Source organism: Lolium rigidum, chromosome 1 (assembly GCF_022539505.1).
Source record: "Lolium rigidum isolate FL_2022 chromosome 1, APGP_CSIRO_Lrig_0.1, whole genome shotgun sequence".
NCBI lineage: Eukaryota > Viridiplantae > Streptophyta > Magnoliopsida > Poales > Poaceae > Lolium > Lolium rigidum.
This window is the reverse complement of record NC_061508.1, coordinates 272927596-272995387: the sequence shown is the minus strand read 5'-3', so window position 1 is coordinate 272995387 and position 67792 is coordinate 272927596. Positions and strand designations below refer to the sequence as shown.

General features: G+C 45.4%; 4 protein-coding genes and 1 pseudogene across 4 annotated transcripts; 4 read left to right on the top strand and 1 right to left on the bottom strand.

Moving 5' to 3' along the window:
* Positions 1-16631: 16631 nt before the first annotated feature.
* Positions 16632-18030, top strand: LOC124659006. Its single transcript, XM_047196979.1, has 3 exons — positions 16632-16813; positions 16968-17789; positions 17886-18030. Exons 1-3 carry the CDS (start codon positions 16632-16634, stop codon positions 18028-18030), a joined length of 1149 nt encoding a protein of 382 aa, XP_047052935.1.
* Positions 18031-39396: 21366 nt separating this feature from the next.
* LOC124658997 lies at positions 39397-40537 on the top strand (annotated as a pseudogene).
* Positions 40538-54062: 13525 nt separating this feature from the next.
* Positions 54063-57577, top strand: LOC124683723 ((S)-coclaurine N-methyltransferase-like). The gene is made up of 8 exons (XM_047218184.1): positions 54063-54270; positions 54918-55026; positions 55254-55478; positions 55889-55988; positions 56078-56188; positions 56556-56639; positions 56759-56817; positions 57094-57577. Exons 1-8 carry the CDS (start codon positions 54078-54080, stop codon positions 57284-57286), a joined length of 1074 nt encoding a protein of 357 aa, XP_047074140.1. The 5' UTR covers positions 54063-54077; the 3' UTR covers positions 57287-57577.
* A 376-nt stretch (positions 57578-57953) lies between these two features.
* LOC124683722 (U-box domain-containing protein 34-like) lies at positions 57954-62296 on the bottom strand. Its single transcript, XM_047218183.1, has 9 exons — positions 62125-62296; positions 61875-61996; positions 61678-61793; positions 60573-60694; positions 60138-60466; positions 59914-60015; positions 59181-59609; positions 58254-59006; positions 57954-58185 (listed from the first exon to the last, which is right to left on the bottom strand). The coding sequence occupies exons 1-9, from the start codon at positions 62294-62296 to the stop codon at positions 58003-58005; spliced, it is 2328 nt and encodes a 775-aa protein (XP_047074139.1). The 3' UTR covers positions 57954-58002.
* A 3810-nt stretch (positions 62297-66106) lies between these two features.
* LOC124683721 (pavine N-methyltransferase-like) lies at positions 66107-67553 on the top strand. Its single transcript, XM_047218182.1, has 3 exons — positions 66107-66314; positions 66961-67069; positions 67297-67553. Exons 1-3 carry the CDS (start codon positions 66122-66124, stop codon positions 67523-67525), a joined length of 531 nt encoding a protein of 176 aa, XP_047074138.1. The 5' UTR covers positions 66107-66121; the 3' UTR covers positions 67526-67553.
* The last annotated feature ends 239 nt before the right edge of the window (positions 67554-67792 follow it).

The following is a 67792-nucleotide window of genomic DNA, read 5'->3' as shown; positions in this document are numbered from 1 at the left end:
GAAGGGAAGAAAATACCGAATGGATCTGAAATTTTTTTGCAGGTGGTGATGGAGAAGGGGAACGGTGACGAGGCACAGTGCGCAGGCGGGCGCTGGGCCACTGGTTCGGTACATGGGTAGATTTGGGGGAAGAAGATTACCAGAGGTAGGAGACGAAGATGAACAGCCTGGTTTAGGAAAGATAGTAAAACGAGCCTAAGTCACGCCTAAAGCGAGGAAAACCGCTGGACCGGATGGGAAAACCGTCGTAAATCTGGGCGAACCGCTGGACTGGAAATAGAGCCATCTTCCGACGCATTTTCGACCTTTTTTCGCTGTTTTCCGCCTTAATCTGGGCAATTTGTACGCCAAAAGTTTGGCGGCCTGTCGATTCTGGCCAAACTCGTAAGCTATCCATGTGTTCTGCCTAGTTTCCGCCATTGGGCTAGACTAAACTGTTGACTCGGGATGGGCCGTGTTACTTTCCTGGAGTGTTGCCACCTGGGCCTCTTACCAGACTCTTGTTTTTTAAGGGATCTTATTACTAGACTCTTGTTGGTGACGTTTTATAAGATGGCTCAAATAAAGATGGTTGCCACGTAAGAGCTCGATCAGTTCTAATATCTTCAACACGCTTCCGTGATTATTTCCACATCTTTATTTTATAGGTCAACACGATGGTTGTTAAATGTTTTCTTGCCACAGGCCTCGAAATAACATAAAATACTCTCTTCGTTTATAAATTGATGTCTTAAGTTTATTTAAATTTGGATGTATATATACACTAGTCCATGAATAACGTATCTAATTTTGATAAATCCAAGACATCTATTTATGGACGTAAGTACTAGTATATATATCGCATTACTATAGGTCGAATTAAGTCGTGTTTAAAAGCCTTGATTTAAATTAATAAAGTTGTAAGCTTCGTGTCCATTGTCTATCCTTCCAATCCGGCTGAAACTGAAGCGAATCTGGTGAAGAAGAACGCCATTGAGGCATTTGCACCATCGTCAACCTCCGAAGAAAGCTCCCTGCTTTCTCGCCCCGGATCAGGCGCTGGGTATTGGAAGTCTCCTATCAAGGAGAAGGACCCCGAGAACTCTCCTCGCCGCGCCGCCACCCAAAAACATCACCGCCGCCCGCAACCCCAACCACAACACTCCAGACCAAGCTGCCGGGAGCGGGCAAAGGCGATGCCTACCATCCACCGCCAAGCTCATCTGCCAAACCCGCTATCTCAAGGGGACACCTCCAGCGAAGGAACGACGACGGAGCATCACCGCCGCCCAAACCAATGCTTTGGGTTTTCAACAAAGATAGGTAGGTCACGGACGGAGGGGATACAACCTCGATGTTGCCTTAAAAAAAGGAGAAAAACACCGGCATCGTCATCGACATCGTGGCTGCCACCGCTACCGCCGGCCACACCCACCAGCCGCCGTGCAACCTTCTCTAGCTGGTTGCACCCAATATTCAAGTCCTCGCGTTTCACAGTTGGTTGTAGGAAGGACCGCATACGGATCCATTGTGTAGCCATCGGTATTACATGCATAAAAGAAGTTGATTTTGCATTGCTAAAAATATAATCATTCCGAATATTTCACATGACCCATAATAAAGCACAGACACCAACTTTGATGTGCACTTTATCTTTCTTTCGTACACCCACTAACCAATTTCTAAACAAGTTTGTAATATTTGTGGGGGGTAATATTAAAAGTCATAAAGACTACACGCCATACCATTACAACTCCCTTGCCAAATTATCTTTAGTAAGCAAAACAACTATTAAGTACGTACCAATTAACATGTATCCTCACACGCATCGCCACACACTAGATCGTGCATGCCTCCATCGGGAACACCATGTGGCCCTCGCATTGCAACACCATGTGATAATGATAGATTGATCATCAGTCCACTCCATTTCAAGCTTAGAGAGTGACCACAAGGCAGGGGCGGCGCCAGGGGTATTCTCGGGTATGCAGCTGAATACCTAAGATTTTGACAAAACCTTAAAATTTTCTCATAAATCAGTAATTTTTTTAGCAAATACATAAAGATTTTAGCAAAATAAATACCCGGCCCTTCATTTCTAGCGCCGCCACTGCCACAAGGGTGGAAAAGGATCAACACACAAGACCTCAAAGTCGGCATGTACTTTCACAAGCTATTATTTATGTTACGCAATAGTTAAGCTTATTATTTTATGTGCAACTGATATTATCCTGAGTGCCATCATGTTTTTCTTTCATTGTTGTATTTTGTTGAAGTAATTTAACATGGTGACTCCATGGGTGAGCCGGCGAAGACCATATATATACACACATGCGTGCTCTTCAATCACGTATTCATCCCGCACATACATGTGCATGCCCGAAGGTCAACGTGAACACGAGCTGCACATACATCCCGCACACATATGATAATTCATGTGTTATGAAACATTATCGCTTTCAGTGCAATATAAACAAACAAGCATCAGACTTGGGGTCCATAATGGTTATTACATGTTGGTTATTACACTTTTATCCCACACCTGAGCTGCAATCGGTACAACATGTTTACTTTCGTAGTACCAAATTTTCTTTTATAAAACCCAAAGCTTTCGTTATTTCTCACTGTCCCACATGCTAAATGCCCGATTCATGTACAGGAGGCTCCAATGGATACTTCACCGAATACCAACAACATCATTAGCCCGCAAATATTTTGATGGAATATTCACACATCTCATATCAAATGATTTTAACAGCAAAATATATTCTAAACAATATATGAGCGGGTATAAAACAGATTGCCTTAATCATAGATGTCCGTCTTTTTTTTTTTGAACAAAGGAGGACCGAAGGTCCCAGGCTGCTTCATTTATCAGTCGGTGGGTTACAACTTACATCGAGGCCGCTAACAAATTGGGGGATAACAGATAAGGCCACGACTTTTACAGAAAAGACCCTAGGAGTAAAAATGGAAAAGCAATCAAGTCCTTGGTCTTCTCCACCGCTATCAGGAAATCTTGCCGCCCAGGAATCGACGCCACCGCCGGGGAACATGCCACTTGGGGTGGTGTCGACTATGGAGCCCGAGCTGAGATCAGAGAATAACTTCCACAAGAGCGCTGGCACACAGCGGCGCCTTGGCGGAGCGGAAGAAGATGAGCTCATGGTGAGCTCGGCACCAGAGCAGCAGGTGGCACAAGAGGCCACAGATAGCGGCGGCGACAGACGCCGTCGCTTGTGAATCGCAGTTGCAGCAGCCAGACGAGGCCGACGCATCGGTGGAGCATCACCCACCCCTCCTTCTCCATCACCACCAGAGTGACCAGATCGATCAAGAGGGAGAACTCCGACGCGCCATGTACATCACCCACCTGCAAAAAGCCAAGACGAGGGTGTCTCCCTGCTCCGCTCTTCCTCCTCGCCGCCACGGCCGGCCAGGAAAAGCAGAGCATCATGACGCACACCTCCCCATCTCTTCTCTCCCTCGCCACCATGGCCGGCCAAGAGAAGCGACGCGGAAACACGCCCAAACTTCAGAGGAGAGCTCCTAGGGAAGGCCTTATTTTCGGAGACATCGGCTGTGGATCTGCCCGACGCAAGCGGCTCCGCCCACCGGAGCACCACGAGGAGGCAAAAGAGCAGCAGCCTGAGCTGGATCTTGGCCCGAAGATCACGCGCTCTGCTCCAACTACAGGGCAGAAGGCCCAAAACCAGCAAAACGCCGCAAACCCTACGAGAGCTATCTACTCCGGCGCCTTCTCCGACCGGCTATTCCGGCGGACAGGAGGAAGGAGTGGCCCGGTGAGGTGGAAGAGGAGCGAGATGGGGGGGGGGGGGGAATGATTTTGGGACAGTTAATCTTTAGATGTCGGTCTTGGAATAAATGATAGACCAATATCCTCCGGTAAGAAAACCCTCTAGCTATATAAACTGATGGTAAATATTAACTTCGTTCCAAAATGTATGGATTTTAGCATTCTAAGAAGACTTACATTTCGAAAGGAAGGTAGTACTATTCGTCATTCACATATATGAATTGGCTCTCCTATACGATTTATCAGCATCTCTGGCTAATTATTTTCCATAGCATGCACATGAGTATAATCTTCACTAATAAAGTGTGTGGTTCTTTACTCTCTCTAGCTTTCTCACGCTCTCCGATCATTGATCGATGCTGCCGTGAAGTGTAGCAGAGCTCATCTAATTATATATATACCGGTGCACCATGGTGCCCATGCATCATACATAATGACCGTACAATTACATCGTGGGTGCCAGTGCATCATAGGTGTATAAAGGAGAGAAAAACACTTTCCAAATATCAACAGGAGAGAGAGAATGCACTTTCCAATTATCACAAACAGAGACAAATCACTTTCCAGTTTGTTATGCAGGTTTCCTTTTATGATTCATGGTGCCCAGGCACCATGGTGCACCAGTTAGTTTACCTATATATATACGTTGTCTCAAATATCTTGCCGCTTACACAATTCGACAGGAGCGCTGCTATGCGTACGACTAAATTCGTACGATTGTGTTACGACGTCGGGTGCTGGGGACCCACCCGTCAGGAACAAAATTGATTTTATACGATTCTTTCCCTACATCCTGATTCATCTCCAATTTTCTCGTCCTCCTCGGATCACGAATAGCCATGACTAAGGCCAAAGAGCTAGAGCATGGACAAGAAAGAGATCCACTGAGGTAGGAGCAAGGCTGGACGAGGGAAAAGATGGGGTGTCGCGGCGGCGGATGGAGATATTTGTGTGCTGGCTCGACCGTGGCTATAGCAGCAGCTGCTCAGCGAGGAAGACCAACGGTGGCCAGACGGCGAGGGCCGAGGCGTGCCTGCTGCTACGATGTGTGGCATAGCTGCAGCAGCGACGCCCTGAGGCAGCGCCCATGCTCGGGATTCGGGAACGCACTATGCAAGGAATTGTCGTACAGTTATTGGACATAGCATGCCGTCTGTGAAGCAATTTCGATTCGACAGTTGGGTAAATAACTGGTGCTGGCTTCGAGGAGGCGAGAAAGGCTAAGACTGCTCATAGTGGGGGTAACATAGGTGGTAACATCACACATCCCAATGCATTTTGATGACATGGCATACCAATAAATGAAGAAAGAGAATGAGGTGGTAACTAGCTATGTTACCATAACATCACACATCTCAAAGCAATATGAGTCTACAACATAATTAATAACATATTGCATGACACCACAACTAAGTTACTACCCACTATGAAAGTAGTAACTTAAACTAGTAACATGATATATGTTACTAGTCTAAGTTACTCTCCACTATGAGCAGCCTAACTAGGCCATTGACCTGGCTAATATGCAATCATACTAGTGTACTTTGTACGACTGCACTAGTAAACCAATAAAATCTGGGCAGCGCTAGGGATCGGATGCCGATCCCAGCTTCCCGTCGGACTAGTAGCACACCGTACGATTGAGTCATTCTGATCCTTGCTTCGTGCATAGATGAATAGAGTTTCCTACTCATATTATTACAATGCTACTGCTACACCATCCAACTAAGCTAACGCAAGAGCCGGTCAACGTCATCGGTGCTCGCTGTTTGATTTGTTGTAGCACACTTGTCTCTTGATGATGGTCGATTGCTGAAGAATGGACCACATATTTATCTCGTCAGACCACACCAATGTGGTGGCGCTGCAACTTTGTCATGCCCTGGATGGGCATCACAACTGCAGATAGCGCCGCAACCTCCACCATGCCCAAGATCAGCAGCATGATTGTCGATACGCACCTGGCATCATTGAGGGACATAGTCTCTTATGCAATGAAAACAAATATGTGATATACATATATAGGACTAATTAGGAGCATATTAGGCATTGCATGAAGCAAAACCTATGCACAATATATAGCAGAAACATAAGAGAAAGCAATCCGTGTGTACAAGAAAATATCCTACTATATGAAGCACTCTAATGTTACCGTGTGGGAAGCAAATATGTACATGATAGGAAACATGCAATCTGTTATGATGAAATATGTTTCACACTGTCCTTCCATGTAACAAAGCTTTATTTGAAATTGTATTGATCTTTGCTTCCACTACAACTTGTTGTATTCCGGGGAGCCACGAGAGCAACACGACAGAGCCGATAGAGGCGAGGACCCACAAGGAGCAAGGCAAGTGGAGCGGGGATGGAAGGCACTACCAAGGAGAAGGCGGATTTGCCTTAGAAGCTCGGTTTGGGTCGCATGATCGAGTCCGCGTCGTCTTGGTGGCCCTGGTTGATGATGTCACATGTGCGTGGTGTGGCCCTGGTCGGTGATGCAAGGCAGGAGAGCAGTGACGCGGGGCGGAGGAGAACACGATGCAACAGCCGACCGGTCAGTTCTGCCCCGTCGACGTCTCCCCGCGATGGACAGTCAGGCCCGCCGGCGCACAAGAAGGCGAGGTGGAGGGCCGGAATCAGTTGCGATGCGAGGCGGGAGGGCAGTATCACGGGGCTTGGGCGGAAGCAGAGCAAGGCTAGGCGACGGAGGGGAGAGGAGCGGTGCGGGGAGGGACGACGGAGGAAGCTACGCGATTGAATGCAGGGAGGAAAGTCGTGCTGCGCTAGAGAAGGAGAAGCGGAATTACTACCGTCCTTGATTATGGGGAGATATGCAAAACGAATCGTTGGATTCTAAATTAGATCGACGGTGTGTGGGGCGTTGGACGATTTGTTTCCTATCGGACCCTGGCAGGCAGTGTTTACCATAAAACCTAAAGCATGCATGCATGCTGAGCTCCAGAACGTTTCTTAACTCTCTTATTTCCTAGTCGATGAACTATCACACTCAAGGAGTAGTTAAATAGTTGATCATTACATTGTGTTATGTTGAAACAGGGTCAGCGGAATAGACTATCTTATTTACTCGTATTTTATCTTTAAAACGATTATGATCTTAATTATACCATATCTATTCATAATTAATAACTCTTCAAATATAGGGTATTACACCCCCACCCCATCTGCCCAATAAAACCCTTTGTACCCGATATTCTCTCGACTACTCCTTCGAAGTCGTGGCCCGTCTTTGACTCGCCAACCCTAAGGAACCACTGCTTCCTTGATAGGATCAAGCAACTGCTTCCTTTGAAGTCAGCGCTTGTCTTAGACTTGCAAACCTTTTGAGAAAAAAAGGCTTGTCTTTGACTCTGCGACCCTAACCGCTTCTCGTTTCGATCTCACAACCGTCTTTGACTCGCCATCCCTAGAAAGGCCACTGGTTCCTTGAGACCAATGGCCCTTATTCGACTCGCCCATCCAAAGAAGCCAATGCATCCTTCAAACGAACGACTCGTCTTCTAATCGCCAAACCTAAGAAGCCATTGCTTCCTTTGAAACCATGGCTCATCCTCGACTCGTCAACCCTAAGAAGCCATTGCTTCCATTGAAGTCACGGCTCGTCTTCAACTCACCCAACCTAACCGCTAATCTTTCAAGATCATAGCCCGTCTTTGACTCACCAACCCTAAGACCAATGGACCTTATTCTACTCGCCCACCCTAAGAAGCCAATGTATCCTTGAAACGAACGGCTCGTCTTCTAATCGCCAACCCTATGAATCCATTGCTTCCTTTGAAGTCATGGCTCATCTTTGACTCGCCAACCCTAAGAAGCCATTGCTTCCTTTGATGTCATGGCTCGTCTTCGACTAGCCAACCCTAAGCACTACTTCCTTCAAGATCACAGCCCTTCTTTGACTCGCCAACCCTAAGAAGGCCACTGGTTCTTTGAGACAAATGGCCCTTATTCGACTTGCCCACCCTAAGAAGCCAATGTATCCATGAAACGAACGGCTCTTCTTCTAATCGCCAACCCTAAGAAGCCATTGCTTCCTTTGAAGTGATGGCTCATCTTCGACTCGCCAACCCTTAGAAGCCATTGCTTCCTTTGAAGTCACGGCTCATCTTCGGCTCGTCCACTTTAAGAAGCCAATTCTTCCTTGAAAAGAACGGCTTGTCTTAGACTCCCTACTCTAAGAAGCGAATGCTTCTTTGAAAAGAATGACTCGTCTTCGACTCACGTTTAGATACAAAAATATGTAAGGGTTCACGTGCTAAGAGGCATAGAAGCCTAGCTACCTTATGCATGCATGTGCCGACCAATCTCATGCACGTAGAGTACATATGGTTGGAGCCTATACGGGGTGGTGGATAAATTTGTCCATGTCTCCGCCATTGTGGTAACGCTCACCTCCAGAGAACAGCAGAAGAAGTCAGAGCACTACCTCACTAGGTTTGGCCAGTTGTCGACCACGACGCATCATTTTCATGGCGGGAAATGACGTCGGCCGCTTTTAGAGATTGTCAGCTAGCTAGCTGTAGCTTGCATGCATATATAGGGTTGTGCATGGATCGCTAGACTAGCTGGTTTGTGGAGATGTCATGCATGTGCATGGCTCGTCCTGGTAGTACTATACCCACATGCATGAACCTGTACTATATCTTATTTCATTAGCCATGTTAGTTTTGCTAGTGCATGCATTGTGCTTGGATGGAGGACGTACACATGCTCAGCATGTCCATTCGCTCCATTCGATGCTACACCAGTTAGTCAAGACTAGTACAATACAAATGGAAAAAAAGAAACGAATATCATGCGATATATAGATTTGGCATCCCCTTCCCCCAAATCACTTTCTATCCTCTAAACCACGCGACTGCAACGACTGGCCATGCATGGCCATTCTGGTCGCTGTCGAGGCGCGTAGGCTTCCTCCATCCTCATCAAACACGCCCACATGGATTTGGCTGGTGCGGCGTCATCAAGCCCGTAGTCGCACCTATTCTCCACCATACCATATCCCATAAAGAAAACCCATGGCCATATATGTTGAACTTACCAAACGCCAGCTTTCTACAACTAGCTCAGCGCCGCAACCATTTGTACTTTTCAGAAATGGCTTCGATTTCTGCCAGCTTAATTATATGCCATCTATATTCTTTGTCTTGATTTGACCTGCGTTGGGCCCCTACCATGACCCCTCTACTTGAGGTACTCTAGCTAGCATGCACCTAACGAGATTTCATTTTGCCTTGTAGAATGATAATGTAGTCTCACCACATGCGATGATTGCGAACTTTGAACCAAGCATATACGAAGACATGATGTACTGATGTAAGTCCATCTTCAACGGCGGCTTGCAAACGGACATATCATGTCTGTCTCGGGTCCACGAGGACCAAAAATGAGGCTCAAAGGTGACCCGCAAATGAACCACACCCCACGTATATATGTTTGTTTTGGAGCAAACCCAACCCAAATTTGGGGCAGGTTTGCGGTGGCGCGGGCACCGCACGAACGGGTCGTGCACCCTTCCATGGCCCGCAAGTCAGTGAACCAATAGCCTTTTCATTAATTTATTAGGAGGTTACATGTTTATGTTACATTAAAAACATAATTAGACTAAACTAAACTATATTGGGCCCTTTGTAGCAGCTCTGTCGCCACCTGCATGACGACGAAGGAGGTCTGCATGCAACCAACCCAGCCGTAGAGCACGCATCCCGCCCTGTACACGAGAATGCATGCATATGTGCCCAACCCTGCAGCCCCACAGCGTGCCCATGACGCAAGTCGCGAGACCCATGGCGACCCCTCTAGCGGATCTCATTGGCGGTGCTCCTCCGCTGCGCCTTGTCTGCCGTCCGCAACCCGGGCGCGCCCGCCAAAGCGCCCACCCTATCCCCGCCCTCCACAACCATCCCTTGGTAACCCATAGCACGTCGTTCCATCCCCTAGCTACGCTCCACAGCGCGAGCACGCTTGGCCGCGACGTATATATCATTTCTATCATTTTGTTGGGAAGCTACATGTTTCTATTACATTCTAAACATGATTAGACTAAACTAAACTACATTGGGCCCTTTTCAGCATCGGTGTAGTTGGCATGGCCCTCGCCACCCGTGGCGCCTTCGGCCTCGCCACCGAAGCTTCCTTGGCCCTCATCGCAACACCTTGATTAACACGGGCAGATGGCTTCGTTGGCCCAACACATCCTCTCGCGGGCGGCAGATGGCTTCGTTGGCCCGACGCATCCTCTCGAGGGCGGCAGATGGCTTCGTTGGCCCGACGCATCCTCTCGCGGGCGGCTTACCTCCGCATGGTGCGTGACAAGCCCATGGACTCCCGCCGCGCCGTCACCAACTGTGCCGCCTCGTGAGCGGCCGTGATCACCGTCGCCTACATTTTGGCGGCCCTAAATGTGTTATGCGCCGCCATTGCCGCCCGATCGTCTCGAAGCAGCTCCGTCGCCACTTGCACGGCGATGAAGGTGGTCTGTCTGCTAGCCGCCTCTTGTGGCTCCAGCGCCGCATGGAAGGAAGCTTTCCACTAGACTGGCACTGGAACATGTCGTTGAACAACTCATGTCGACATGGAACCCGCCGTGCATTCTTGAATTATGGTGAAAATTTTGTGACCAAACTAATTGTCAAAGTTTGTTTAAAACCCCACACGTGCTTGTTACACTGAACTGGAGGGAGAGCATGTATTTTTGGAATGCAAAAGTAGTTTTGGAAATGTCAGTATTAAAATTATATATGTATGTGGGAATCTCTTTTACTGGAAATAGATAAGGAGAGGGGAAACATGGATGAGATTTGGGCCGAATCTAAGATAATTGTGAGAAGCGGCCAGACTGCTCGGGATCTCCGTCACCGGTCCGCTTCCTTCAAGATCTGTAGCTAGAGATGATGATGGATGGAGGCCCGATCGATTCCTCGACTTGCTTCGTTTATCGACAAGCTCGTTCTTGTCTCAGAGTGAAGCAAAGGGTTCTTGTTCTGATTCAGTTTTGTTCTTTTTGATGCACCATAACGCATCCTCGTCGCCCGCTCCTATTTTCACTCCCGTGCGGCAGTGGCAATGCCAGGAGCAGCGGCCTGCGGTCAAGCAGCCCCTTGAGCCTGGACGCAAGTGGAGTTAGTCAGGAGGCGGAGGCGCTAGGAGATGGTCGCAGGAGCCCCCGCCGCTAATGGAGGTTGGCCGCTGGATCCCGACGAGGAGCGCCTCCGTGCCCGCCGTCGCCGTCATGTCCACGACGACCACGACCGCGTTAGCCAGATTCTTTTTAATTACCTCTATTTTGTTGTGTGCCTCCTATTAATTTGTATGATGCTGATAGAGATTCCATTCCGTTTTTTGTTGCATGATTTGGAAGCTAGTTACGATTTCTGCTCCTTCTTTGAGGCAAGAAATTTTCCAGGAAAGCTATATCACTATTTGAACGCTAAAAGTGTTCAATTCCAGATTTGTTTTGTGTGTGCAGAGTAGCCTGAGGGCTATCATTATCTACCTCTATGCACATGTTTTTGAACAATCTGGCATGCTCCTCGTCTGCCAGATTGGCTAATTTTAACAGTTCAATTGTAACTGATGGAGTGGATCAGGTTTTGTATATTTACATTGCAGTACTCTGGGAAGCAATAAAGGACACACATGGGATGAATTTATGTAGCTTAGGTGTCCAGACTGGGATAAACTGCTAGGCACATGTCATATGTGATGCTTTAGACTCTATATCGAACTGTAGGGAAGAATGTGTGAAGTTGTACCTAATTACATATTCCTGTTTTTTTTTTCATTTTTGTTTTGCATCTGAAGTTTCTGGTTCTTAGAGGAAGGATTGTTTATCCTTGTTTTCACATTTCTACTAGTTTATTAGAAAGTGTGCTCTTTTGCAGTATTGCTAGATGGTTAAGGCACCATTACAACTTACAACGATGTCATTTCCCTCTTCATGCAGTATCTGGGAGGCGCAAACCCAGTGGTGAAGAAAGATGCACTGCATCTCAAGGAGGTGAGCGATGGGAGACACTTACCGAGATACTCGAAGGATGTTATTTTGTTTTTTGAAGGCATGTAGCTTGTCCCTAAACCTGTAACAGCAGACGGATTAATCGTTTTGTTTTGTTTGCCTATGCAGTGATTGGTCTAATCCCTATAAATAGAAGGAGAGTTCAAACTGAATTTAGTATCCCTTCCCGTCCAAAGGGGTGGCTAATCTGAACTTCTTGTGCTGTGTATTATGATAAGATCAGTTTGTGAACCCGCGGATAGGGTTGTCTGCATTTATTTGCTTGTTAGTTTCTCATTTTGGTGCAGTTATATTAATCTATGCAGTATTCTAGAGAGAAACACATCTGTTTTTCATAAACGCAGTTTCTCGCATGCTTAAGTGCCGAAACAGTGCTATCCAGTTCATTATTGATGCTGCTCACTTATGTGTTCCTGGTACTGTTGAGGTAGCTCGTGATGTCTCCCAACATGATAATTGGTAGAGCTAATGCGGAACTTTTATATAAAACGACACCATATGGATACATTCATAACTTTTGCACCGCCCTATATGGGCTTCGGTAGTATTAATCGCCGAACAAATCTTCAATACAAACCCCAAATTTTTAGGTGCTAAGAAGTTTAGTTTATTATGGAAAGCGCCGTTGCATTATCTAGTAAGAGTTTTTATGTTTCCAGTTTAAAAATACCCCCCCCCCTAGTTGTGAAGGTACCGTAAAGTCCATCAGTTATTTTCTTTGCAAAGTACGAAAGTGGTGGGGATTGCTCTGAGACACATGCAATATTACCACGTGTTAGTGTCGGTGATTTCTCTAAGACACACACATGGATATCTTCTTACCTCGACGAAGAGCTTTTAAGACACCACCAATGGTTAGCTAGTCTGGGATGGCTATCTTTTCTTTACGACTAAAGCACCTTACATGTCAAGCACCGTAAGAAAGTTAAACCACCTTGCAGGTCAATTATAGGGTGCAAACTCTAGCAAATTACATCATTGAATGGTGATCTATGTGTGAATGATAGTGTCCTCTAGTCTCTCATACTTTGTGTCACACAAGAATGTTGGCAAGTGTTTTTTTTTTTTTTTTTGCTTCCAGTATTCTTGGACACATATATTGCACTCTTGTGTTGGATGAATCGTTTTTGTCTTGTTTGCCTATGCAGTGATTGGTCTAATCCCTCTAAATAGAAGGGGAGTTCAAACTGAATTTGGTATCCCTTCCCGTCCAAAGAGGTGACTAATCTGAATTTCTTGTGTTGTATTATGATAAGATCAGTTTGTGAACCAGCGGCCCGATAGGGTTATCTGCATTTATTTGGTTGTTAGTTTCTCATTCTGGTGCAGTTATAGAAAAATATGCAGTATTCTGAGAGAAACACATCTGATTTTCATAAACGCAGTTTCTCGCATGCTTAAGTGCCGAAATAATGCTATCCAGTTCACTGTTGATGCTGCTCACTTTTTTTTTTGAGGAAGATGCCACGTGCTCATTCATACGAACATAAGAGGTTACAGGTAACACACACGTCGCACCGCGGAGAACACTCGAGAAGAGCCAGCACAACCCGACACTTCACACAGAAGACCCCGGAAAAAAGAAAACTACAAAGACGCCCTTGAGAATATCTGCGTAGAGCACCAGCAGCACGACTTTTGGAGGGACCGCCGCCGCCGAAGACGACGCCGGAGACGAAGACGAGCTTCCACTGCGCCAAGATTCGGAGAAGCTTCCTCGCAGCTAGGCTGCTTTGTGGACCTCTATTGGGACCCGCCGTGAGCGACGAGATCTCTAGCTCTGGGGAACGTCGGTCGGGGAAGACCCCGAGCTTGCCCGGATCGCCGCACCGCCTGGTCCAATCGACGAAGTCGACTGAGGCAGACAGCACCGCCCACCTTCTACCGCCAACCCAGCACCGGATACACCAGCTCCTCGAGTCTGCTGATGGCGACATCAGGAAGGATGCCAACCACCAGCAACGCTCCTGTACACCTCCTCCCAGACTCTGTAGCAGCACGGGAGCGAGCATGGCTACGACGGCAAAGTCGGAGGACAAAATCCGCAACAGACTCGCCGCCGCCGCCACGGCGAGCCCACACGGAAACCTAACCCACATATCAGACCACGAACACAAAGCAGAGCGTCGCGGTTGGGCTGAATCTGGAGGCAATTTATTGAGCACCGTCACTCTCGTCGAGGGACACGAACCGAGAGTTGTGCTAAACCTAGCTACGAAGACTAGCCCTAGTCTACAGCTATACATCTCCGAACTGCGGATCCGGCGACTCTCCACCCGCCCATGAGCACAAGGCCCATGGGAGAGAGAAGGCACTGGAGCCGCCGCCGGAACAAAGGACTCCGCCCGGGTCGCCCTTTTCTGTGGAGAGAAAAGAGAGAGAGGGCCGGGAGGGGAATGAAGGCAAGCCCATAGACTTTGATGCTGCTCACTTATGTGTTCCTGTTGTCGCACTGGTACAGTTGAGTTAGCATGTGATGTCTCCCAACATGATATATAATTGGTAGAGCTAATGCGGAAATTTTATATAAACCAATACTATATGGATACATTCATATATAACTTTTGAACCGCCCTATATGGGCTCCGGTAATATTAACCGCCGAACAAATCTTCAATACAAACCTCAAATTTTAAGGTGCTAAAAAGGTCCTGAGTTTATTATGAAAAGCGCAGTTGCATTATCTATTAAGAGTTTTCATGTTTCCTCCAGTTTAAAAATAACCCCCTCCGTAATTGTGAAGGTCCTATAAAGTCCATCAGTTATTTTCTTTGCTAAGTACGAAAGTAGTGAGGATTGCTCCGAGACACATGCAATATTACCACGTGTTAGTGTCGGTGATTTCTCTAACACATGGATATCTTCTTACCCCGACGAAGAGCTTTTAAGACACGGACCTTTTTGTAGTTTGAATATGCTCTTACTATTGAAATCAAGGTTAGCTCGGCAACGAACCTTTTAGACAATGAACGATTTCCAATTGGACTGCTTTTTGTATGGTTAGCGATACACCACCAATGGTTAGTCAACGACACAATGCCATGGCTATCTTCTTTACGACTAAATCACCTTACATGTGAAGCACCGTAATAAAGTTAAAGCACCTTACAGGTCAATTATAGGGTGCAAACTCTCGCAAATTACATTACTCCCTCGGATTCAAATTAATCGACTCAACTTATCAATATATACGGATGTATCTAGATGTATTTGTTGACTAGATACATCTATATTTAAATAAAGTTGAGTTAATTAATACGAACCGGAGGGAGTATTGAATTTGGAGGCGCGCCGGTAGTAGAATTTGGTTTAATTTATATTTTTTTGGTACCACGTACAATAATTTCTATTAAAAAAATTATCAAGATTTTTTTTTTTTTTTTGCATCGGTCTGCTTGAGCTACCCCGGACGCAGATGAACTGAAAAGGACGCAAATCGTGTCGAAAGTGCGTCGAGCCGGTGGAGATGTCATGTGTATGAATGGATATTTTGTATATGACGTGGCCACAAAAAAAGCAACGACTCGTGCATACGCTGGTACGAGCAGGTACAAGCGTGGGGCTTTAAAGATACAACTTTGGTTCTACTATCAAAGTACGTACTAGGGAGTGTAGCCTCACAAGGGAATCAAGAAGTAGGACACGTACAACTAGTTCTGAACACATACGACTATAGGTGGGGCAGTTGGTCAACAAGATGCTCGAATCTCCTGGATGAGCCGACGGTGCCCGTATGGGCCGGGCGCCATATCGTAACCAGAAAATGCGCGTCGCTGAATCTAGTGTTTTTTCCCTGTGAGAAAATTAGATTCATGCCATTAAAAGATCTAATCTTTATAGAGAACCAACCTGAGATTGGGTGGTTAGGAGGGTGGTTGTACCCCCAGCCCACCAGAGTTCAAACCTCAGGTTTGACATCTGTGTGTCTCATAAAGGCGGAATATTCATTCAGTGGGAGGCGACGTTCCCGTCGACAGCGAGGCGCCTGTGGTGACTTCATCAATTTCAAGATCCAATCCGCTGGCTCAGTCTTCCGGAGGTGCTCATAGGGGTAGGGTGTGCGTGTGTGCGTTCATAGGGGTGAGTGTATGCGCGTGTATGTGAGCGTCTGCGTTTGTACTGTGTTTCTCAAAAAAAAAAAGATCTAATCTTTATAAAAATACCACTGAAAGATTATGGGCTAGAAAATTGCCATCGAAAGCTTGGTCCGTTATTGATTTATGCCACCACCGTGAAATGGACGATAACTAGATGAATCGATCAGACTTGACCCACGCAGCTGAACTGAACAGACCACGCACACACCCCACCCAACCTGCTGAAGGAGACCCGGCGGCGGCAAGTGCTCCTCCATGGTACACTCCCGGTTTACAACCGAGACCCATATTTAGCCCGGCCAGACACATCGATCGAGGCGCGCGCGTGCTCAACGGAAAATGTGAAATTAACTAGAGTAGTAATTGGCGCCCCGATTGCACTATCTTAGCAGCGCACGTTGTTTCAAAACAAACAAACAAAAACCTTAGCAGCGCACGTGTCTGCAATTTGCGGAGCGGAGCGAGGAGTACGTTTTCTTTTTCCGATCGATCGATCGGTTTGATTGGGAGCCACGATCCGAGCGCGCGTCATCAGAATTCAGAATCCACGCATCCAAGTTAATATCCGGCCACTTCCACGCCACGCGCGCACAGGCATGCACGGCAGGTGCTCCGTTTTTTATTTGTTTATTTCCTAAGCACCGCCTCCGCGTATATGCGCCCATATGTACGGCAGGGCATAATTAATTGCATATGTCAGCGAATGGACCGGCCTCCGCGTATATGCGCGCGCGGGCAGGACCGACCGCCCATCTCGGTTGTCGTAGCGCCGGGAGCGGAGCAGATAGCGGCGGCAGTTGTAGTAGCGCGGGCGTACGAGGCAGATTCCATCCTGCACTACGACGAATTCATTGTTTTCCCTTTGCTTTATAAGCCATCCCGCGCGTATGTATTGTAGCATCAGCAGCTCAGTTCGTGCAGCCCATGCACCACCGTAGTGGTTAGGCCATACAGTACGCAGACCACCATGCAGTCCGCCGGCGAGGAAGCGCCATTGCCCGTCTCCGCTCCAGCCGTGAGAACGGCGGTGCCAACGGAGGCACTACGAGAGGCTGCAGGAGAGCCCTGCGTCGCCGTCCATGGACAACGAGCGGCAGATTCCCGTAGACCCCGTCTCGCTGCGGCACCTGGGCATGGTCGCCGACCCGGACTCGCCGCTCTCGGCGCCGTCGGTAATGACGGAGCTGGTGGCGCACCCGTCCCCGCTCCTGCCGCCGCTCCGCCGGCCCACCTTCGTCGGCGCCAGCCTCCCGTGCTCCGCGTCCTCCTCCCCCGTCCACAGCGCCGGTGCGAAGCGGGAAGAGCCCAGCCTCGCCACGGTCATCGCCCTGAGCTCCCTCGCGCGGCAGCACTCCGCCGCGCTCGCCCACTACGTCACCTCGCCGTCCGCGGCGCCCGCCACGCTCTCCAGGAGCGCGTCCCGCGCCGAGGGGAGGACCATGGCGCCGCACGACGACGAGTACCCCCACTTCGAGTTCGAGACCGACGCGGAGGCCCACGGCTTCAAGTGCGGCGTGCTGTGCATGTTCATCCCGGGCTTCAACAAGAAGAAGCGGGGCTCCCCCTCCGCGGCGGCCGTCGTGTCGAGCATACAGAGGCAGCACTCCGGGGCGAGGCGGCGGAGCAGCGTGTCGCGGATGGCGTCCATGGAGAGGTTCGAGTGCGGGTCGTGGAGCCCGCCGCCGCTGCCCACCTCGGCGCCGCACGTCGACACGGACTTCGCGATGGAGGTGGCCAAGATCAGCTGCGCCGACGACACGGACTTGCCGATCAAGATGGCGTTCGTGTTCGATGGCGAGGCGAGGGGGGTCCTGAAGAAGTCGGCGTCGGAGTCTGAGTCGCGGCGGCTGGAGTCGGCGGCGCCCGTCAAGATGGCGTTCGCGCTCGAGGGCGAGCCGAGGGGCATCCTGAAGAAGTCGGCGTCCGCGTCGCAGCGCCAGGAGTCGTCGGCCCCCAGGATGTCGTCGGCGTCGCAGCGGCACGTGAGGTTCTCGACGGCAGCCGCGCCGCCGGCGTCGTGCCCGACCTCGCCGTGCATCACGCCGCGCCTGGCGATGGCCAGGGCGGAGTTCAACGCATTCTTGGAGGCGCAGAGCGCGTAGGTAGTTACGTACGGTGCATGTCTGTTTTTTTCTTGGATTTCTCCGTGCGTGTTCGCGAGTGGCATGCGCTGCCGGTACGGCCGCGCGGTCGCTGGCCGGAACAGGTTTTGTTTTCCCGGCGTGTTCCATTCTTGTTCGGTTGTCCATATTACAGTCGACCAATTCCCGACGGCTTTTTTTTGGGGGACTAGTTAAAATGCCCGTGCGTTGCCACGGGTACTCAAATTTTATTTCCTAATGCACATATATAGTTCATAATAAACTTATGAAAAAATAAATTAAAGGTATCATAAAATATAATTATCAAAGAAACCAATACTACTTATATAAATATCTCTCGTGTTAATTTAAAATCATTGGTTATCACAAGTCATGACACCAACTGAAAAAACATTCATTTATAACAAAATCTCCTTAGGCCGCTGCATGAAACTATCTCTAGATCCTCCAAGAATTTCTTCAATTGCTCAACATCTCCTCTTCACCTTCAATTTCAAAAACACTGTCAAAGAATGTTGTAATTGTGTTGTCCACTTTCCCAATTGATATATGTTGCTGTCCCGGAGCTGATGGACAAGGTCCCTAGTGTACATGTCTATGTACTTGTGTGATGGCCAAAATACCTTTTCACCACAATTCTCTGTCCCTTTGTACATGTCTATGCTTGACTCTGTGCCATCGCAGGGCACTCACACCAACACAATTTAGTATTCTCTCCTGTTGATTTGCCCTTCAGAAAATTAAAAGAGCAACACAACAATTACTTTGTCGGCTTGATGCATAGACCCATCCGAGACGGAACCATATCACAATCAGTTTTTTCGAGAAAACGCAATAGACTATTGCGTTTCATTGCATTGAAAAGGTAGAGTTCAAATATACAAGCCTCCTAGGAGGCCACCACCGAGCCATATCACAATCAGTTTCCGCATGTTATATTGTTCTACACTTACCGAGCATCTGCACATAATTTCTTGCATGTATTTTGTCTTCTCTGCATTTAGACGGCTCTTCCCGTATCTAATTCTGAAACCATGTTCCTCAAAGTACAAGTAGTACAAGTTGTAAGCTTCACCAAGCGAATCGGACGTAGTCCTCAGGCAAGGATCAATGATCTCATCCCCCAGCTTTTCTGCATACCCACGGATTGGTTTCTCAAGGTCACTCGGTTTGGAAGGACACGGTGTACTGTCTGGTGATGCCTGACCCATGCGGACCCTGCACGAGTAAGCAACAAGTCACACAATTAGTTGCTATACTACTATGCAATGTGTGGCCAGAATATTTCAATGTCTGTATACTGAATGTACTCTTGCAGGGATGCAGAAACATCTTGTTTTTCCCACGAATTTGGCATGAATGACAGTACCAAATTACACTGAGATACTGGTCGTAGTTTTTCCCTGGTCTAAATGAAGCATTGTTTTCCCTTCTACCTCATTCTTAATTGGGTAGAGTACCAACTACCTGAACTACATCACCCAATCGGGATTGCAAAAGCCTATACAACCAGCAATGCGTATAAATTTAACTGTCACAACAAAGGTACCGAAGATCAATCCGTGGAGTTAGCCATTCAGTTCACCATGTCCTAATGCTGAATTGAACCTTACTTTTGATAAAGAGGGTAAATTTTATCCCCTATGGGATAACATAAAGTAATAATGTGCATTCATAGAGATATCAAGTAACATATATATACATGATATGCAAGACTACATTTGGTAAAGTTTTCCTGCACTTTTTGCAGATGCCAAAAACTTTTTGTTCCCTTTTTTCTTTCAATTTTCTGTTTAAACGAACAAAATCAAGATCCTATCCTGTGTTTCCAAATCTTTGTTCCCTCCTTTTCTCTTTTCTAAAGAAATCCCTTCTCCTTCCCTTGCTCTATTGAAATTTCAAAGCCCTCATTTATGTGAAATATAGGTAGCAGGAGAGTTCACTACAATGAAAAATTCAGTAACTTTGGAGAAATTACAGTACAAGCAGAATAGCATATATTTTGCAGTATATCAGTTACTGTACAATGGTTCAGAAATAGCATATATTTCAAAACAACTAACTACAAATTTCAGAAATCCCGAGAAAGACTAATCCGAGTTCTTAAATTTCAGAAATCCCGAGAAAGCAAATTTTCAACAGTAGTCACTATAGGAAAATCTGAAGCCAAGGATTTACCTTGGATGGAGGAGAGAGCAATATATGGAGAGAGCAATATAGTGGTCACAATATATTAGATGGCATTAACCACAACTAAATTAGCAATATTAGGTTTATAGTACAGAAAAGTGAGCGTTCTTGATAAAGCATACATACAACAGTAGACATATGCTTGGTTCCTCGCTGGCTAACTGCATTTGCTTAACAATTTGTAGCAGTGATAAATAGTAGATGGTACCCAAATCGATTAGCCATTTTGACATTGCAATATGTATCTGAAACTTTATATACATAGATATATCCAAGTGATAGCAAATAAAGTTGCACTTGTAGTTCTTCATGTAACCCAGTGATGGCAATACACTCCAAGGTAAACCATAAGATGATATACTGAGGTATGTGTTAATTCAATGGGGTCGAACGTGACTAACTCATATAAGCATTCAGTCAAACATGAAGCTCTAGGAGAGAAGAAGCTACAGTACGTCATGTTCATTAACTTTCATGATGCTTACCTCCTACTCCGATAAGCTTTTGCATGCGCTCCAGGGCACCAACGCTAGCCTCACCGGCCTGCCACTCCGACATCTTCTCACTCCTGCATTCAGCCACCATCCACCGTTAAGGCTGATTTCGAATGCTCGAGCCAAGATACCTATCAGGTTTGCAAAAGCACTTGTGGGTAAAATTAAAAGATAGAAGACATCCATCATGTTCCTCTTTTTGAAGCAAGATTCTTGTGTAGATACACAATAGTAACATGTAATGAGAACTGTTACTGCAATTGTTCTAAGGCTTTAGTATGTGAGTACAAATCACACGCTACACTTTTACCTATAAAATCTGGAAGCTGGTCTATCAATGCATTACTCTTTGGACACGTAGTGATTATCATGAAAAGTGGTTATACAAATCATTGTAAAATCGACTCACGCTAAATTTGTAAAAAATAGATTATATACAACACGCTAAGCTTTTACCTAGATCATAAAGTTAATCTACGAAACTCAAAACTCAAAACCCAAGTCAAAACTCAAAACAAAGAAGGGGATGCAAAGTATTGAGATCCATGTGGACAATTCAATCAAGATACTCACCTAGAAGTGCCTCTTGATAGTACGACTAACAATCTTATAACCCAGTATCCCACCAAGAAACTAGAGATTGATAAAAGTATGAAACTTATCAAGGTCATACATTTTTCCTTGATGTCGATGATTTATGCTTTCCTTAAGCTATAACACTTCACTTGATCATTTTTTTTGATGAAGACTCACAATTTGCTCACCCATAATCCACTATGAGAACTCTTTATTTAAGTACTTCTTCACAAGTACGTCCATTATCACCAAATGGACAAAAATATTAAACATATGATCTCATTGAGATGCTCATCTAGAACTTGACCTTCTCAACCTTGATGATCATTACTGATAAGGGGTGGCCCGATCTTCTCAGTAAGCAACGGTGGTGATGGTGATCACGGGGTGATGGCAGCGGAGAAACACGACGATGAAGTGGATGATAACTTGTATGACGCAACGAGATCTCTCGATTGGTCCCTGTCGCCAATGCAACAGCTCTCAACCCTGCAAGATATTCGCAACTCCACACACTTGCGCACGTAGCCGCCGACCACGAAGCGGTAAGTTGCAATCGTCTAATTCCCAATGGAACAACGAGATCACACAAGACTTTTTCAGGATCTACACGATATCAAGCAATATGGTGTAGGGATTCAATAGTTTTGCTAGAGCAAACAACTAAGAACTAGGGTTTATCTTAAACGTGGTCTAAAGCAGCTAGGGGGGCGTCCTGAGCACTTATATAGGTGTCCGGGACGAGTTCTGGTCGAAAAGATACAAGAATAACCGACCCAGAATAGATCTGGTCGAGACAGACTCGGACTGGTCCGGTCTGGAATCCGGTCAACCGGGCTGTGGACCGGGCGGGCCGGTCTGTGGTCCGATCAACCGGGCGGCAACCGGAAACTTCGCAACTTTCCGGTTTCTGCTCGGTACGATGCTTCATATCCGGTTGGCGGCCGGTTGGCGACCGGTCAACCGGGCCTGTGACCGGGCTGGCCGGTCAGGGGTCCGGTCGGACCGGGTGCTGGACCGGCCTGGACGTCGTCTTCTCCTCTCGCGCATTCCTCCCGCTCCTCCCTCGCGCGTCCATGAAATATCTTCATGTCCAGCTCCATGTCCAGCTTCACGTCCATCTTGACGTCCGTCTTCATGTCCAACTGCTCCTCTCCTCGTGCGATGCTCGTCTCCTCTTGATACCTGATGATACATAAGTAATAGGACTTAGGCAGTATAAAGTTCTCATCAATCAAAGTATCGTTTAGAAACAAGTTCACCTGTTGTTTAAGTAGCTTCGCCCGAGCTCTTGTAATTGGTCCAATCCGAACTTCATCGGACTTGAGCTTCACAGCAGGTTCATCTTCATCTATCAATGACGGAGGTAGTGGTGCAGTTCTAATATGCATGGACATCTAATAATTACTAGCAGCAGATAGCATGTATTTTGTGCTATTTGCATAGTCTACGATGTGTCGTGTACAAGCACTAAACAAGTTTAAAGTATCTGATGAAAATTAACGGTTTATAGATTTACAAATTGTTTTCACCCCAGATAATCAAGAGGGGGGCTGAAAGATTGCCATTATTTATCAAAACCACAAGGGCTCCATGCACTTTCAATGGTGCCAAGTGACAACGAGCTCAGTTTGGACCAAGTTTGTGTCAGTGTGACAACAACATTCGTTGGTTGGATCTAGCAAGATTTAACCGGAGGAGGATTGCCAATGGTTGGCTGATGCATATGCCAATAATATCTACAAAATATATGAGCATTTCTTGCCCCTTATCTTGAATTCTTCTCTTGTAATTATATTCCCAAGATGTTGATCACCATGAATTAACTCATAAGCTAGATAATAATTTCGAGAATGCTCATATGCATATTATGTCCACTGCTATGCTCATATTATAACTGAAAATAAGAAATATGCACAACCACAACAGTTAAAGAATGACCCCAATAGGAAGTACATTACGTGGATCTGAAACATCATGATGCAATGGATAAGAACAAAGTAAATCCTTTGTGCCAGAAGGGAAAAAATACCGAATGGATCTGAAACTTTTTTGCCGGTGGGGATGGAGAAGGGGATCGGCGACGAGGCACAGGGCGCAGGCGGGCGCTGCGGCGCTGGTTCGTTAGATGGTTGGATTTGGGGGAAGAAGGGACAGAGGTAGGAGACGAAGATGACCAGCCTGGCTTAGGAAAGATAGTAAAACGAGCCTAAGTCACGCCTAAAGCGAGGAAAACCGCTGGACCGGATGGGAAAACCGTCCTAAATCTGGGCGAACCGCTGGACTGGAAATAGAGCCATCTTCCGTCGCGATTTCGACCTTTTTTCGCTGTTTTCCGCCTTAATCTGGGCAATTTGTACGCCTAAAGATTGGCGGCCTGTCGATTCTGGCCAAACTCATAAGCTATCCATGTGTTCTGCCTGGCCTGGCGGGGCTAGACTAAACTGTTGACTTGGGATGGGCCGTGTTACTTTCCTGGAGTGTTGTCTGGGCCTCTTACGAGACTCTTCTTTTCTTAGGGATCTTATAAAGATGGCTCAAGTTCCCTCCAAAAAAAAAGATGGCTCAAATAAAGATGGTTACCACGTACGAGCTCGATCAGTTCTAGTATCTTCAATAAGCTTCCGTGTTTTTCCACATCTTTATTTTACAGGTCAACACGATGGTTGTTCAAAGTTTTCTTGCCACGGGCCTTGAAATAACATAAAATACTCTCTTCATTTATAAATTGATGTCTTACGTTTATTTAAATTTGGATGTATATATACACTAGTCCATGCATAATATATCTAATTTTCATAAATCTAAGACATCTATTTATGGACATAAGTACTACTATATATATCGCATTAATATAGGTCGAATTAAGTCTTGTTTAAAATCCTTGATTTAAATTAATAAAACCGTTGCTAGTAGATAGAACCAATGTTGAGGAAATCGTTAATCAGTGCCAACTCGGTCGGCTAGCGATTAGCGATTAATAGGCAAATCGGTCAATTAATCGGGCGATAAATGAGTTAATTGGCCGATAAATGAGTTTATGGCTAAACAGTAACCATCGAGTAGCAATTAATCGGCCGATTAATCGTTGAATTGGATGATTTTTTGAATACTGGATAGAACAAAGTGCTGAAAACCAGCTAACATAAAATGAAAGGCAATATGAAACACTGCCTGAGCTTCGTGTCCATTGTCTAGCCTTGCAATTCGGCTGAAACGGAAGCGAATCTGGTGAAGAAGAACGCCATTGAGGCACTCGCACCGTCGTCAACCTCCGAAGAAAGCTCCCCCCGGATCAGGCGTTGCACGTGTCAGAGGTAGACAACTCTCCTCTCCGTGCTGCCACCCAAAAACATCATCGCCGCCTGTGACCCCAACCACAACACACTGTACCAAGCCGCCGGGAGCGGGCAAAGACGATGCCTACCATCCACCGCCGTGCTCATCCACCAAACCCGCTATCTCGAGGCGACACAATTCTTTGGGTTTTCAACCGAGATAGGTCACAAAGGGAGGGGATACAACATCAATGTCGCCTTCAAGAAGGAGAACAGCGCCGACATCGGCATCGACATCATGGTCGGAGCGAGATGCGGGGCCGGCAAGGTGAGACGAGCACTGCATGGAGGAGCAGCCATCTTCATATCTGATACCAGAGGCCCAAACAGGGTGACCTCCACACCATGCCCACACCCGCCACCCCCTCACCGCCCACATAGCTGAAGACCACGGTCTGCAACACAGACCCCCCCCCCCCCGCGCGCCAGGTCGACACCAACTTCATACAACACTATTTATTTTTCCATTTGTTGTGGTTAACTATGGAAGATTCAACATTTAGGTACAATTGAATATATAAATACCTTTTTGTGGATCTTGTCTAATCTAATAGATGACACGAGTGCATGAATATATAATCTTAGTGCCCAGTCTTTGTACCTAAATCTATTGTTCACCAATTAAGATGGAAAAGTATCAGTATTCCATCTGATACATAATTGATGTCATCTTTGCTTCATTCGGCTTGAACCTATTCCTCAATATTTTTATTACATAAGAAACTTTGAATTTCCGCCGCAATGTGAGGAGTATCATCTTGTTATTATAATCCACCTCCACGCCAAATTACTAAACAAACTATTTGATTTGAGGTCAAATTGGTATGTTACAGATGATTGATATTCTTCCAACACCGACTGCTTGTATTATTCAAAAAATCATGTCTAGATTAAACTTATGCACTAGGGTTATTTTATGTACCCACTCTCCTTGTTGCGCTCAAGTGAAAACGAAATGAACAACTATTAAGTGCACGTACCAATTAACAAGTGCAAGAGTAAATAATGAATGACTAAATTGTAGTATTACCGGTATTGTGCATCTATCTCTCCTCACACGCCTCGCCACACACTAGATCGCATGCCTCCTTCGGGAACACCATGTGACCCTCGCATTGCAACACCATGTGATAGTGGTAGATTGATCATCAGTCCACTCCATTTCAAGCTTAGAGAGTGACCACAAGGGTGGAAAAGGATCAACACACAAGACCTCAAAGTTGGCATGTACTTTCACAAGCTATTATTTTATGTTAGACAATAGTTAATATTATTATTTTATGTGCAAATGATAATTACTCATTATCCTGAGTGCCATCATGCTTTTCTTTCATTGTTGTATTTTGTTGAAGTAATTTAACACGGTGCTCTTCAATTAATCATGTATTCATCCCGCACATACATACCACACACATATGATAATTCATGTGTTATGGAACATTAACGCTTTCAGTGTAATATAAACAAACAAGCATCAAACTTGGGGTCCATAATGGTTATTACATGTTGGTTATTACAGTTTTCTCACATACCTGAGCTGCAATCGGTACACATGTTTATCATCATAGCACCAAGTTTTTTTAAAAAAAATATATATTTATCGTTATTTCTTACCGTCCCACATGCTAAATGCCCAATTCATATAGGAGGCTCCAATGGATCCTTCACCGCATACCGACAACATCATTAGCCCGCAAATATTTCGATGGAATAATCACATATCTCATATTAAATGATTTTAACAGCAAAATATATTCTACAAAATAAATGAGCGGGTATATATAAAACAGATTGCCTTAATCATAGATGTCTGTCTTGGAACAATATGATAGACCAATATATTCTCCGGTAAGAAAACCCTCCAGCTATATAAATTGTTGATAGATATTACCTCCGTTCCAAAATGTCTGGATTTTAGCATTCTAAAAAGGCTTATATTTCGAAAAGAAGGTAGTACGTACTATTCATAATTCATATCTATGACTTGGCTCTCCTATACGATTTACCAGCATCTCTGGCTAATTATTTTCCATCGCATGCCATGACTATAATCTTCACTAGTAAAGGGTGTGGTTCTTTCCTCTCTCTCTCTCTCTCTCTGGCTCTCTCACGCTCTCCGGTCATTGATTGATGCTGCCGTGAAGTGCAGCAGAGCTCAGCTAATTATATATATAGGACGAGCCAGTATACACGTTGTCTCAAATATCTTGCCGCTTACACAATTCGACATGTTGGGTAAATAATTGGTGTTGGCTTCGAGGAGGCGAGAGAGGCTAACTAGCCCATTGACCTGTATACTAGTGTGCTGACTAAGTCATTTTGGCACATGTATACAACCCCATAGCCTCCCTCACCAATCTTCTTTGCATCAGAAGTAATCAGTAGTGAGTTCTATTTCATGTCTTAAACTCTTCAACTCTAACCGCTTCTTGTTTCGATCTCATACAGCCGTTTTTGACTCGCCCACCATAAGAAGGCCACTGGTTCCTTGAGACCAATGTCCCTTATTTGACTCGCCCATCCAAAGAAGTCAATGCATCCTTCAAACGAACGGCTCATCTTCTAATCGCCAAACCTAAGAAGCCATTGCTTCCTTTGAAGGCATGGCTCATCCTCGACTTGCCAACCCTAAGAAGCCATTGCTTCCATTGAAGTCACGGCTCGTCTTCGACTCGCCAAACCTAATCGCTAATTCTTTTAAGATCATAGGCCGTGTTTGACTCGCCAACCCTAGGAAGGCCACTGGTTCCTTGAGACCAATGGCCCTTATTCGACTCGCCCACCCTAAGAATCACTGGCGGAGCTTTGTTGGGGCCGAACTGGGAACGGCCCGCCCAGGTTTTTTTGCAAAAACAAAATTTACTCATGTGCATCCAAGGCCCAGCCCATCAGCACGCAGTGACCTGCACGATACCTTATCTCCTTCCCTTGATTCTCCCGGTATCCTCGCGGCTGAAATCGACGGAAGCAGCGGCTGCCATGGGGATGGGCGGCGCCTCGCAGGTCTAGTGGAAATAGGGGGATAGCTGGAGGGAAGAGGAGGCAGCAGCGCTAGGCAGCTGCCCGCATCCAGGGCACAGGGCCGGCCCTAGGGGGGCGGGAGGGGCGGCCGCCCTGGGCCCAAGAAAACTAGGGGCCCCAAATCCCAGCTCGTTAGGCATGCATACCTGCAGCGGATGAAGAGATAGCTTTGCGGGGAAGAGATAGTTTGGTGCTGCCATTAGAGGATGGCAGTTCTCTTGTGTGATTCAGCGACAAAGACGAAGCGTTATGCTGGTACTTGGGCCCTTTCGGCTGATTTGGGCTTTTTTTTCCTTTTCTGATGTTGAATTTTTTTTTACGTTAGTTGTATGAAGCAACTATCCTAACAAAAAACTTCAATATGAAGCGACTAAACAGGGGACAGGGGTTCGGTTGGTTAAAAAGCTAGAATGAAGCCGGTGGTCTAGACTAGACAGTTCTTTGTTGTTTCAATATTCCCATAAAATTTACTGTATTTTTTTGACGCATTTTGCTTTTCTATTACGTCTTAATTTTTCTGATTGTTGGCATACCTAAAACTGCAAGGCTATATAAACTAGTTGAATCCACATGCGTTGCCACAGATCCTCGTATTTTATTTATTGATCATGTAATCATGATACACACAAAAATTCACGGCGAAATAAAAGATATATAAATGAAGTCACCTATTATTCAACATTTCAACATTAATACCATTGCGCAATTTTTTTAAAAGGGATGCCTTGCGGATTTTATTGAACTGAAAACAGGGTTACATCATGAATGACAAAAGGAAGAATAAAGTGAATAAAGTTGGGAAGATCTCCATCCTAGCAAATTTCACCAACTAATTATTCTCATGCCTATAGGGCCCTGGATTTTAGTTCCGCCCTGGGCCCTCGAAACCTCAGGACCGGCACAGAGCATCGCCACAGCTGTATCCCACATCTACGGCCGCACCGCACCGGCTGGAGGTTGTACAGCCAGCAAGCGACGTTGCGATCAAATCGAGCCATACTCATCTCCACTTTCCCTGCCACAGGACATTTTTTTCTTTCCTTAATTTTTTTGCTTAGCAATTGATAGCACGGACGATTCATTGCTCAATCTGTTTTTCAATTTGCAAACTGCACCAATGATAGGATAGGCCACTGAGAAAAGATCGAATTGATTTTTCCCTGGAAAGAAAACGTGATGACATTAGTGAAGTTGAACAAGATCCTTCAGCACTAGCAAATGATATTTCCATTTGCTTGAATTGGAACAGAAGAACCATGACGATGGATTTCAGACAAATGGACTGATTACTTTTTCATGGTTTCTGTTAGCCTGGCCCGCCCATGGATTTTCTTCAAGCTCCGCCACTGCTTCTATTGAAGTCATGGCTCGTCTTCGACTCGCCAACCCTAACCGCTACTTCCTTCATTATCACAGCCCGTATTTGACTCGCCAACCCTAAGAAGTCCACTGGTTCCTTGAGACCAATGGCCCTTATTCGACTTGCCCACCCTAAGAAGTCAATGTATCCTTCGACCGAATGGCTCATCTTCTAATAGCCAACCCTAAGAAGCCATTGCTTCCTTTGAAGTCATGGCTCATCTTCGACTCGCCAACCCTTAGAAGTCATTGCCTCCTTTGAAATCACGGCTCGTCTTCGACTCGCCCACTTTAAGAAGCCAATTCTTCATTGAAAAGAACGGCTTGTCTTCGACTCCCCACTCTAAGAATACAATGTATCCTTGAAACGAACGACTCGTCTTATAATCGCCAACCCTAAGAAGCAATTGCTTCCTTTGAAGCCATGGCTCATCTTCGACTCGCTAACCCTTAGAAGCCATTGCTTGCTTTGAAGTCACGGCTCGTCTTCGACTCGCCCACTTTAAGAAGCCAATGCTTCCTTGAAAAGAAAGGCTTGTCTTCGACTCCCCACTCTAAGAAGCCAATGCTTCTTTGAAAGAACGGATCTCGTCTTCGACTCACATTTAGATACAGAAATACTACCTCCGTTTCAAGGAATAAGGCGTCCTCGTTTTACGTATTTTTTGTTTGACCAAGAATTACTTTAAATAGATAAAAATTATTTGTATGAAATTAGTATCATTCAAAAGTCCTTTTCAATACGAATCCAACAATACTAATTACATATAATATAACCAAAATTTTGTTACATAATTTTTATGGTCAAAGTTCGTCTTGGAATACGTGTGCGCCTTATTCCTTGAAACGGAGGTAGTATGTAAGGATTCATGTGCTAAGAGGCACAAAAACCTAGCTGACTTATGCATGCACGTGCGTACCAATCTCATGCACACAGAGTACATATGGTTGGAGCCTATGCGGGGTGGTGGATGAATTTTTCTATGTCGTCGCTCACCTCCAGAGAACGGCAGAAGAAGTCAGCACTACCTCACTATGTCTGATTTGGTCGGTTATCGATGACGACGCATCAATTTCATGGCAGGAAATGACGTCGGCCGCTTTTAGAGATTGTCAGCTAGCTAGCTCTAGCTTGCATGCATGCATATATAGCGTTGTGCATGGATCACTAGACTAGCTAGTTTGTGGAGATGTCATGCATGTGCATGGCTGATACTAGTACTATACCCACGTGAACTTGTACTATACTTTATTGGCCATATTAGGTTTGCTAGTGTATTGTGCTTGGATGGAGGATGTACACATGCTCAGCATGTTACACCAGTTGGTCAAGATTAGTACATTACAAACGAAAGAAAAGAAACGAATATTAGTCGATGTATAGATTTGGCATCCCCTTACCCCAAATCACTTTCTATCCTCTAAACCACGCGACTGCAACGACTGGCCATGCATGGCCATCATCGTCGCCGTCGAGACGTAGGCATCCTCCATCTTCATCAAACACACGGCCACATGGATTTGGCTGGTGCGGCGTCATCTAGCCCGTAGTCACGCCTATTCTTCACCATACCATATCCCATAAAGAAAACCCATGGTCATATATGTTGAACTTATCGAACATCAACTTTCTACAACTAGCTCAGCGCCGCAACCATTTGTAATTTTCAGAAATGGCTTGGATTTCTCCCAGCTTATACGCCATCTAGATTATTTGTCTTGATTTGACCGGAGGTTGGGCCCCTACCATGACCCCTCTACTTGAGGTCCTCTAGCTAGCATGCACCTAACAAGATTAGTTTTTGCCTTGTAGAATGATAATGTAGTCTCACCACATGCGATGCTTGCGAACTTTGAACCAAGAGCAAATACGAAGACATGATGTATTGTGAAAGTCCATCTCCAACGGCAACTTGCAAACGGACATATCATGTCCGTCGCGGGTCCCCGGGGACCAAAAACGAGGCTCAACGGTGACCCACAAACGGACCACACCCCACGGACATGTTTGTTTTGGAGCAAGCCTAGCCCAAATTTGGGGCAGGTTTGCGGTGGCGCGGGCACCACACAAACGGGTCGTGCACCCTTCCATGACCGGCAAGTTAGTGAACCAATATACTTTTCATTAATTTATTGGGAGGTTACATGTTCATGTTACATTCAAAACATAATTAGACTAAACTAAACTACATTGGGCCCTTGGAGCAGCTCCGTCGCCACCTGCACGACGACGAAGGAGGTCTGCATGCACCCAACCCAGCCGTAGAGCACGCACCCCGCCCTGTACACGAGAACGCATCCGTGCCCAACCCTGTAGCCCCACAACATGCCCATGACGCAAGTCTCGAGACCCAAGGGGACCCATCAGTGGATCTCGTTGGCGGTGCTCCTCCGCTGCGCCTAGTAAACCCGGGCGCGCCCGCCGGAGCGCCCACCCTATCCCTCCCTCCGCAGCCACCCCTTGGTCACCCATAGCATGTCGTGCCACCCTATGCTCCACAGCGCGAGCACGCTTGGTCGCTCGACGTATATGTTATTTCTATCATTTTGCTAGGAGGCTATATGTTTCTACTACATTCTAAACATAATTAGACTAAACTAAACTACCTTGGGCCCTTCGCAGCATCGGTGTAGTTGGCCTGACCCTCGCCACCCGTGGCGCCTTCGGCCTCGCCACCGAAGCTTCCTTGGCCCTCCTCGCAACCCCTTGGTTAACACGGACGATGGCTTCGTTGGCCCGACGCATCCTCTCGCGGACGGCAAATGGCTTCATTGGCCCGATGCATCCTCTCGAGGGTGGCAGATGGCTTCGTTGGTCCGACACATCCTCTCACGGGCGGCATATGGCTTCGTTGGCCCGACACATCCTCTCACGGGCGGCTTACCTCCACATGCTGCGGGCCAAGCCCATGGACTCCCGTCGCGCCGTCACCAACTGTGCCACCTCGTGAGCGTCCGTGATCGCCTCGCCTACATTTCGGCGGCCCTAAATGTGTTCTGTGCCGCCATTGCAGCCCGATCGTCTCGGAGCAGCTCCATCGCCACCTACACGGCGATGAAGGTGGTCTGCTAGCCGCCTCTTATGGCGCTAAGGCCGCATGGATGGAAGCTTTCCGCTAGACTGGCCCTAGAACATGTCTTTGAACAAAGTGCGCTCCTGGCGTCCCTCATGTCGACATGGAACCTGCCGTGCATTCTTGAATTATGGTGACAATTATGTGACCAAACTAATGCTCAAAGTTGGTTTAAAACCCCACACGTGTGCTTGTTACACTGAACTGGAGGGAGGGTATGTATTTTTGGAATGCCAAAGTAGTTTTGGAAATGTCAGTATTAAAATTATATATGTATGTTGGAATATCTTTTACTGGAAATAGATAAGGAGAGGGGAAACATGGATGAGATTTGGGCCGAATCTACGATAATTTTGAGGAGCGGCCAGACTGCTCGGGATCTCCGTCACGTTCCGGTCCGCTTCCTTCAAGATCTGTAGCTAGAGATGATGGTGGATGGAGGCCCGAATCGATTCCTCAACTTGCTTAGGTGAATCTACAAGCTCGTTCTTGTCTCAAAGTGGAAAAAAAAGTGAAGCAAAGGGTTCTTGTTCTGATTAAGTTTTGTTCTTTTCGATGCAGCATAACGCATCCTCGTCGCCCCCTCCTATTTTGGAACGAGATCCTCTAACGTAATGCATAAAACTGTAGAGAGACAAAGTTGGCCGTTGTCCGTCCGTTAAGCATCCAATGTCAGCACATAGAGTCCTCTGAAAACACAGCTACGTCTCGACGAAAAGCCCAGTCCGATGAAACGTGTAGGAAAAACAGCTCCAGCTCGGAAAAAAGCATCCCGCCGTCCTCTTCTCGCCATTGCAGCTCACCCGCGAAGCTTGCCATTGCCGCTCGCCCGCGAAGCTCGCCGGCAGGCCCAGCACTTAACCACGCCAGCGATACCGCTCCCAACCAGCTCCCGTGTCGTACTGGTCGCGGTGCTCGACCTCTGCGTTGCCGTTCCTCCGGCGCGCCGGACGCGTCCTCCAAGAGAAGCAGCATGAGCCTGTGTCGGTTATGTCGCCGAGCTCGACCTCAGCATTGTCGCTTGGCTGGCGCTCGTCGGCTGCGTCCTCTAAGCTGAGGAAACGGAGTGGTGTCGTCCGGGTCGCCGGCCTCGAGCTCTGTTACCGCCGCCGTTCCGCATGCTGCTCACCTCCATCTGCTGCCGTTTGACTGAAGTACGTGGGCTTTTGGCTGGTTCGCGGTGTGTTTTCACAGGATTTGCCCTCCTTCCGTCGGATGCTCAAAGGACGGACTGCAGCCAACTATGTCCCTCTACAGTTTTATGCAGTACGTCAGAGGGCCAATGCCAGGAGCAGCGGCCTGCGGTCAAGCAGCCCCTGCAGCCTGGACGCAAGTGGAGGTAGTCAAGAGGCGGAGGCGCTAGGAGATGGTCGCAGGAGCCCCCGCCGCTTATGGAGGTTGGCCGCTGGATCCCGACGAGGAGCGCATCCGTGCCCGCTGTCGCCGCCATGTCCATGCCGGCCACGACCACGCTAGCCAGATCCTTTTTACCTCTATTTTGTTGTGTGCCTCGTATTAATTTGTATTATGATGATAAAGATTCCATTCCGTTTTTTGTGGCATGATTTGGAAGCTCAAGTTAGGATTTCTGCTCCTTCTTTGAGGCAAGAAATTTTCCAGGAAAGCTATATCACTATTTGAACGCTAAGAGTGTTCAATTCCAGATTTGTTTTGTGTGTGCAGAGTTGCCTGAGGGCTATCATTATCTACCTCTATGCACATGTTTTTGAACAATCTGGCATGCTCCTCGTCTGCCAGATTGGCTAATTTTAACAGTTCAATTGTAACTGATGGAGTGGATCAGGTTTTGTATATTTACATTGCAGTACTCTGGGAAGCAATAAAGGACACACATGGGATGAATTTATGTAGCTTAGGTGTCCAGACTGGGATAAACTGCTAGGCACATGTCATATGTGATACTTTAGACTCTATATTGAACTGTAGGGAAGAATGTGTGAAGTTGTACCTAATTACATATTCCTGTTTTTTTTTCATTTTTGTTTTGCATCTGAAGCTTCTGGTTCTTAGAGGAAGGATTTGTTTATCCTTGTTTTCACATTTCTACTAGTTTATTAGAAAGTGTGCTCTTTTGCAGTATTGCTAGATGGTTAAGGCACCATTACAACTTACAACGATGTCATTTCCCTCTTCATGCAGTATCTGGGAGGCGCAAACCCGGTGGTGAAGAAAGATGCACTGCATCTCAAGGAGGTGAGCGATGGGAGACACTTACCGAGATACTCGAAGGATGTTATTTTGTTTTTTGAAGGCATGTAGCTTGTCCCTAAACCTGTAACAGCAGACGGATTAATCGTTTTGTTTTGTTTGCCTATGCAGTGATTGGTCTAATCCCTATAAATAGAAGGAGAGTTCAAACTGAATTTAGTATCCCTTCCCGTCCAAAGGGGTGGCTAATCTGAACTTCTTGTGCTGTGTATTATGATAAGATCAGTTTGTGAACCCGCGGATAGGGTTGTCTGCATTTATTTGCTTGTTAGTTTCTCATTTTGGTGCAGTTATATTAAAATATGCAGTATTCTAGAGAGAAACACATCTGTTTTTCATAAACGCAGTTTCTCGCATGCTTAAGTGCCGAAACAGTGCTATCCAGTTCATTATTGATGCTTCTCACTTATGTGTTCCTGGTACTGTTGAGGTAGCTCGTGATGTCTCCCAACATGATAATTGGTAGAGCTAATGCGGAACTTTTATATAAAACGACACCATATGGATACATTCATAACTTTTGCACCGCCCAATATGGGCTTCGGTAGTATTAATCGCCGAACAAATCTTCAATACAAACCCCAAATTTTTAGGTGCTAAGAAGTTTAGTTTATTATGGAAAGCTCCGTTGCATTATCTAGTAAGAGTTTTTATGTTTCCAGTTTAAAAATACCCCCCCCCGCCCCCCCCCTAGTTGTGAAGGTACCGTAAAGTCCATCAGTTATTTTCTTTGCAAAGTACGAAAGTGGTGGGGATTGCTCTGAGACACATGCAATATTACCACGTGTTAGTGTCGGTGATTTCTCTAAGACGCACACATGGATATCTTCTTACCTCGACGAAGAGCTTTTAAGACACCACCAATGGTTAGCTAGTCTCGGGATGGCTATCTTTTCTTTACGACTAAAGCACCTTACATGTCAAGCACCGTAAGAAAGTTAAACCACCTTGCAGGTCAATTATAGGGTGCAAACTCTCGCAAATTACATCATTGAATGGTGATCTATGTGTGAATGATAGTGTCCTCTAGTCTCTCATACTTTGTGTCACACAAGAATGTTGGCAAGTGTTTTTTTTTTTTTTTTTGCTTCCAGTATTCTTGGACACATATATTGCACTCTTGTGTTGGATGAATCGTTTTTGTCTTGTTTGCCTATGCAGTGATTGGTCTAATCCCTCTAAATAGAAGGGGAGTTCAAACTGAATTTGGTATCCCTTCCCGTCCAAAGAGGTGACTAATGAATTTCTTGTGTTGTATTATGATAAGATCAGTTTGTGAACCAGCGGCCCGATAGGGTTATCTGCATTTATTTGGTTGTTAGTTTCTCATTCTGGTGCAGTTATAGAAAAATATGCAGTATTCTGAGAGAAACACATCTGATTTTCATAAACGCAGTTTCTCGCATGCTTAAGTGCCGAAATAATGCTATCCAGCTTCACCGTTGATGCTGCTCACTTTTTTTTTGAGGAAGATGCCACGTGCTCATTCATACGAACATAAGAGGTTACAGGTAACACACACGTCGCACCGCGGAGAACACTCGAGAAGAGCCAGCACAACCCGACACTTCACACGTAAGACCCCGAAAAAAGAAAACTACAAAGACGCCCTTGAGAATATCTCGCGTAGAGCACCAAGCAGCACGACTTTTGGAGGGACCGCCGCCGCCGAAGACGACGCCGGAGACGAAGACGAGCTTCCACTCGCGCCAAGATTCGGAGAAGCTTCCTCGCAGCTAGGCTGCTTTGTGGACCTCTATTGGGACCCGCCGTGAGCGACGAGATCTCTAGCTCTGGGGAACGTCGGTCGGGGAAGACCCCGAGCTTGCCCGGATCGCCGCACCGCCTGGTCCAATCGACGAAGTCGACTGAGGCAGACAGCACCGCCCACCTTCTACCGCCAACCCAGCACCGGATACACCAGCTCCTCGAGTCTGCTGATGGCGACATCAGGAAGGATGCCAACCACCGGCAACGCTCTCGTACACCTCCTCCCGCACTCGTAGCAGCACGGGAGCGAGCATGGCTACGACGGCAAAGTCGGAGGACAAAATCCGCAACAGACTCGCCGCCGCCGCCACGGCGAGCCCACACGGAAACCTAACCCACATATCAGACCACGAACACAAAGCAGAGCGTCGCGGTTGGGCTGAATCTCGGAGGCAATTTATTGAGCACCGTCACTCTCGTCGAGGGACACGAACCGAGAGTTGTGCTAAACCTAGCTACGAAGACTAGCCCTAGTCTACAGCTATACATCTCCGAACTGCGGATCCGGCGACTCTCCACCCGCCCATGAGCACAAGGCCCATGGGAGAGAGAAGGCGCTAGAGCCGCCGCCGGAACAAAGGACTCCGCCCGGGTCGCCCTTTTCTGTGGAGAGAAAAGAGAGAGAGGGGAGGGGAATGAAGGCAAGCCCACAGACTTTGATGCTGCTCACTTATGTGTTCCTGTTGTCGCACTGGTACAGTTGAGTTAGCATGTGATGTCTCCCAACATGATATATAATTGGTAGAGCTAATGCGGAAATTTTATATAAACCAATACTATATGGATACATTCATATATAACTTTTGAACCGCCCTATATGGGCTCCGGTAATATTAACCGCCGAACAAATCTTCAATACAAACCTCAAATTTTAAGGTGCTAAAAAGGTCCCGAGTTTATTATGAAAAGCGCAGTTGCATTATCTATTAAGAGTTTTCATGTTTCCTCCAGTTTAAAAATAACCCCCTCCGTAATTGTGAAGGTCCTATAAAGTCCATCAGTTATTTTCTTTGCTAAGTACGAAAGTAGTGAGGATTGCTCTGAGACACATGCAATATTACCACGTGTTAGTGTCGGTGATTTCTCTAACACATGGATATCTTCTTACCCCGACGAAGAGCTTTTAAGACACGGACCTTTTTGTAGTTTGAATATGCTCTTACTATTGAAATCAAGGTTAGCTCGGCAACGAACCTTTTAGACAATGAACGATTTCCAATTGGACTGCTTTTTGTATGGTTAGCGATACACCACCAATGGTTAGTCAACGACACAATGCCATGGCTATCTTCTTTACGACTAAATCACCTTACATGTGAAGCACCGTAATAAAGTTAAAGCACCTTACAGGTCAATTATAGGGTGCAAACTCTCGCAAATTACATTACTCCCTCGGATTCAAATTAATCGACTCAACTTATCAATATACGGATGTATCTAGATGTATTTGTTAACTAGATACATCTATATTTAAATAAAGTTGAGTTAATTAATACGAACCGGAGGGAGTATTGAATTTGGAGGCGCGCCGGTAGTAGAATTTGGTTTAATTTATATTTTTTTTGGTACTACGTACAATAATTTCTATTAAAAAAATTATCAAGATTTTTTTTTTTTTTGCATCGGTCTGCTTGAGCTACCCCGGACGCAGATGAACTGAAAAGGACGCAAATCGTGTCGAAAGTGCGTCGAGCCGGTGGAGATGTCATGTGTATGAATGGATATTTTGTATATGACGTGGCCACAAAAAAGCAACGACTCGTGCATACGCTGGTACGAGCAGGTACAAGCGTGGGGCTTTAAAGATACAACTTTGGTTCTACTATCAAAGTACGTACTAGGGAGTGTAGCCTCACAAGGGAATCAAGAAGTAGGACACGTACAACTAGTTCTGAACACATACGACTATAGGTGGGGCAGTTGGTCAACAAGATGCTCGAATCTCCTGGATGAGCCGACGGTGCCCGTATGGGCCGGGCGCCATATCGTAACCAGAAAATGCGCGTCGCTGAATCTAGTGTTTTTTTCCTGTGAGAAAATTAGATTCATGCCATTAAAAGATCTAATCTTTATAGAGAACCAACCTGAGATTGGGTGGTTAGGAGGGTGGTTGTACCCCCAGCCCACCAGAGTTCAAACCCCAGGTTTGACATCTGTGTGTCTCATAAAGGCGGAATATTCATTCAGTGGGAGGCGACGTTCCCGTCGACGCCGAGGCGCCCGTGGTGACTTCATCAATTTCAAGATCCAATCCGCCGGCTCGGTCTTCCGGAGGTGCTCATAGGGGTAGGGTGTGCGTGTGTGCGTTCATAGGGGTGAGTGTATGCGCGTGTATGTGAGCGTCTGCGTTTGTACCGTGTTTCTCAAAAAAAAAAGATCTAATCTTTATAAAAATACCACCGAAAGATTATGGGCTAGAAAATTGCCATCGAAAGCTTGGTCCGTTATTGATTTATGCCACCACCGTGAAATGGACGATAACTAGATGAATCGATCAGACTTGACCCACGCAGCTGAACCGAACAGTACCACGCACACACCCCACCCAACCTCGCTGAAGGAGACCCGGCGGCGGCAAGTGCTCCTCCATGGTACACTCCCGGTTTACAACCGAGACCCATATTTAGCCCGGCCAGACACATCGATCGAGGCGCGCGCGTGCTCAACGGAAAATGTGAAATTAACTAGAGTAGTAATTGGCGCCCCGATTGCACTATCGTAGCAGCGCACGTTGTTTCAAAACAAACAAACAAAAACCTTAGCAGCGCACGTGTCTGCAATTTGCGGAGCGGAGCGGGCAAAGCGAGGAGTACGTTTTCTTTTTCCGATCGATCGATCGGTTTGATTGGGAGCCACGATCCGAGCGCGCGTCATCAGAATTCAGAATCCACACATCCAAGTTAATATCCGGCCACTTCCACGCCACGCGCGCACAGGCATGCACGGCAGGTGCTCCGTTTTTTATTTGTTTATTTCCTAAGCACCGCCTCCGCGTATATGCGCCCATATGTACGGCAGGGCATAATTGATTGCATATGTCAGCGCATGGACCGGTCTCCAGTCACCTCTCCTCCGCGCGCGCGGGCAGGACCGACCGCCCATCTCGGTTGTCGTAGCGCCGGGAGCGGAGCAGATAGCGGCGGCAGTTGTAGTAGCGCGGGCGTACGAGGCAGATTCCATCCTGCACTACGACGAATTCATTGTTTTCCCTTTGCTTTATAAGCCATCCCGCGCGTATGTATTGTAGCATCAGCAGTTCAGTTCGTGCAGCCCATGCACCACCGTAGTGGTTAGGCCATACGCGCGCAGACCACCATGCAGTCCGCCGGCGAGGAAGCGCCATTGCCCGTCTCCGCTCCAGCCGTGAGAACGGCGGTGCCAACGGAGGCACTACGACCGGCTGCAGGAGAGCCCGGCGTCGCCGTCCATGGACAACGAGCGGCAGATCCCCGTGGACCCCGTCTCGCTGCGGCACCTGGGCATGGTCGCCGACCCGGACTCCCCGCTCTCGGCGCCGTCGGTGATGACGGAGCTGGTGGCGCACCCGTCCCCACTCCTACCGCCGCTCCGCCGACCCACGTTCGTCGGCGCCGGCCCTCCCGTGCTCCGCGTCCTCCTCCCCCGTCCACGGCCGCCGGTGCGAAGCGGGAAGAGCCCAGCCTCGCCACGGTCATCGCCCCGAGCTCCCTCGCGCGGCAGCACTCCGCCGCGCTCGCCCACTACGTCACCTCGCCGTCCGCGGCGCCCGCCACGCTCTCCGGGAGCGCGTCCCGCGCCGAGGGAGGACCATGGCGCCGCACGACGACGAGTACCCCCACTTCGAGTTCGAGACCGACGCGGAGGCCCACGGCTTCAAGTGCGGCGTGCTGTGCATGTTCATCCCGGGCTTCAACAAGAAGAAGCGGGGCTCCCCCTCCGCGGCGGCCGTCGTGTCGAGCATACAGAGGCAGCACTCCGGGGCGAGGCGGCGGAGCAGCGTGTCGCGGATGGCGTCCATGGAGAGGTTCGAGTGCGGGTCGTGGAGCCCGCCGCCGCCGCCGCTGCCCACCTCGGCGCCGCACGTCGACACGGACTTCGCGATGGAGGTGGCCAAGATCAGCTGCGCCGACGACACGGACTTGCCGATCAAGATGGCGTTCGTGTTCGATGGCGAGGCGAGGGGGTCCTGAAGAAGTCGGCGTCGGAGTCGGAGTCGCGGCGGCTGGAGTCGGCGGCGCCCGTCAAGATGGCGTTCGCGCTCGAGGGCGAGCCGAGGGGCATCCTGAAGAAGTCGGCGTCCGCGTCGCAGCGCCAGGAGTCGTCGGCCCCCAGGATGTCGTCGGCGTCGCAGCGGCACGTGAGGTTCTCGACGGCAGCCGCGCCGCCGGCGTCGTGCCCGACCTCGCCGTGCATCACGCCGCGCCTGGCGATGGCCAGGGCGGAGTTCAACGCATTCTTGGAGGCGCAGAGCGCGTAGGTAGTTACGTACGGTGCATGTCTGTTTTTTTCTTGGATTTCTCCGTGCGTGTTCGCGAGTGGCATGCGCTGCCGGTACGGCCGCGCGGTCGCTGGCCGGAACAGGTTTTGTTTTCCCGGCGTGTTCCATTCTTGTTCGGTTGTCCATATTACAGTCGACCAATTCCTGACGGCTTTTTTTTGGGGGACTAGTTAAAATGCCCGTGCGTTGCCACGGGTACTCAAATTTTATTTCCTAATGCACATATATAGTTCATAATAAACTTATGAAAAAATAAATTAAAGGTATCATAAAATATAATTATCAAAGAAACCAATACTACTTATATAAATATCTCTCGTGTTAATTTAAAATCATTGGTTATCACAAGTCATGACACCAACTGAAAAAACATTCATTTATAACAAAATCTCCTTAGGCCGCTGCATGAAACTATCTCTAGATCCTCCAAGAATTTCTTCAATTGCTCAACATCTCCTCTTCACCTTCAATTTCAAAAACACTGTCAAAGAATGTTGTAATTGTGTTGTCCACTTTCCCAATTGATATATGTTGCTGTCCCGGAGCTGATGGACAAGGTCCCTAGTGTACATGTCTATGTACTTGTGTGATGGCCAAAATACCTTTTCACCACAATTCTCTGTCCCTTTGTACATGTCTATGCTTGACTCTGTGCCATCGCAGGGCACTCACACCAACACAATTTAGTATTCTCTCCTGTTGATTTGCCCTTCAGAAAATTAAAAGAGCAACACAACAATTACTTTGTCAGTTTGATGCATAGACCCATCCGAGACGGAACCATATCACAATCAGTTTTTTCGAGAAAACGCAATAGACTATTGCGTTTCATTGCATTGAAAAGGTAGAGTTCAAATATACAAGCCTCCTAGGAGGCCACCACCGAGCCATATCACAATCAGTTTCCGCATGTTATATTGTTCTACACTTACCGAGCATCTGCACATAATTTCTTGCATGTATTTTGTCTTCTCTGCATTTAGACGGCTCTTCCCGTATCTAATTCTGAAACCATGTTCCTCAAAGTACAAGTAGTACAAGTTGTAAGCTTCACCAAGCGAATCGGACGTAGTCCTCGTGCAAGGATCAATGATCTCATCCCCCAGCTTTTCCGCATACCCACGGATTGGTTTCTCAAGGTCACTCGGTTTGGAAGGACACGGTGTACTCGTCCGGTGATGCCCGACCCATGCGGACCCCGCACGAGTAAGCAACAAGTCACACAATTAGTTGCTATACTACTATGCAATGTGTGGCCAGAATATTTCAATGTCCGTATACCGAATGTACTCTTGCGGGATGCGAAACATCTTGTTTTTCCCACGAATTTGGCATGAATGACAGTACCAAATTACACCGAGATACTGGTCGTAGTTTTTCCCTCGGTCTAAATGAAGCATTGTTTTCCCTTCTACCTCATTCTTAATTGGGTAGAGTACCAACTACCTGAACTACATCACCCAATCGGGATTGCAAAAGCCTATACAACCAGCAATGCGTATAAATTTAACTGTCACAACAAAGGTACCGAAGATCAATCCGTGGAGTTAGCCATTCAGTTCACCATGTCCTAATGCTGAATTGAACCTTACTTTTGATAAAGAGGGTAAATTTTATCCCCTATGGGATAACATAAAGTAATAATGTGCATTCATAGAGATATCAAGTAACATATATATACATGATATGCAAGACTACATTTGGTAAAGTTTTCCTGCACTTTTTGCGGATGCCAAAAACTTTTTGTTCCCTTTTTCTTTCAATTTTCTGTTTAAACGAACAAAATCAAGATCCTATCCTGTGTTTCCAAATCTTTGTTCCCTCCTTTTCTCTTTTCTAAAGAAATCCCTTCTCCTTCCCTTGCTCTATTGAAATTTCAAAGCCCTCATTTATGTGAAATATAGGTAGCAGGAGAGTTCACTACAATGAAAAATTCAGTAACTTTGGAGAAATTACAGTACAAGCAGAATAGCATATATTTTGCAGTATATCGATTCATCGTACAATGGTTCAGAAATAGCATATATTTCAAAACAACTAACTACAAATTTCAGAAATCCCGAGAAAGACTAATCCGAGTTCTTAAATTTCAGAAATCCCGAGAAAGCAAATTTTCAACAGTAGTCACTATAGGAAAATCTGAAGCCAAGGATTTACCTTGGATGGAGGAGAGAGCAATATATGGAGAGAGCAATATAGTGGTCACAATATATTAGATGGCATTAACCACAACTAAATTAGCAATATTAGGTTTATAGTACAGAAAAGTGAGCGTTCTTGATAAAGCATACATACAACAGTAGACATATGCTTGGTTCCTCGCTGCTAATCGCATTTGCTTAACAATTTGTAGCAGTGATAAATAGTAGATGGTACCCAAATCGATTAGCCATTTTGACATTGCAATATGTATCTGAAACTTTATATACATAGATATATCCAAGTGATAGCAAATAAAGTTGCACTTGTAGTTCTTCATGTAACCAGTGATGGCAATACACTCCAAGGTAAACCATAAGATGATATACTGAGGTATGTGTTAATTCAATGGGGTCGAACGTGACTAACTCATATAAGCATTCAGTCAAACATGAAGCTCTAGGAGAGAAGAAGCTACAGTACGTCATGTTCATTAACTTTCATGATGCTTACCTCCTACTCCGATAAGCTTTTGCATGCGCTCCAGGGCACCAACGCTAGCCTCACCGGCCTCGCCACTCCGACATCTTCTCACTCCTGCATTCAGCCACCATCCACCGTTAAGGCTGATTTCGAATGCTCGAGCCAAGATACCTATCAGGTTTGCAAAAGCACTTGTGGGTAAAATTAAAAGATAGAAGACATCCATCATGTTCCTCTTTTTGAAGCAAGATTCTTGTGTAGATACACAATAGTAACATGTAATGAGAACTGCTATCGCAATTGTTCTAAGGCTTTAGTATGTGAGTACAAATCACACGCTACACTTTTACCTATAAAATCTGGAAGCTGGTCTATCAATGCATTACTCTTTGGACACGTAGTGATTATCATGAAAAGTGGTTATACAAATCATTGTAAAATCGACTCACGCTAAATTTGTAAAAAATAGATTATATACAACACGCTAAGCTTTTACCTAGATCATAAAGTTAATCTACGAAACTAATACATTCATTACAATTTGTATTGTAAATAAATTTAATTGTATGACTAAATAGGCTAATAGAGAAATTGTCCCTGAAATAATAGAGGAATAAAGCTTTGAACCAAAACTACTAAATAGATAAAATAGAATGAACTCAAGATCAACAAATAAGTAAATTTTCTCATGACATCATAAGGGCCACCCATAGACTATTACATGAGGGCCATAAGTAAATTTTCTCACTCCTTTTTGTTTCTGGGGTAAGCTGGCAGACGCAAGGATGCGCTGCCTGAAGGTAGATTGCAATATTTACATATTCAGGTGTAAATAAAACTTAACAAGTGAGAAAAAAGATAACTTCTCACAAAAACTCTACTTGTGAATACAATTTTTGTTTGATGCAAAAAAGACCATAAATTATGCTGGTCAAAGATGTCACCTTTGTATCTTCTTCCAACAGACTTCGTCTAATCTGTAACAGAGGTATGCTCTGTTTCTCGTGGTCACGTCTGCTTGACCACCGGTGCAACACGCTGTACATTTGGCTAGGCCACAACCTCTATTTCTCGTGGTGCTCAGTCTTTCTACACATTCATATGATTTAAGCAAACATTATATATCTATCTAGATGTTCTACAGTACAACATGAAGTAAGAAAAGTAAACTCAATATGACATTCAAGATCTTGAAGGGATTTTCAGACCCAAAAACGCAAATTGGTACTATTAAGCACATTTGTGACTTGTCGGCACCAGTGATATTGGTACTAAAAAGTTAATGCATCACAATATCATTCTGAAGAAACCTTGACGAAACGCAATGTCCTGTGAAAGCCTTTTCACCTTGAGTCTAAAGCTCAGTTTATGAACAGATCACCTATATTACTACATAAATCATGAAATTTATTCAACATCAGAGAGATTCACGACCAACGTAGGCTGATACAATTTTCGTACCCATAGAGCTTCATCAGAGATTCATATCCCAAAAGATCCATGAACCTAAAATGCAGTTTCATGAATGTAGAGCTTTATCACTACGAACAAGAATAATTTCAGTAGAAGAATTATAAATACAGTGTTAAACTTCATTTTCACTATTTATCATACAACTAAAGTTATTGCTCTGATGGGTATGCACGAAAAACTTTTCTCCTTTGGTCATATCCACCAGCGATGAGCTCAAGGAGGGCCATACCCAACCGACAACTACTGAGTTGTGCACTTCAATTCCATAATAGAGGCTAATTGATAGGAAAGATTTATATTAAGCACGACAGGGCAAAGGATTATACTGGTGGCCACAGAACCAATTATAGTATCTATATCAGAAAATTTCTAACTGACAAGACAAAATGATTATACTGGTGATTATATGAATCGCTCCTTGCAACTCTGCCACACCCTAATATGGATAGATCTTGATACCACACATCAAAAATGAAAGTCCTCTTGATTTAGCCTTGTATAGTGCTCTAATATTGGAATCCACATCTATTGTTTAAGACATGTAAAGAAGAAACAAAAGGCATGGGGCTTTATCCACGTTGGGGGCAGCAGAGCAGCCTATTTTAGTCAGTGTTGTGAGTGAGCTTTTGCAAAGATCCCTTAGTATAAGATGCACATCCTGTATTAACACCCCTGCATGCTAGTGGAACCGGATGTTCAGCAAATATAATGCCATGAGACAAACATATTTCTGCAACGAGTCTTTCTTTCTGCATAGCCAGAAGGACACTCCTTATCAAGACAATTTACATATTGCCAGTCCAAAGAAGGATACTTCCTCGATGCAGGCATAGTGCCTTAGTTTAGAATAAATATATGACTTGCACAATGCAAGAGAAAAAAATGTAATTACGCTAATAATGACAAAATAGAAAACACTCAACCTATTCAATAGAGCAGATTAATCTAGGCAGTTCACCTCATCCAAATTTTTACTATAAAGGCCTTGGCAATTCAGAGATGCTCACAGCTCAAACCCCATTAAGATATAAAACAGAAAAAAATCTCGACATCGCCTTACACATGTCTGAAGCATGCTATACGTACCATGGTGGAGGCACCTGTTCTGCTTTCTCTAAGAGATCAAATAGTAAATCTGATGCATGCTACGCACAAAGATAAATGAATATATAGTAATGTACCTGAGAATCAGTGATCCTGAAAAAGGTTTCCATGGATATTGGAAGGCTGATGCATCTCATAAGGCAAGAATTGACACATATATCAGCTTTTGAAACTCCATGGTCACTATCAGGGTCTGCAGATGGCTTTAAGTATGCATGTACTCCAAGCAGAAACACTTGTTCATCACCGTGATCGTTCCAATCTATGTCTAAGAGTCTACCAATCTACTGGAATGGGCAAAGTGGAGAGAAGATAATGTGATTCTGAAAATGATGAATGCTGGAATGAGAACATCTGATTGCCTTAGAGATTTCAACTGCTGTAATGAGAAATTTTAACTTGAACTTGAACTGAGCAGCAAGTGCATACTACTACACAACACCTACAGAATGTGCATCTCCAGTTTTGGTATTGGGATTAGCAGATCATGCTTCCACGTACAAAGAACTATCATATTCCAACCCGTTTAATGTTAGACAATTTATTTGTGAACCAGAAAATAAAGCCCCTAGGCCTAGAGAGAAAGAGTAGTTACTATCATTTGATTTTCATCACTGATTTTGAACCTATCAGATTTTCATCACTGGTTTCGAACCTATCAGATTTGGACCTTCAATCTTTTCATCTCTAGCATGTGCACAGTTCTACTTATATATTATGATATTACTATTTAATAACAAATCCTGGCAGGTGAAAGTATTAGATGAAGCTTCAAAAACTACCATCCAAGAAAATGAACTGTTGGAATCAGTGTGGATGAAGTGGAGTCAAGATTACAAACCCTTGAAGCAATACAGCTCTTACTGGAGCCTCCATATCTAAAGAGGTAATTTTTTGCATAACATCCCATCTAGTGATGGATCAATCAGATTTGGCTAGTTCACTTCTCCATAAGCAAGTCCACTTTTTTACAACCATGATGAGACTCCATGACATAAAAGTACACCAAGTACCAAATACTCTCTGAGTACAGACAATCGCGGTTTAAAAGTTACCACTTCCTAGAAAGATAGCATTGTTGAAGCAGAGCAACAACTAATCTTCAGTTGAATCCATCCAACAGAGGAATCGGGAATAATAAAACAACCAGCAGCATATATTCCGACCCAACACATCCTTGATCAATCCCCAAAAGGATATACATGCAGAGAATCTACATGATAGAAATTGTCCAAGTATCCTTAGTACTTACGAGTTGTTCCATTATCAAGAAGATGTTCTTTGGTAAATTTACAGGCCTGCTTCACCGCTTTGAAAATACATCCCATCAACTTGCATCAAAGACATTAAGCGTAGTGATTTCCATTAGAAAGAACAACTTGCATACATCTATAAAAATAACCAACACACAACCAGCAGGAAACATGATAAAACCAAATAGCTCAGTGTATGAACTGTAGTAATGTGTAAAGGCTGAAAGCTCAAGCACAATCTACAATACCAGATTTGAGCATCAAAATATTACTGGTCAAAATAAATATGTGGGAAAAATTAGATTTCCATGTGCTTTACTCTACAACAATATATCTTAAATAAAAATCATATTAACAACATTACTAAACATAAATCATGTTTCTTCAAAGAACTTATTAGCTAACTGATACATGGTGTTTGGTCTGCTAGCTATTTTTTGGTTTCGATATCTTGGTCTCTGCTTAATAATAACAATATATGTGTTTATTTATCTCTGTTATACTTTTATTCGTTTCAACTATCTTTCAACCAGATTGTTCAGGAATAAATTATCCAAACTGCTAAAATTACTTGGCTGAAATGAAGATACAGAGCATCACATGTAACGAGAACTATGAAAATAAATCTAGGGAACCTGAGTACAATCTTTGTATCATACATTAAATCTAGGGGTGGCATAGTCTTCTCTTTCTCCGCAAGGCTCTGGTTATTTGCATCTAGATTAGAGTTGAAGCATTTTTTTCTGCAGGAAGGATTGCAACAGTATGTTATTTCACTTAAGTAGCCAGTAGCCTAAAATTAGGGTACTTGAGAACTGCAAAATACCAGTTTTATATTCCATTGAAGCAATTCAAAATTAGGGTACTTGAGAAATGCAAGCTACCAGTTTTTTATTCATTCTGAAAGGATGTTTACACATTTAGTCTTAACTATAGTCTGTCAAGGAATTTTTACAAACATCTTGCAGGTGTTTATACAGTAGGAAACAATTATTAAAAATCATACCATACCATGATACCCTTGCCACCACAGGCAGTTCCTCAGAGGCTCAGCTTCCATCCTTGGCCACTCGCATATAACAAGTCGTAGCTATGAAGGTGTTACCATCCATCGAAGCAGTGTGGTTTTCCAGTGGGCGTGAAGGAGAACTTGATGAGGCACATCCTCCGGATGATAAATTTGAAGAAGGGATGAGCATGGCCAGGTCTTCCAGTGAGCGTGAAGGAGAACTTGATGAGGCACATCCTCCGGATGATAAAATTTGAAGAAGGGATGAGCATGGCCTGGTCTTCCAGTGAGCGTGAAGGAGAACTTGATGAAGCACATCCTCCGGATGATAAATTTGAAGAGGGGATCAGCATGGCCGGGTCTTGGCCTCTGCCCCATTCCTCCTCATTACTCCTTTCATCCGGAGGTCTTCGCGTTCATCTTGACCTCCGTCCTCCACTCCGACTGATGCCCAAATTGTTCTCCTGATCGTGCTCCTGCAATTGGCGTGAGGGAGGTCAGGCCACCGCCACCCCTTTCCTAAGTCTTCCACCGCAGCCATGTCCCCGTTCGTCGTCGGTCCGCAATGCAGCAAAATCCGTCGGCGTGCCGTTGCAAGGGATAGAGGAGAGGCACATCAGGACAGGGAGATGGTAAAGTAGGGAGAGAGAGAGGAGCGAGGAGATACCAGGGTATGCAGTTTCCCTTTCTCCGGCCGCGCGTTGCATCTGATGTCGCCGCACCACGAGTGGAGAGATGGAGAGGAAAATGAGAGGGTTTCGGAGAGGGGATGTTGACTCCCTTGCCGACTTCGGGGTGAGACGGAGGCGAGACCCGTTGCTGCAGAAAGACGGCGCATGGACGGTCGGGGCCTCCTTGCCGACTTCGGGGTTCCTCCATGCGAGAGGTGCCGCCAAGCTCGACGATGAACCTGCAGTCTGCAGATCTGGCGGCATGGAAGGGGAGGGATAGATTGGGGCTACATCGAGGGGGCGGGCGGAAACGTAGCGGGGCACGTAGAAGGGTGCGATCTAGTGCGGTGTTGGAGCGGCCCATGTTGGCCTGGCCCATGTTTGGCGCGGTCGCAACGGGAGACGACGACGAAAGAGTTGACGTAGCGGGATGATGACAGAATAAGGAACATGTTCCTCCTTTTTAAGTAGTGTAGATTATTACGACCGACGGAGGAAATTAACAGGAAGAGTTTTTTTTTTTGAATATGGAAGAGGTTTGTTCTACAGCTCTACTTCAATCTTGTTTGTACTCCGTGAAAGTCAGCTCTTGCTAGAGTTTGCCATGAATCCAACCGTGAAATGGGTCTCCTTTAGGAGAATATTTGAACCAATAAAGGAAAACACTCTTCTACTCGGTTTTTAGTTTCAATTTTGAACTACACTCACGGCAAGAACTATGGAACGAACGGATGCACCACACTCGCCGTGTGCGGGTTTTTCCCTACACATAAGCGTCGTGAGGATGTACCACTCTCGTCATTAGCGTGACGCCCTGGATGGCGGACCGCTGACGGATTGGATCGATGTGTGCATGGATATCGGAAGAGGAATTGCCGCTTTCGATTCTTGAAGCAAATAGGAGATATGTCCTCGCGCCTAGGAGGGATACGCCTACGTGTGTGAGGATCGCTGCGTTCAAAATCTTCACCGAGCCTGACGTAAATTACTCGGTGAGTTAAATTCAATTTGTTCTTGCATCTTTATATATAAATCTTGAATGGTACGTGTATGACAATTTTTTTATTTGCCATACACAAATCCCAAAAGTAAGTAGGAGGAAACATATTTGCCTAACACATATAGCAATACTCTACGCTTTTGGTACAATAAAATGATGTTGTCACATCTACATGGGCCACCATGCTAGTTATGGAAGAAAAAAGGGCAAGATTGAAACATGAATGAGTTGCAACATGGAATCAAAGTTATCCATTCTAAATCATAATTTGTGTTTCCATTTACAAGACACAGTCCCACCTTCATCCATGTCTTGCTGTGAGATATCATTTTGCCCCCACAAAAATGATATGAGTAGACTGCGATTATTATTTTGAGCAAATGGAATCTCATAGTTTCATGAGACGTAGCAAACAACACAAATGATAGAAAGACCCATGTTTTGTGGGACTGCGGCTAGCTTCACCTCCATTTCGGAGAAGGCAGGTTCCACAACGATTTCACAATCCTACTAGGGGAATCCCAGGCATCTTCATGATCTTCCATGAAAAGGTCATCAAGGCATCAACCACCAGATCGTCTAAGAGGAGCACCCTCCAAGAGTAACAAGATCATGAGCTCTCACTCGAATAACACCTGGAGAGCTCAAATCAAGGCACCAAATGCAAACTAAGAACATTATAAATGATCAAATCATTCTCTCCCAAATACCGTCAAAGTAACAAATGCAATGAAGGAATGGAGATGAAGAATAATGGAAGAGTCAAAAAATGATTCCAAGATCTTGATCCAACAACGTGCCTTCACATAGAAGAGAACTTGATTGGTGGAAATGTAGATAAGACCTCATGTCCCCTTTTCCTAAAAAAAAATTGGAGGGACATAGAAGAATCAAGCTTTTGAAGTTCGACAATGGTGGAGAAAATCGTGTCCAAAAAACTACAAAACCTTTCGCGAAGAAGAACCCTCTTATAGGTCAAGTGGAAAACTACATGTTGGAGACATATAATAAAATTGCGGACATTTGTGCGAGATTTTGAGAAAAGTGCGGTACATGTAGGGTGGAGTAACCACGGTCTCAAAAACAATAACTAGAGCCTTCATAAAAAGCGCATTATCTTTATCACGCAAAAATTGCTTTGATGGACTCGGGCTTGTTTAAAAGCTAAAAACAAGCTCTAGTTCTTCAGGCATAGAATTATCAAAGATCAACATGATGATAATGCCACAAATAAAAAGGTATGATCTCATTACAAAAAAGGCAAAACCTCCGACATCAAAAACACGTTTAAGTTTTATACAAACTCTTTATTTGATGAACTTAAGCTTGTTTTAAAGATAAAAACAAGCTCTATATCCTCATTAAGATGATGTCTTGAAGTCAATAGTGAATTATTTACTTCATACTCATTTCTTCAAGACATTCAAACAAAATACTCAACTTTGCAAGTAGGAGATCGAGATAACAATCATACGGACTCAACCTAAAGATGAAGGCATGCATGACCATAACTGGGATTCACCATGAGTGATCATTTGGTATTTGTCATGCTATGTCACAATCTATTGAGATACATAAAAAATTGTTCACTTGATTGGATGCTACAAGCGCGTTGATCGACCATGGCTCAATATATGAACATGTCTTGCCCTTGTCTTGAATTCTTCTCTTGCAGTTATATTTCGGCGGAAGACGAGGGTGCTTGTTCTATGGGCTTGCTTGACAATGGCTATGAAGTCCAACGATGTCGGGGCGTGACTAGGTTGTGGTAGACGACTCTTCAACATGTCCTCGAGGCCATTGTGGTCTGGTTCGTTGATCCTCACGACGTCAGGCTTGCATATTTCAGCTTCATAACCCACCTTCGAAATCGTAGTTCCCATGTTGTCGGCATTTGAACAAAGAGATCTTGCTCGACGACCCACCGGGCTTTTTGACTAGGCCAAGCCTAGGCCTAATTTTTTTTACACTAGGCTTTTCTTGGCCCGGCCTAGCCCGGATGATGGCCAGGCATGGTCATGGACTCATGGGGTTGTAAGGGTGTGTTTGGTAGGCCGGGTGAGCTCAGAAAATCTCACCTCAGCTCGACTGAACAGTCTAATTGTTGATTGGTAGCCCGGGTCGGTCCTTCTCAGCACTGCCGAACTCACCCGAAAAAGGGCTCTCAGCCAGGCTGGGTTGGGAAGCTCGAATCGAGCTTCGCAGGTCAGCCGGGCTGACCTCGCCCCGCAAAACACTGTACCTGGCCCCGCGCGCGACCGCCAGAGGCCCAGACCCCCACCCCCTCGGCTCATTTCCCCCAATCCTGCCCGACCTCCACTGTCCTAGCTCCTTGCCGACCACGGGCTCCTCCCGCTACGTGCCGGCGACCTCCTCCGCCTGGAGCGCTACCGCCGCCTCCTCCTCCTCCTCCACACCTAGACGCGCCGGCAACCTCCTCCGCCTGGAGCGGCACGGGGACGAGGCGGCGCCTAGAGCACCACGGGGACGTGCTCCTTCACCGAGCTCCTCGTCCAACCACGGGTCCTCCTCCCGCTACGTCTCTGCCTCCCCCTCGCCGTCTCTCCCTCAACGCGCCATCCTCTGCCGACGGGAGCCCTCCTCTGCCTCCGTAGGGACGACGCCGACGCCGCAGCAGCCACACGAGGCCGCGGCTTTGTATCCATTGAAACCTCCATTGCTCTGTACGTCTCCTCCAGGATGAAGAATTCTTCAGCGAATCTTACAGCGAGAGCTGCCAGTAGTACATCAGTTCTGCCGGCCGACGCGCTCCTAAGACCCAGCGCCGCCGCCTAGCGCTGCCGGCGAAATTCTTCCCGCACGCCCAGACCTCCATGGAGTGGTAAAGCTGAGCTAAGGACCCGATTGCTTTTTCCATTTCTTTTCAAGGTTCTTTTTGTAAAATAGTTGGAGGTGGGCAGTGCCCACATGGGAAGTCAAACCAAACACAATCTCTGGACAGCATGTTTCAATGGCTACGACCTACCAAACAGACAACAAAATCTCACCACAACTAGTCTGAAGCGGGCAGTGTTCAGGTGAGAAAGTGATTCTGAGCTCACCCGGTCCACCAAACACACCCTAAAGGTTCCACGACAGCCACTGTGAAAGTTTCTGATAAATTAACCCGAGTTTTTCATTAATTAATTGAACAATTTTCACCCTCTTTCTAATTAATAAAAGGACGGCACTACACGGCGGCGCCGCATGAAAGGGTGATCCGTGCGGCGGATTCTACCTATCTAATATACATGCATGTAGCGATTACGTCATCAAGATTCCTTCCAATATGTAAATTTAAAAACCATTATCTCTCAAACCGTTGATCCGTTCGACAATCTGTTTTCACCGTAGGCTTAGTTGCGACGAGATCTTCAAAACGAGATCCCATGTTAGTATGTTTTGAGAACTTTTTTTTTCTGTTAGTAATTGCCAGATTGTTATCACCAACTTACCAAATTATTCACTACTTAGTTGCCAGATTATAATAAGTTGGTTGTTCGGTTCATGTATGTCATTCTACATCAATGTAAAGAATTTGTGTGGAATGATATCATCCCTTAGCTCTTAGAGACACTTGAACACCGTTCATTAGCTGCGCATATCATTGCAATATTTATAGATGAGTGAAATTTTATCCAATAACCATGTACAATTATTATAGTATGTCATTTGCTAATCTGGCAACCATATTACTATAACCTGGAATTGGTGTGAAAGAAAAATAATATCACACACATAGTGTAGTTGTGCATATTAATGCAATGTTTAAAAGACACGTAAAAACTTATCCGGCAGCCATGTATAATTATTGTGATAGTTGTTCGATATTAATATGGTAACTGATGCGATGCAAAAAAAAATCATCAAAACATAGCAACAACGGATCTAGTTTTGAAGCTCCCGCCGAGACGAACGCAACGGTGCAAACGGATCTTAAATTGGATAAACGGGTTGGAAGAAAAATCATTTTTAATTTTCGAATTCTACTAGTAGTAGTATGTAAGATGTCATTATGAGCTGGCACATCAATGCAGGCATGTACGTAGTCAGTCCTATAAGAAGAGAGCACAAAAAATCTGCAGCCGCACAAGATTGCATGGAGTGCGGCGCTTCTCATTAGATTTTCCCTTAATAAAAATGACAAAGTAGGAGTTTTTTCTATAACAAAAATTGCATCTCGTTTGGACGCCACGACAGTTTGAACCTCGAAGCGATCCCATCCGCTGTCACGTTTCTCCCATGCTACATTATCCAACAGACAGACGTGTACGCTTTATGTTCACAAGAAATGCACATTGACAGGCCAATTAGGCTACTGGATTACGCACCAGTCCAAGAAAGTCCAATCTAAATCCGGAGCAGCCGAGCGCCGGGAGCGGAGCAGATGGCGGCGGCGGTTGTAGTAGCGCGGGCGTACGAGGCGGCGGCGCGGTCCGCGCTCGCGGCGCTGGAGCGCAACCTCCTGCCGGACGCGGTCACCCGGCGGCTCACGCGCCTCCTGCTCGCGCAGCGCCTCCGCCTCGGCTACCTCCCCTCCGCGCCGCTCCAGCTGCAAGACCTCGTCCTCTTCGCGCACTGTAAGCACCGTCCATCCCAAATGCAGCATCTTTCTGGCCAGTTACCGTGCTGCGCAATTCTAGGATGATTTTTCGGGATTGGGGAGGTGGTTACCATGCAAGTGGGAACTATGTGTAAAATACACTATAAAACTCTGTCAGGTTTCGTTAATGAACCTGTGGGAGACACCTTTCCTTCAGAAAAAAAAGAGTGGGGACTTTGTGTAGAAAAAGGTGTGATTTTCGGTAAATTTCTAGTACTACGTGAATTGCAGCATAGACGGTCGGTGTTGGTTGCCTGTGGTTCCATTCGGTGCTCCATTCCATGTGTCGCTGTGTTGGGAGCTGTGCCCCTGTGAGGAACTATCTATTTGCTAACTGAAACAGTGATGCATTAGGTATTACCATTGCGATCCAATGTAGTTCTGCAAGTCCATTGAAGATCGGGCGGCATGTTATATACTTCTCTGAAAAAAAATCGAATTCAAATTTGTTTGGGCAGATAATGTGATGTGCGACTTGAGGTTTCCTGATAGGCTACCGCTATTGTCTCTGGTTAGATGCGATAGCGTTTAATTCTGCTTATAGTTAATTGTGGGTTTGATATCTCTGTTATTACGGAGTACTTGTCATTGCATTGACAGTGTAGAGTCTGATTTGTGATGCAGCTCTTGAAGGCATGCCCATTGCAATCGAAACGGACAAAGCTAAAACCCAACACTACGAGTTGCCGACCACATTCTTCAAGCTAGTGCTCGGAAAACACCTGAAATACAGGTTCCACTTCAGACACTATACTAGTATCAGAACTGGTGGCATGGCTAATTGTTTAGTGTAAAAAAAGGTGCTAGATGAAATATTGTATCTTCTAATCTTATACACGAGTAAAAGCTATTTTCAAAAATAAAAGAGTAAAAGCTATTATGTGTAACTCTTTTTATTAGTGTAAGATGCGCCTTTTGATTCTTTCGTTTATTCACATATATACATCACATTTTTTCCAGTTCATGTTACTTCCCTGATGATTCAAGCACCCTAGAAGATGCTGAGGTTGCGATGTTGGAGTTGTATTGTGAGAGAGCTCAAGTTCAAGATGGTCAAAGCATTCTTGATGTTGGATGTGGATGGGGATCCCTCTCTGTGTACATAGCAAAGAAATATCGGAACTGCAGCATTACAGGGATATGCAACTCAACAACACAAAAAGCTTTTATAGAAGAGAGGTGTAGGTAAGTGCAGCGGTTTTGGTTCTGATAATGCCTGATGAATGCATTCTTCTGTCATCTAGTGTCAATCTTTTGTCCCGCTTGTCATTTTACATTGGCATCATAACATATTCATGATGGCTCGATTTGACTTCATTTCGTCATGTTCTTTTTTGAAGTTTTTGGTTTTGTAATTCTAGTTATATCCATGAGCTGTTTAAGAGCATGATCAACATATGCCATATGTGCCTTCTTGATTTCTTTCATCTGCCCTTGGCTTCGTAACAATCAGCGGTCAGTAGAGATGATCTTTCACAAGCATCAACCTTCTCTTTTCCTAGACATGCTGACAGATTTGCTGCTACCATTTGGCCCAATGTTTTTCATTTTCCTGCACTAATACTTTTGTGTATACCACTTATTTTCTATTACAGGGAAAATGAGCTCTCGAATGTTGAGATAATCGTAGCAGACATCAGCAAGTTTGAGATGGAGCGTTCTTTTGACAGGATCATATCCATAGAAATGTTTGAGGTATAACTCAACTTGAAATTTTCTGTGGTTTTGGCCCCTTTTGTTATTTCACAAAGTAAAAGAGTGTCTGTAATGGACCTGTTGTGCAGCACATGAAAAACTACAAGGCACTTCTTAAAAAGATATCTGGATGGATGAAAGAGGATACCTTATTATTTGTTCACTACTTCTGCCACAAGACATTTGCGTATCACTTTGAGGTACTTCAGTAAGACTGTATATTTGCAAGTGGTTTGGTCTTGGCTTTCATCTGAAATACATTTCCTATTATATGGATTGTGGTGCTACCTCTCATATATGTTGCTCTATTTATATTCCCTGACGTATGGGATATGTGAAGTTACTTCTTAACAATCTTATTCCCACTGATATTCAATTCCTTGGGGTAAAATTGTTTATTACCAAACCTCTAATGTCCTCAGAATTTACTCTTTATTCACTGCTGCAAAAGTGAAATAAGTCTGACTCGGTCTGAAGCAGACTCGTTAAGTATTGTTTAGAACTGTATAATTAAATGTATGCTGTAGTTTAATTCTCATGTGAATCCGAATATCATATTTTCAACAGGACAAGAATGATGATGATTGGATTACAAGGTATTTCTTCACTGGAGGAACAATGCCATCAGCAAATCTCCTTCTCTACTTTCAGGTTTGTATCTAATGAACCGTCCTCTTGACATGCGTCATGCAACTGGACAAATATATATATATTTGTTGGCTGGCCATTGATCAAATATGAATGTTGATATTTTCTGAGTATTCCTGCAGGAAGATGTATCTATGGTCAATCATTGGCTTGTCAGTGGCACACATTATGCTAGAACTAGGTATTGCCTTTCCCAGGTTTCAAAGTGTCCTATCCTTGTTACTCACTGTGTTTTGACATGATTTCACGCTAGATTAATTGATTAGGTAGGAAAATAAAATATTTTTCATATCTTGATATTATAATACTATGATATGCTGTGAACTGTAAATGAATTGCTGGACAATTTCCTGGTTTGCATTTTGCTACTGGTACAAAATAAAAGTTTGTGAACTGCCAGAGTTTATACAATGCAAGGTCACAGTATGCTAATTTCACATTCAATGTCTACCTGCAGTGAGGAGTGGCTGAAGCTTATGGATAAGAACATAACCACCATAAGGCCAATCTTTGAGAAAACTTATGGGAAGGAATCAGCTACCAAATGGATAGCTTATTGGCGGACATTCTTCATCTCAGTCGCTGAACTTTTCGGATATAACAACGGTGATGAATGGATGGTTGCACATCACTTGTTCCGAAAGAAGTAGAAGTTGCCACTGCACATTTCAAAGTATAATTGTATGTTGAGAAGAATCCATCGCAGGTTGTACCCAAATAATGTTTTTTTCCTGTGTACCTCATTGAGTAGTTAAGTCATTGAATTTAGTTGTACCTAGTAAGATGCACCTCAATGGTATCATATTTTAGCATACTGGTGCTGACAATATCTGTCAACAAATAGTTGCCCGAAGATTTTATAGTTTCCAAGCACGAGAAGACACTTGATCCTGAACGATGTACATAACTGGGAACTCAGATATAGACCACTATGCGTATCATCTTAGAAGAGCAAGGCTGAAAGCCTGAAAGGGCAAAGAGTTCTATCGGATGCTCTGATCAGATGATTCTGAAGGATATCTGAACCTTGTTTTCACCCCAGTTAATCAAGAGGATGCAATTCAGTTGCGTCAAGGACTCAAGGTATGGTTGATGAGAACACATATAGCATCATACGTAGAACTTCCAAAAGAAGAAAAAACATGTCACACTAGCACTTGGGTACACCAGATTCGGTAGTTATTTCATGTCTCTTAATAGCAGGAAGCCATTTAGGCTGAACCTGCTCTGAATGTAAGCTGGCAAAATGAATCAGTTAGTGAACCAAGTCTTCTCTCTACGGTGATATACAGTTATCTCTTTCTTTACAATGGAACCAAAAATCATAACCGAAAAAAAGAAATATATACAACCACAAGCAAATCAATCATCTAGATGTCTGCTTCCATTGCTGTATCGCCTCTTGCAAAGAATTGCTCCGAATTATGGACAGATTGGGAAGCCTGCGTTTCGTAATTGGGGAGGTCTTGTGTTTCTTGAGCCAAGCTTTGATTGCCCTGTGCTCATAGGTGTGCCCATCAGCAGCAACGTAAGGATCATCCATCACCTCCTGCGTCCAAGTAGTTTGTTGAGCTAGAGCAATAGTTGAACTGATGGTAAGTTCCTCGCGAATTTTACCTGCAGTATAGGGCAGATGAAGTGGCTTGGCACAGCTACATCTGGGCTTCTTAGCTTTGGAGGAGAAGCGGTAACCCTACTTAGAATATTTTCGAGCTCCGGAAGCACCTCCGATTCGAGGTTAGGCCTGTCCCTGCATCTTAGCGCCGTGCAATGCAGCCCCAGCTTTGCCAGCATCTCTGCCTCGCCTATTGGCCAATCATTTTGGGACTTGTCAAGTATATCAGAAAACGTGCCTTTTTGGATCGCCTCTTCTGCGCTAAGTATCAGCCCATGCGGAAGCTTTCCGGTTAGTAATTGAAGAATGATGATCCCCAAAGCAAAAAGATCTGATTTCGGACGAACCGTCCCAGTTAATTGGTACTCGGGGTCCATGTAATACAGTGTGCCAGCGATGACGGTGTCTCTGTATTCTGTCAAACCATCTGGTACAAGATCCGATATGAGCTTCGACAAACCTACATCGCCTATTTTGCTTACGTAGTTCTTGTCCAGCAAGATATTTCCAGGCTTCAGGTCACGATGCACAATGGGCTCCGGTTTAGTTCCATGCAAGAAAGCAAGCCCACGAGCTACCTCGAATATTATTTGGAAGCGAAGAAACCAATGCAGTGGTTGGCAGCCTTTCTTGTTACCGAGTTGATCTTCTAGACTTCCATTCTCCATGTATTCATATACAAGGCATCCAATTTCAGGACAAAAACCAAGCAATAAAACCAAGTTGGGATGGTGAAGCTGACTTAGAATCTCAACCTGCATGATAAGTAAAAGATCTAAGCGTTTGATAATTTCCTCATCCATGATACGAAATGTTAAATGTATTACTTTTACCCTCTCTTTATAGGGTATTGATGACAGAGTATAAATGATCCAACAACCTACCAGTAGAAACCTCAATAACTAACCAAGATATATAAATGGAAGTACCTCTTTAAAGAACTCCTCAATCTTGTCCCTGGAATCTTGCTGGATAACCTTGACAGCTACTTCAGTGTGATCAAGGGTGCACCTGTATACAACCCCATAGCCTCCCTCACCAATCTTCTTTGCATCAGAGAAGTAATCAGTAGCGAGTTCTATTTCATGTCTCGAGTAACGTCTGCAACTTTTGCCTGTCGACAATAGAGCATCCACAGTCTTTGCCTTCTCAGAAGTCATAATTTTAGCTACTATTTCAGCCTCATGCTTGGAATAAGCCTCATGAACGAGTGCCTCTTTCACCATCTCAGCTTCTCTAATAGCTTTGGAATGTTTGCTATTATCGTGTACAGCTATCTGTTTCAACAAATCCTCCTTCTGTAGTGCATCTTGCACCTTCTTCAAATCTTCACTGCACTCATTAGGAAGTACCTGGATCTGAAACATCATGATGTAATGGATAAGAACAAAGTAAATCCTTTCTGACAGAAAGAAAAAAATACTGAATGGAAAGAATATGCATGCTGCAACTAACTTAGAAGATCGTTATCAACCTTCTATCCAGCAGATTGTTCAAGTTTGAATAAAAAATGTTCCTTCCAATGAATCAATGGGCTATTTTTTCTATTAGTGTTACCAAATTGTTTTCTGAAGGCACCACACAATGAGATATACAACAATCATTAGAATAAATTAACCTCAGTTAGATGAGAATTCACAAGCTCTATCATAAATCACTAACCTTTTTCTTGGCATGGACAAGATCTTCACCAGCTTCATGATATATTGTCGCTGTACCCTGCAACTCCTTCCTCAGTTCTGCTACGTCATCGATAGGTTGAGACTGTAAATCAAGATAAACACAAATTAGCATTATCAGAAGATGCATGCGACCTCACGGTTAGCAGAATCAATGTCAAATCATCTAGAAATCAACATATGTAAGAATAATCGGAAACAACTGACCTCTTCAACTGATTTCAAGGATACATAAAGAAATTCTTTCAGTTGACTAATAGAATCAAATTCTTTGTCCCTTCTTCTCCCTGGTGTCTTTCGACCAAGGCTTCCTAAAAGGCATCTCCCATGACTTTCTGAACTTTTAACAACATTCGTAGAAGTGCTAAGAGAACTGGACAACTGAGAGCCCAAGTCAGAACTATTAACTCCAGAATATTTTGGTGCCTCGTCATCAGGGAGGTCATGTAATGATTGTTTTTCTTGCGACCAGTTCCTCTTCATTAGGGAAAATGATCTGTGGGTAAGTGACTTGATCCTTACACAAGTGTATGCCTCTGTAGAAAAACAAGTGTTGAAGACAAAATGAAATTATTAGCATTGTTTTGGTAAAAGAAAACAAACAGAAATGTAACGAAGTCAGAGAAAGATGTCAAAACATACTGCCTGTTTGAGCCTGGTTTGCAAATTTTATAGTTAATCTGCGCCGGGACACAAGAAATACATTGCAGGAACACGGCATGGCTTTTAGGACAGCAGTGGGCATATCTTGGAGCCGTAATATCCTGAAAACAGAACAGCCATGGCACTTACAAACGGTAGATTTGGCAATACTGTCTAGAAATCAACGAGGCAAAAAAAATCCTAAATTTGGGTTATGCATTTGAAGTTCATAAATGATACTAACTTTTATAGAATCAGAAATGTGTAACTCTAATTCAGCCAGGAAGTAATTCTTTCTTAAACTGATTACTATATTAATGTATTTATGGCAATGCATGTGGGAATTGTATAGATTCAGGAAACACCAAGCACAGCATTGAAGAGGCTAAAGAACTATAAGCTCTTTAATCTGCTAACAACATCAATAATTTTTTTAAAGAATTATTGAGACAGACAATGTATGTGTATTTTTCTGAGCTACTCAAATTTCCTACCTTATAAAAGAAGTTAGTTAAGCATGAGCTTTCAGTTGGAACCAACTATGCTACTCGAGAACTGGAGATAATCTCGATGCCCTCCGCAAAAAAGCTGTAAGCTACCAACTACCCCACCAACTGTTCCTAAGAAATGCGACCATTGGAAGCTGGGACCAGATTGTATATTGCATAACTCCAAATTATGCACGGAACAGGAACCGATCAGCATCAACAGGACTACTGTTTCCACAAATCTTACCAAGATACGCATTGGAAGCTAATCCTACAATATTCTGTTCCCCAAACTTGAACGAGAGAAAAATAAATTCAGTCTCTGTAAATAGAAAATGAAACTGAATGCCGTGATTCATGTACGTGGATGGATGCATCTATCACTTTTCTGAATCCAAATGCGTACGTCACCATCCACAAAAGGGAGTAACCCCCTTTCTGCTCCCTGCTATCTTACATTTCTGATTCTTCTTTTGGGGGGAAAAGCGATACAGATAGCAACGACAAATCCAGTTTCAAAAAAAGTAACAATTGACAACAATCATCGGTGGGTTCTCAAAAGCGCAATTCTAGCCTTTTCTGAACTCGAAAAGCGGACGGGGAATTGGAATATATACCTCCTGAACCAGGGCAAGGAGGCGGATCCGAGCACCAGGTTGCGGACGCCGGACTCCGCCGCGTACCTCGCCAGCGCCTCCGCGACGCTGTCCCCCTCCAGAACCACCGTCTCAACCTGCACGCACGCTCGGTTTCAGACGCGAATCGCTCGATCAAACCCGCTGAGCAACGGTGAAGAGGGTAGAGGAGGACTGACGCTTCTGCGGCCGCATAGGCGGCGGAAGGGGAGGAAGACGTCCTGCGCCCGCGCCCTCCTGTCCTGCGCGTACATCTCCACCACCCCCGCCTCCATCCTCTCCACCGGCACCCTCTCCCCCGCTGCACCGCAAGGCCACAGCAGTCAGCACACAAAAAGAGTCCAGCTTTCAGCTCGCCGCTGATTAAGCACCACCGCACGAAATGAATCGGGGAGGAGGAAATCGAGGGAGGGAAGCGGCGGAACGTACTGGGGGAAGGGACGAAGTAGACGGGCGGGATGACATGGACGAGCGCGACGCGGCCGGGCACGGTGGCGAGGTTGGCGGCGGCCCACCTGGCGGCCCGGCGGCTGGCGCGGCCGTCCCCGCGCACGGCCACGGCGACCGCCAGCGGGTCTCCGCCGGCGGACGAGGAGGCCATGCCGCGCGCGGACGAGGAGGCGATAACGAACCTTGTTCTACAACGGCGGCGGCGGAGGAGGAGGAGGACAACGACTCGAGCCTGGCCGGAGGTGGTGGTCAACTGACCAAGCAGTCGGCAGCGATGGAAGCGGCGGGGAAGCGTAACGACCAGGCTTCTCCGAGAGCACGAGGCGGAGTACTTCAGCTGATTGTGAGTGCTGCCAAAACAAATGATTTGAAAATCAAGGTGTGCGTAACATGGCTCATCAGTCGTGAGAAATAGGTTGTTTGGAATGCGACGTCAAGAATATTCCATTTACGTTGTAATCTAGGCAGGTAGGTGGACTTCAAACATCGAATTGACTTAGGTATCAGTCATTCCTAGGGCACGTTTGGTTCAGAGTTTCAGACGATTTACCAATGCAGGAGTAAGAAAACGCTAGGAATAAGATGCCATACCATGGTGAATCCTACAAAAAATGGAAAGCCCAAGAATTTTCGTTCCTAAAGAAGCTTCCCAATTTCCTAACTTTGTAAGATACGAAGGTACATAGATATGTTTTCGCTATAGATTTTTCCATATCTAGAAAAAGTTACGAAGCTTTTTTTAGAAACAGAGGGAGTACGTATTGTTTGGTTGCTTCATAGAAAAAAAAATATTTTTTTTTCCTAAAGGAATGGCTATGCCATAGTCATAGTTGTCCTGGAAAGAAAGGGAACAAATTTCAAGACGTTGGATCTAAGGCAAGTTTTTCTATAAAGCTACATGCGAAATGCTAGATTGTTATTTTAAATCCTATGAACCAAACAAGCTCTATAGAAAAAAAAAATCCAAAGGATTAAAATCCTCCAAAATCCCTTGCAACAAAACCGCTCCTTAGAGAAACTCTAGCACATCTTGCATATCACGATACTGGATATCAGGGATGGATACCCTGGATTTAGTTTGAGGATTGGAAAACGCGCGACGCAGAACATGTCCGGATCTGGTACTAGATTTTTTTTAAAAAAAGTGTGATATCTAAAGATGAATGAACAAGCAAAGTTAATGTGAGCTAAGACATGCTGTGTTACCCGGTCTCATTGTTGACCACGATGTGGGGGGGGGGGGGGGAATCGACGGAGAGGGCGATGAACGCGAAAAACACGAAGATACGAACTTGTTAGCCCAATTCACCAACTCGATAGAGTTGTGACATAAAGATCCAAACGGGTAGACTTAATGCTTTGCAAGAGATTGTCAAACCAAGGGTAGAATTCCAACTAGTAAGGAGATTACCAAATAGATATGCAAGAGCAAGAGATCCAAGCAATAGAGTTTACTAGAGGAAAACAACCAAAGGTAAGGAGGTGCCTTGCCAAAAGTCAATACTTTTAAGTAAGGAGAGGGTTTTTTTCCTACATGGGAGCAAAGAGCGGAGCTCATGTCTAGTTCTCAAATCTCATTCTAGGGTTTCTGGGTGGGAGTAAGGGTCCATATATATGCCATCCACGACCAGGGGTAGTTTAGGCATAAATATTATAAATTTTGGGATTACATGGTCTAGGCCTAGATCAGATTCGAATTGGGCCATTTACTTAGGCCGGAGCTTCCGGGGTGTCAGGGCGAAGATTTCAGCGGTGGGGACATCGAGAATTGTAATCTAGTATGTGGTAGTAAGGAACTTCAGATATCAAATTAACGGTTGATAGATTTACAAATCGTAAATCAATATGTACTTGCACGCATGGGTAAAAGAACTATCTTGTCCATTGATTGCCAAAAATCTGCTTTGAAATTCCAAGAAAGATGTTAGGGAAGAGTTATTTTATATATTTCTAAAAGATGAAAAAGGGGGAGAATGTGGATTTTATACACGCATTCCTAAGTACTAGAAACCTATATTAGGATATTTACTATGCTTAACTTTTTAATAAATATAAAGTATTTGCGAAGACTAATATATAGTTCATTAAAGAATGGTTCCTTGAAAATATAAGATACACTCCCAAATAAAATATAATTTATAGTTTATTGATGGACATGAAATTTGTAGAGGCACATGATTTCATTCCTATACCTGAGCATTTCTCGGGCCGGGCCGGGCCTCGGGCCAGGCCGACCAAGGCCCGACGCAGAAAATCTCGGCCCAGGCCCGGCCCGACCCGACCGTCGGGCCGGAAATCTTGGCCCAAGCCCGGCCCATCATAAGGAAAGCCCGTCGGGCCTCGGGCCTCGGGCCGGGCCGCTTCCTTAAATCGCGCAAAATGATGGCCCAGGCCCGGCCCATGCTGACCATCGGGCCAAAAAATCTGGCCCAGGCCCGACCCACAGACATGGTCGGGTCGGGCTTGGCCCGGGAATTTCGGGCCGGGCCGGGCCGGGCCGATCGGGCCGGGCTGCCCATGGCCAGGTATAGCCGAGCCTCACGATCTCGTCGTCCGTCATGTTGTCCGGGTACTCAAACTTGCGGCCCTCCGCCATGGCCAACTGCCATTCCTAGAAGACGACCGCGACGTAGTTGCCGCTGTCGTCCTTGACCTCCTCGTTGTGGTACACCAGCGCCGCGACGTAGATCACAAGAGATGACATACCACGGTACGAGTAAAGAGTACTTGTCGGTAACGAGGTTGAACAAGGTATGGAGATACCGATGATCGAACCTCGGAAAAGTAAAGTATCGCGTGACAAAGGGAATTGGTATCGTGTGTAAATGGTTCAATCGATCACTAAGTTATCGTTGAATGTGTGGGAGCCATTATGGCTCTCCAGATCGCGCTATTGGTTATTGGTCGGAGAGGAGTCTCGACCATGTCTGCATAGTTCACGAACCGTAGGGTGATACACTTAAGGTTTAATGTCGTTTTAAGTAGATATGGAATATGGAATGGAGTTCGAATGTTGTTCGGAGTCTCGGATGGGATCCAGGACATCACGAGGAGTTCCGGAATGGTCCGGAGAATAAGATTCATATATAGGAAGTCACAGTTTAGGAATGGTCCGGTGTATTTATGGAAGGTTGTAGAAGTTCCTAGAATCATCTGGAATAAATCACTATGGAAGGAGGAGTTCCGGAGGGACTCCACCAACCCTAGCCAACCCACCAAGTGGGAAGGTGGAGTCCATGGTGGACTCCACCTAGTTGGCCGGCCAAAGGACAAGGAAGGGGAGCAATCCCACTCCACCTAGATTTCCCTATTATGGCAGTTTTGGAGTTGAACTTCAGATTGGTTTTGGGGCAAACCCTAGGGGGTTCCACCTATATAATGAGGGAGAGAGGGAGGGGGCCAGCGCCACTTGGCCGCACCACCCAAGGGGCACCAAGGCCGGCGCCCTAGAGCCCCCCTCTCCCAAACCATAGCTTCTCCCTCCTCCTTCTTCTCCCGCAGTGCTTACGGCGAAGCCCTGCCGGAGATGTCCACCACCACCGACACCATGTTGTCGACATTTGAACAAAGAGGTCTGGCCCACCGAGCTTTTTGACTGGGCCAAGCCTAGGTATAGTTTTTTTACACCGAGCTTTCTTGGCCTAGCCTGGCATGGAGGATGGCGAGGTATGGTCATGGGCTCATGGGTAAATTAATTGATTGATTTTCACCCTTTTGCTAATTAATAAAAATGACAAGTAGAAGTATTTTTATAACAAAAATTGCATCTCGTTTTGGACGCCACGACAGTTTGAACCTCGAAGCGATCCCATCCGCTGTCACGTTTCTCCCATGCTACATTATCCAACAGACAGACGTGTACGCTTTATGTTCACAAGAAATGCACATTGACAGGCCAATTAGGCTACTGGATTACGCACCAGTCCAAGAAAGTCCAATCTAAATCCGGAGCAGCCGAGCGCCGGGAGCGGAGCAGATGGCGGCGGCGGTTGTAGTAGCGCGGGCGTACGAGGCGGCGGCGCGGTCCGCGCTCGCGGCGCTGGAGCGCAACCTCCTGCCGGACGCGGTCACCCGGCGGCTCACGCGCCTCCTGCTCGCGCAGCGCCTCCGCCTCGGCTACCTCCCCTCCGCGCCGCTCCAGCTGCAAGACCTCGTCCTCTTCGCGCACTGTAAGCACCGTCCATCCCAAATGCAGCATCTTTCTGGCCAGTTACCGTGCTGCGCAATTCTAGGATGATTTTTCGGGATTGGGGAGGTGGTTACCATGCAAGTGGGAACTATGTGTAAAATACACTATAAAACTCTGTCAGGTTTCGTTAATGAACCTGTGGGAGACACCTTTCCTTCAGAAAAAAAAGAGTGGGGACTTTGTGTAGAAAAAGGTGTGATTTTCGGTAAATTTCTAGTACTACGTGAATTGCAGCATAGACGGTCGGTGTTGGTTGCCTGTGGTTCCATTCGGTGCTCCATTCCATGTGTCGCTGTGTTGGGAGCTGTGCCCCTGTGAGGAACTATCTATTTGCTAACTGAAACAGTGATGCATTAGGTATTACCATTGCGATCCAATGTAGTTCTGCAAGTCCATTGAAGATCGGGCGGCATGTTATATACTTCTCTGAAAAAAATCGAATTCAAATTTGTTTGGGCAGATAATGTGATGTGCGACTTGAGGTTTCCTGATAGGCTACCGCTATTGTCTCTGGTTAGATGCGATAGCGTTTAATTCTGCTTATAGTTAATTGTGGGTTTGATATCTCTGTTATTACGGAGTACTTGTCATTGCATTGACAGTGTAGAGTCTGATTTGTGATGCAGCTCTTGAAGGCATGCCCATTGCAATCGAAACGGACAAAGCTAAAACCCAACACTACGAGTTGCCGACCACATTCTTCAAGCTAGTGCTCGGAAAACACCTGAAATACAGGTTCCACTTCAGACACTATACTAGTATCAGAACTGGTGGCATGGCTAATTGTTTAGTGTAAAAAAAGGTGCTAGATGAAATATTGTATCTTCTAATCTTATACACGAGTAAAAGCTATTTTCAAAAATAAAAGAGTAAAAGCTATTATGTGTAACTCTTTTTATTAGTGTAAGATGCGCCTTTTGATTCTTTCGTTTATTCACATATATACATCACATTTTTTCCAGTTCATGTTACTTCCCTGATGATTCAAGCACCCTAGAAGATGCTGAGGTTGCGATGTTGGAGTTGTATTGTGAGAGAGCTCAAGTTCAAGATGGTCAAAGCATTCTTGATGTTGGATGTGGATGGGGATCCCTCTCTGTGTACATAGCAAAGAAATATCGGAACTGCAGCATTACAGGGATATGCAACTCAACAACACAAAAAGCTTTTATAGAAGAGAGGTGTAGGTAAGTGCAGCGGTTTTGGTTCTGATAATGCCTGATGAATGCATTCTTCTGTCATCTAGTGTCAATCTTTTGTCCCGCTTGTCATTTTACATTGGCATCATAACATATTCATGATGGCTCGATTTGACTTCATTTCGTCATGTTCTTTTTTGAAGTTTTTGGTTTTGTAATTCTAGTTATATCCATGAGCTGTTTAAGAGCATGATCAACATATGCCATATGTGCCTTCTTGATTTCTTTCATCTGCCCTTGGCTTCGTAACAATCAGCGG

Excerpts from the sequence above, each read along its gene's own strand:
- LOC124659006 (XM_047196979.1), top strand. The coding sequence starts at position 16,632 with ATGGACCGGCCTCCGCGTATATGCGCGCGCGGGCAGGACCGACCGCCC. Across the intron at positions 16,814-16,967 it reads CTTTATAAGCCATCCCGCGC|GCACTACGAGAGGCTGCAGG; the intron begins GTATGTATTGTA and ends GTGCCAACGGAG. Across the intron at positions 17,790-17,885 it reads CGGCGGCTGGAGTCGGCGGC|GATGTCGTCGGCGTCGCAGC; the intron begins GCCCGTCAAGAT and ends GTCGGCCCCCAG.
- LOC124683723 (XM_047218184.1), top strand. The coding sequence starts at position 54,078 with ATGGCGGCGGCGGTTGTAGTAGCGCGGGCGTACGAGGCGGCGGCGCGG. Across the intron at positions 55,027-55,253 it reads GGAAAACACCTGAAATACAG|TTCATGTTACTTCCCTGATG; the intron begins GTTCCACTTCAG and ends CATTTTTTCCAG. Across the intron at positions 55,989-56,077 it reads TATCCATAGAAATGTTTGAG|CACATGAAAAACTACAAGGC; the intron begins GTATAACTCAAC and ends CCTGTTGTGCAG.
- LOC124683722 (XM_047218183.1), bottom strand. The coding sequence starts at position 62,296 with ATGGCCTCCTCGTCCGCCGGCGGAGACCCGCTGGCGGTCGCCGTGGCC. Across the intron at positions 61,997-62,124 it reads CTACTTCGTCCCTTCCCCCA|CGGGGGAGAGGGTGCCGGTG; the intron begins GTACGTTCCGCC and ends CTTGCGGTGCAG. Across the intron at positions 60,695-61,677 it reads TCCTTGCCCTGGTTCAGGAG|GATATTACGGCTCCAAGATA; the intron begins GTATATATTCCA and ends TTCTGTTTTCAG.
- LOC124683721 (XM_047218182.1), top strand. The coding sequence starts at position 66,122 with ATGGCGGCGGCGGTTGTAGTAGCGCGGGCGTACGAGGCGGCGGCGCGG. Across the intron at positions 66,315-66,960 it reads CCTCGTCCTCTTCGCGCACT|CTCTTGAAGGCATGCCCATT; the intron begins GTAAGCACCGTC and ends TTTGTGATGCAG. Across the intron at positions 67,070-67,296 it reads GGAAAACACCTGAAATACAG|TTCATGTTACTTCCCTGATG; the intron begins GTTCCACTTCAG and ends CATTTTTTCCAG.